Here is a 72,089-nt window from a genome sequence, read left to right on the forward strand (position 1 = left end):
CCCTTGGACTGGACTCGTCGTTAAAAGTTGCGGAACACGTTATCAGCACATCCGCTCCCCCAACTCTACCCTGAGCCTCCATCGAGCAGGCTCTCGTTGATTCTCACAAAGGTATTGATCCGAAATACACCGAACTGCCAGTCACCCCAGTGGTGACCGCTGCCGACTACTACGACCGGGTTGCACCACTTCCATCATGCCTTGGCCTCGATGGCCGCCACAAAATCCTGTTGTCGACTGCTTGAGGAGCGTTGACATGCCATGCGCAAGCTCCCTCCGTGCCCTACCATGCCAGATGTGCACTAGCTGCCCAAGCCGTCAGCCATGCTGGACACCATGCGCTGGCATGCCCGTGCAGCTATCGTGCCCCATCGCATTCGTGCCATGGTCACGCTCTGGCAATGCTCACGCACCGCCCATAGGCCACCGCCCGTGCACATGCCGCAAGCTTTGCTCGAGCCGAGCTCGCCGTCAGGCCCCTGCTGGCCTCGACAACACCTCAAGCCACCGAACACTAGCCACGCACCGCCGTCTGGTGCATGCTGAGCTACACCTCGCTCGCAAGGCCAAGCCGCGCCATCTTGAGCTCTTAGCATGCCCGATCTATAGTCGTCACTAGCGCGCTGGCTAGCTCCACCCCTGCGGCGCCAGCTCCGCTCTAAGCCGTTGACTGCCAGTCATGCACTGCCTTGCGGGTCAGTTCACACGCCACGAGCATCACCGCGTCGTCTGCTTCCGGCTCCCGAGCACCCCACCCCGCCCTGCACCGCGGGCTGCTGCTTTCAGCCCCAACCGTCGTCTCCACCACTGCCAAGTAGTGGAAACCCTAGTCGCCACACCCCAGTAACGAGTTGCCACGGTTTTGGGCCGCTAAGGGTTGTGTGGCATATAGCCTGATTCAAAATAAATAGAGTGGTTGCATTCGGTGTTAACTGGGCCAAGGCCCATATTTGCTCACTGTCTTTCAATTCAACACAGATATTTGTAGTTTAGCCCCTATAGTTTCTATGTAGTTATGCGATTAACATTCTTGGTTAATTATTTTACGCCTAAGCCCCCAAAACTATCTATTTTTCTAAAATGCACATTTTTAGGCTTAAAGAGCCTCTAGGGTGTGGTTTTTGCGCTAATTTCAGGTTTTGACGCACTTAACATGCTACCTTAATGTACACGATTTTATTATATGCTTTTACTGTCATGGATTAATTGTTCATTACTTCTAATCGTCAAGTATTGCATATTTTAGCATGTTTTAAAATATACTAGAATGCCATTTTGGTGAATAAATATGAACCATCATCGCCTTTACGCTATCGATTAGCCAATGTAATTCCCCAAAGCTTGCATTAATTGCTGATGGCCAAAATCAATAAACCAAGAGACCAACGGCTTGGCCATAATGGGGTAGATTACCCCAACAAGCATTCGACCTAGAGATCATCCTCGAATCCAAGTGAATTTAGAGGACGATAGGATTGGGGACCCAGATGGTCCTCACCACTCATAGGGGAATACCTAGGCAATGCATTTTCTTGAACTCCCATCTCCACGAGACCCTGCAAAATGAGTACATGGCAGAACACAGTGCCCTAGCCCTTTCGGACCGCTCTCGAAAAGCAATTCAAGAGGCTGGAGCACATAGTTTGCCTCCATGAGATGACGGAGTAGAACCTGGTTGTGCAACCACTTTGGAGCAGGGTATCTCCATTGTCCAGAGGAGCACAATCTACTCCTATGGTGGCGCCTTAGAGGTACCCATGGTAGAGCCATTGGCGTTCACCCCTGCACCCTAACTCGATGTTGATGCTATCCTAGCAGAAGTTCTCCTACGAGGAGATGCTTAGCCGGCTTGCCATCTAGGCTGGAGTAATTGGCTCCCTTGTTCACTCCGCCTGGTTTCCCGTTTGTTTATATGGTTCCTTAGGCTAAACTGATACGCTCATTTCGGTTGGGTTGTAAGCTCTATGTTAGCTAAACCTTATTCATTACCTTTGGCGATCGAACGATGTTTCATTATTACTGTAGCTCCTTCCTCACTGAGAATTGTGAATGAAAACCTGCGAACACTCCCCCCTCAAATCCCACCCCCTTCAGCATGCATCGGTAGCCGTTCACATTTTTGGTATATAAAGAGGAGAGCACCCATAGTACGCACAGTTGATGAGAATCACTAGTAATGATTTCTTCCCATATTTCCTCTGTCAATTTACTTTCTGTACTTTTGTGTGCTTCTGCGTAATCGAAAACTACAACTATGCCTCCCGCTCCACAGCCCTTGGACAGGACTCGCCAACAAAGGCTGCGGGACATATTTCATCATGTTCCCAATTCTTTCATTGTAATAACTATGCTGTGCAGATAGCAAGACTTTGTTTGGACTTTAGATAGTGTCCTCTAAATATGACCTACTCCTACTTCAGACCTGGCCTTACATGGAAATATTTGTTGCCACACATGATGCATGCCTCACAAGGTTAATCCAATAAAAGCATGGCTGATCACATGTCAAACTTTTACAATATTTAGATAATTTTCTCTACAAAAGCTTTGCCTGCACAGTGCTATGCATATGCATAGATTTCTTGAGAAGGCACAAGAGTTCACGTCATAAGAACAGTGAAAAAACGACTCACCTGTGGTCCCATTAGGAAACACAGCAGCATCTAGGGCAATGTGGCCTTTCAAGACCTATTTTCGATATTCAACACCACTTTGGTATCAGCATGAGGTCAAACATAAGTAGTCCAAAAATAAAAATTAATGTGGAAATTATACTAGATGTGAGTTATCACAGCATATACTTAGGTATTGGCAATGGATCAAACATAAGTGAAGTATTTAAGATCAGAATTACTTTACTTAATAAGGTAAATAAAATAGCATGCCTACTTCAAATATCAAACTGCCTTTAGTTGAAATATAAACATGAGTGTTCTAACAGCAGAATAATGGGACAGGCATTCAGAGCACCGATAGTAGTAGTAGCTGAGCTAACAAGGTGAGGTGTTTGGATATAGTGTGACAATCATTGATCAAACTACTAATTGAGTAACAAGGTTAAGCTGTAAGCTCAAGGAATTCTTTAACTCCATAAACAGAGAGTTCATAAGGTGAGAACACATGAAAACACCGTGATTGATGCCACGCTTGAAGAAATAATATTCCGAAAAATATACAAGCTGACTCCATATCTCATAATAAATTATACCCCCTCCGTCCCAAAATAAGTGCCTCAACTTTAGTACAACTTTGTACTAGAGTTAGTACAAAGTTAGAACACTTATTTTGGGACAGAGGGAGTATATATTAAGAACAAGTAAAAAAAATAGAACTTACAGCTGTGTAGCATGATTTCTGATGCTCTGAGGGTTTACCAAAATGTACAGTTCTTGTAATGTCTGTAGTGCCATCCAGATACTGCAAGTATACCCTCACTAAATTCATTCGATTCTATGGAATCCACAAACAGAAAATTGCAGTTCAAGACAGATATGTACTCAACCTGTGCCCCAGAGTCACAGAGATATATTTTATCAGCATCAAGTTCTGCACATGTATTTGCCTCAGGAGAATAGTGAATTATTGCTGCATTTGGCCCCACAGATGATATCGTAGGAAAACTTAAACCTTTAAAATGCTGCAGCAACATATAATGACTGGTCAAAGCTGATATGTATCAAGAGATTGAATGCAAAATGCCCACAAGGAATGGGTATCAAAATATAAGTTTGTATAAAACATGCTAAGAAAAGATGTTCCAAAAAAATACGTATTTCAAGAAACAATGTTCCAAAAACACACATATTTCAAGAAACACCACAACACTACATATTAGTACCAATGTCATCCCGACACATAGTTGCAGGGAATCTGGGTCGCCCTGGTCGAGAAACGAGGTCGAGGGTAGCGGGTGGACAGCCCACCGGAACGAGGTTCAAGGGGTATACCTCTTCAGGACGCTAATTGGTGTGGATCGCGATCCAAAGGTTTTCGGGTCAATGCCCCGGTACGATACATCAGGTCGTGGCATGCGATCCCAATTTTTGCATGGAGGGAAAGAAAGAATTTTACGATCTGCACTGATATATTTCCCAATATTGCAGGGAGGGAAAAGATCCCGTCTGAAATTTCACACAATAAAAATAAAAATTGATTATAAAATGGGACCACAAGTCAGCCCATGGCGTGATTATTACTTTCCTACGAAGCGTTGGTCGCACAACTATCCCCAAATCCCTCTTTGTCGGTTCATCATGAAAGCTCCAGTCTGGCATGGATCAAGCTCCAAGCCTCCCCCCATCAGACTCCACGTTCTCCTGTTTGCCTTTCCCACCATTCTTTTTGCCTCGTGCTTCCCTAATCGGCATCGAAATCTCTAGTGGCTCGCCGCTCGCGTACGGCGTATTAATGGTGGGAGCAGGACAGGAGACGCCGCATATGGCAGCGGACAGCACAAATGGCCATCAGCTTAGCAGCAGATCATGGAAGGGCGGACTCCGGCAGGCCGGAAGAGTTCAGATTATTGAGTGCGATTGCCTGGTAAGCATCAATTCCCCATGAATCGATCTAGGTCAGCGTCCATCTATCAGGGTCGCGATCCGACAATCAATCTAGCTCGACCCGACATCGTCCCCGACCCTGATCGGGGTCGATCGACCCCGGGACGGGGATCACACCCTTGACCTGCGAACCAGGCTACTATGCCTCGACATAGTAACTGCATATCTATGCTCTACTAATTTACTGCAAAAAAAAACACCCACATTGGAATTGCAAATAAAACTAAAAAGCACCTAGGGGGCTTATCTTAAGCCTCAGTTTAGGGTTGTGACAAACTTATAATGGGACACACAAGAAGTAAGTAAAACTGGCTGATAGGATCATGAAAAGTGGTTTATGTTTAAGCAGATTCCGTGAATACTGTCAAGTGACTTGCTGGGATGGTAAATTCCATAAATACTGCAGAATACCTCTTTCTCCGCACGGAAGGCTTCGAGCTTATCACTGACAGAAACCTCAGTAAGTTTTATTTCCCTGAAGTACAAAAAGAGCAGATGAACATAACCAAATCCCTGGTCTCTGACCCTCTAATAAACAACAGTAAAACATATGCATATGTTTATCGTTAGGATGCAGAGCGTAGGGCAAATAAATCATTCAATAGGTCACGTAGCATGGATGCAAGAACCTTTTTCATGTACTGGAAAATAAGATGCAAAAAGAAAATTCAGTCTGATAGTTGAAACTTGGAACTACAAGGAATGTGCCTGTAGAACTAACAATATGTTATTGTTGTAACAATAAGCCAACAATAGAAGTGCAGACTAGTAATACTGCAGTAGAAACAGATCTCATGGTCAGTTAAAACAATCAGACGCCAGAGTGAGATATTTGAAGGAACCACAATTTTTATCAGTACCACTACTGAAAAAATGACACTACGCTCCCCATAATCATCATGAACCAGTTAAGTCTCTTTGCTCCAAAGACTGCCTAATTATGTATCATAATCGTGATGACATAATTAGGTGTTCCGTTACAAAAGATTGGTCAATGATGAATCGTAAGTTCATTTATCATAAAGCCACTTAGTCTTATAAGACATGCACTTCTAATGCAAATCCCCACTCCAGAAAACCACATAAAATGTCTAGCAGCCTACTCTAGGAACATATAATAGTTTTCCTTGTGTAGTAATGCTTGGCTCTAGCTTAGACTAAAGACAGCTCACAGGATGCTCAAAAAACAAACTGCAAAAATAAAAGGGTAAACTCACAAATGCTCTTTTTTCTGTGATCCATTGGCCTCACTGAAGTAACCAGAGGCCCCATAGTTCTCTTGCATCTGTGATTAGAGGAAAACAAAATTAATTAACATCAAAGCTGTTAGGAATATGCAACTTGTATTCCCATGAGGCCATAGGCCGATATATATACATGTACAGGCGTGTAACATATGCAGAAAACCCCTTATACAACGGGATAAATACAAAAGGGTACATGACTTATATTATAACTCTAACACCCCCCCTCAAACTCATGGTGGATGAACAACACTGAGTTTGGAGAGATAAAAGCCATGTTGTGCTCTAGTCTGGGCCTTCGTCAGGAAATCCGCCAACTGTAACTCGGAAGGCACATACTGAAGAGCAATAACCTGATCCTGCACACTAGCGCGCACATAGAAAGCATCAACACCAATATGCTTGGTGAGCTCATGCTTCACAGGATCGCGCACAATGCTAATAGCACCTGTACTGTCAGATAAGAGCAGAGTCGGTGTAGTGACAGAAACACCAAAATCCTGAAGTAACCACCGTAACCAAGTCACCTCTACCGTCAAAAGAGCCATTGCTCGCAACTCAGCCTCGGCACTCGAACGGGAAACTGCAATCTGTTTCTTCGTCTTCCAGGCAATGAGAGAACCACCAAGAAAAACACAGTAAGCAGAAAGTGAACGGCGATCTGAAGGATCACTAGCCCACGTAGCATCCGAATAGGCCTGAAGCTGTAAAGAACTGGAGCGAGGAAAGAATAGACGATGAGAGATCGTGCCCCGAAGATATCGGAGAACACGAAGCAGATGACTATAGTGAACCGATATGGGAGCAGAGACGAACTGACTCAGAATATGAACCGGATAAGAGATGTCCGGACGAGTGACAGCTAGATAGACAAGGCTGCCAACAAGATGGCGATAACGCGTCGGGTCAGGGAGAGGATCACCATCAGTAGCACGGAGGTGAACATTGAGCTCCATAGGAGTCTCAACAATGCGCTCGTCAGTAAGAGCGGCACGAGCAAGAAGATCCTGGATATACTTTTCCTGGGATATAAAAAAGCCATCAGAGGTAGAAGAGACTTCAATCCCAAGAAAATAGCGAAGAGGTCCAAGATCAGACATAAGAAACTGCTCACTAAGACGGGCCTTTACAAAGGCAATATACTCGGGGTCATCCCCAGTGATGATCATGTCATCAACATAGAGAAGAAGAAGAGTCCGACCACGAGAAGAAAGGTGAATAAACAATGCTGGATCATGAACACTTGCTGAAAAACCATCGGCAGTAACCACAGAGGCAAAACGCTCGAACCAGGCGCGGGGGGCTTGCTTAAGGCCATAGAGAGAGCGACGAAGACGACATACCATGCCATCAGGAACAGAATACCCAGGTGGTGGCTGCATGTACACCTCACGCAGCTCACCATTAAGAAAGGCATTCTTAACATCAAGCTGAGATATAGACCAGTGGCGTGCAGAGGCAACGGCCAGAAGTGTACGAACAGTGGTCATATGGGCCACAGGAGCAAAAGTCTCGTCATAATCACGACCATGCTCCTGCTGAAAACCACGAGCCACAAGACGAGCTTTGTGACGCTCAAGAGAACCATCGGAGCGAGTCTTAACCTTGTAGACCCACTTACAAGTGATGGGACGGACTCCGGGAGGAAGAGAAACAAGATCCCAGGTACCAGTGCGTTCAAGAGCAGCAATCTCCTCTGCCATCGCAAACTGCCATTCAGGATGAACAACAGCCTGACGATAAGAAGTCGGCTCAAGAACAGCAGCACCAGCGGTGGGAAATCCAAAGCGATCAACAGGCTGACGAGGACGAGAACGCAAGCCATAAGTAGGCTGAGAGGAAGATGACGACTCATCCACAGAGGCATCCACAGGTCGTGAACGACGAGTGCAATGCTAAGGAAAAGATGGAACAATAGAAGGAGGAATCGCCAAGGTAGAATCGGGGGGTGGCGACGAAGAAGTCACCGGAGATGAAGGTGTAGAATCCGGTGACATGCTAGGTGAGGAGACCGGGGAAGATGGTGGCTGCAAATCGACTAGAGGTGGAGAAGCAGAGGGAGTGGAACGAATAGGCACAGGCTCGACAGGGGTAATAGGTGAGTCAGGAAAAGTGAGGAAAGAGATATCCTCCACTGAAACAGTCAAGGAGGATGTGCGTGGGTAGAAGGGACGAGACTCGTCAAAAGTCACGTCTCGAGAGATACGCATCCGACGACCGATAGGATCCCAACAACGATAGCCCTTATGCTCATCACTGTAGCCTAAGAAGACACACTCAACAGACTGAGCGGTCAGTTTGGTGCAAGTAGAACATAGCAAACACAACCAAACAAGCGAAGCATCGAATAATCGGGAGAACGATCAAAAAGACGCTTGAAAGGAACACCACCCTGTAGAGCAGCGGAAGGCTGTATGTTGATAAGATAGGTGGAGGTGGAGACGGCCTCACCCCAAAAATGAGGCGGGAGAGAGGCAGCAACCATCAATGCATGAGCCGTCTCAAGAAGATGTCGATGCTTTCGCTCAGCCACACCATTCTGAGCATGAGCACCAGGACAAGAGAATTGAGAGAGAGTTCCTTGCTCAGCAAGAACACCACGCAACATCTTAGAGATATACTCGCCAGCGGAGTCAGCACGAAAAACACGAATGGGTGAAGAGAACTGAGTATGAACCATGGCAGCAAAACGCTTATAAATAGACAACACCTCACTACGAGAAGTCATGAAGTAAAGCCATGTGTAACGAGAGAAATCATCTATGAAAATAATATAATATTTATGACCACCTTTCGAAGCGAAAGGAGCCGGACCCCAGACATCAGAATGTACTAAATCGAAAGGACGCTTAGACACTGACTCACTATGTGAATATGATAACTGAATCTGCTTGCCAAGACGACAAACCTGACACTCTTAAGAGACATCTCCTGAGACAGACCCCAGAAGACCTCGACGAACTAAAGACGACAACCGAGAGCCACACAGATGACCAAGTCGATGATGCCACTGCTGGAAGGAACCAGTAACGGAGGCGACTAAAGCGAAGGAATTGGCGATGGTGGTGGCAGCGGAAGGAACATGAAGCCAGTCCAACTCCCAAAGACCCTGAGAATCACGGCGGCGAGGGCCAGCCCCAACCAGAGTGTGCGTGCGACGGTCCTGGACAGAACAAGAGTCAACGTCAAGGATGACGCGACAACCAGAATCAGTAAGTTGACCAGCAGAAAACAAATTCATAGTGAGTCGAGGAACATGAGCAACATCAGGAACAGAATAAGGAGTGGAAAGATTGCCTCTACTAGCAACAGAAAGTGGAGTACCATCAGCAGTGAAGACATGAACAGGAGAATCCAGCAATCGAAGAGAGGACAAAGTGGAAGAATGAGAAGACATATGAAAAGAAGCTCCAGAGTCCAGAACCCATGGGGATGTACCTGTCTGTGTAGAGGGCGGTTGCTCAATGCGGGAAGCATCAGTCACAGAACCAGCAGTACCCGTCGAGGAAGAACCTGAAGCCGCGAGCAGACGCTTAAGTCTCATAATATCCTGCTCAGTCAAAGCAATGGCGGAAGCTGTCGAGGTAGATGATGAAGTCCCTGAAGATGATGATCGCGCCTTGCGCAGGTGTTTCCTCTTCGTGTAGCACTGGGACTCAATATGACCATCATTGTTGCAGTAGTCGCAATGTGGACGGGGGCGACCTGAGCCTCCAGAAGGAGTGGGCAAAAGCGGCGGAGCACTCGAGCGAGAAGGGGTCGGTGCAGCAGGTGGCGTGGAAGAAGCCCGAGTAGCGAGCACAGAAGGAACCTCCAGCAAACCAGCACCACGTAAGCGAGTCTCCTCAGCACGAATCTCAGAAAGCGCCTCCATGAGAGAAATACGGCCACGAGCAAACAACTGAGCACGTCGAGGCTCAAACTCCTTACGAAGCCGAGACGGGAACTCGTAGACGCGATGAAACTCCAAATTGGCCTGGACAGCCTGGCAACAGGGGCAAGTACGACAACCAGCACTGCGGAGAGAATCAAGCCGGCGCCAAATAGCAGAACTCTGTGCATAGAAGTCATCAACAGTAGAGTCACCCTGCTGAAGAGCATGCTCCTGACGGACCACAGAAAGGTATAAGGCATCACCAGAAGGCTGATAGCGCTGACGAAGACGAGTCCACATCTCAAAGACAATAGGAAGACCCAGAAACTCAGAAGCAAACTGAGGCAGAACACTAGCAGTGAGAACAGCTGCAGCACGAGCATCATCATCAAGCCACTGGGTGTAAACAGTCAGAGCACCATGATACGTCTGAAGAGCCTCCTCATAAGCCAAAACCCTCTCATCATAAGCACGAGCAGCAGCCTCAGCAGCAAGCTTAGCCGCATCCTTGGCGGCCTGATTAGCATCCGTAGGAAGAACCGATGGAGTCGGCGGAGTAGGAGCCACCGGATGAACCGGACGTGGCGGACAGCAGACCTCGCCAGAAAGAACACCCCAGAGACGGATGCCACGCATGTGAATGCACATGAAACCAGTAAACTCGGTGTAGTTAGTACCATCGAAGATCACCGGACAACGAGGGACAGCAACATAGCCCGATGCAGCAGACATTTTTTTTAATAGAGATCAGCGGGAGCAGGAGATCAGGGGCCCTGCGTCGCTTGGGGCCGGCTGGGAACGAGACTGCAGCTGGGAGCAGCGTCGAGCGAGGCCGGCTGGGGAGCGAGGCCAGCTGGGGAGGGATCCGCTCGGGAGGGCCGGATCGGAAGATCCGATCGGGAGGGGCCAGCTGGAGATCGAGCCTCTCGGGAGGGCCGGCTGGGTAGCAAGGCCAGCTGGGGAGAGTCCGATCGGGAGGGCCGGCTGGGGAGATCCGATCGGGAGGGCCGGCTGGAGATCGATCCGATCGCCAGGGGCTTCGATCGGGAGACTCAGGAGATCGAGGACGGGGGCTTCGATCAAGAGCGAGATGAGACAGGTGGCTGGGAATCGATAGCACGAGTTGCAACGTGCAGACAAAATTAACCTAGCTCTAATACCATGTTAGGAATATGCAACTTGTATTCCCATGAGGCCATAGGCCGATACATATACATGTACAGGCGTGTAACATATGCAGAAAACCCCTTATACAACGGGATAAATACAAAAGGGTACATGACTTATATTATAACTCTAACAAAAGCAAATAGCAAATACCAACTAAACATGTTGAACAGGATCATTGGTAAGCATGCCATATCATCAAAGTACATGAGCTCCATATCAGATGCAAATTAAGGGTGTGTTTGGTTGGAGAACCAAGTGGAGTGTAATGTCATGGTTCCATTCCAGCGGAATGGGACTGGTTCTGTCCAGATGGAGCAGAATAGTTCCATTCTAGCGTTCGGGTTTTTTTTTCGAGAAAACGCCAAGGGGCTAGCGTTTCATTTCATTGAAAAGAAGGGTTTAAAGTTAGAGAACGAGGAGGTAGTTTACAATCAGGCAACAGTCATTAGTGTACATCCCAAGTTGTTGGGAGGACTACTCTAAGTCCAATGGCGCCTGCCCTGGCCCAGAGCCGGGCCTCGTCCTTAATGCTGCCTACAAGGGATTGAACGGACGGGCGCGCATGGTCGAAGATGCAATCATTTCTGTGCTCATTGTTTTTAAGGCGGTAAGGCGACCTAAGGCAAGCACCACCCGCTCTAGCGCCTAGGCGACGCTTAAGCGCCTAAGGCGGACGCCTAAGCGCCTAAGGCAGGCATATTTGTAAGGCGCTGCCCAGGCGCCTTATCGCCTAAGCGTCGCCTAAGCGTCCAAGGCAGGACGCCTTAAAAACAATGTCTGTGCTTCCAGATCATCCAGGATGTGAGGAGTGTCGCTGAGGCCAGGCCCTTGCGCATTGGTGTTGGTGTGTCATGCCTAGCAGTGTGCCACCAATAGAGCAGGGATCGGTCATTGTATTCTAGCGTTTGGTTGGAGAGATAGAATGGAATAAGTATGATCAGCTCACCTCTTGCATAAGAATGGTGAGATTAAATTACCTCACTCGAATACACATATATTCTCAAAAACCATAGCTCTTTGGGTATAAGCAACATACTTTTTTGAATTTTCATTACCATTTTGTTAGTATTTGCAGCACAAACAATTCATAATATACATCTCTTAAAAGTTAAATAATATGTTTCTATTTTTTTAAGCAGGAAAACATGTAGCAGTCATGGGCCTGTGGTCCAAGTTAAAAGTAAGTTATAAGAGCATCTCCAGCAGCTCCCCTATTCCCAAAAAAATCACGTATTAGGGGAAGTTGACATCGAAAACGCGCTCCACCAGTTTCCCTAACACAATAATTTTTAGGATCTCACCCAAAAACACCCCATCTTCCCCTATATAAAAGAGAAGATGCATCTTCCCCTATATAGAAGAGAAGATGCATCTTCCCCTATATTTTTTCCAATGCATGCCACGTCAGAGCGCCGCCGCCAATTACCGTTGGACCACCGTCAATGCTCGCAGGACCGCCGCCGGACCACCATCGTAAGCCACTAGCTCCGCAGCCTACCGCACCAGGCCCCCACCCCAGCATGTCGCCGATCACCGAAGCTCCACCAGTGTCTTCCGTGCCGGTGTCTTCCGTGCACACGTGCACACGAGAGAGAAAGAGAGAGATAAGCCACTGAAAGGTGTGGCACATATGTCATACTAAGTATAGGGAAAGTTGTATTGGGGATCTGCTACAGAAGCACCCCTGTGAAACCCAATAAATTTATGGGGAGAACCCCAATCACACTTATATGGAAGGTTTTTTTGGAAGTTGCTGGAGATGCTCTAAGCAAGAAAGCACCTAAATTGTATACATATGCTTTCATTACCTTCCTGTGAATCAAAATTCATTGTTTCCTGTACTACTTTTTCCCTGATTTCGCTAAATCAGGTGCACATGGGCATCAATCAGGCTGAGGTCTTGGTGGGATTTGAGCTTTACGAGGGATTGCTTCTGGTAGATTGCCAGTAAGGACATGTACAATGGTTGATAAGATAGTCTTAACTTAAGACTTGCATGTAATGGTTGATAAGATAGTCGTTGTCTCCGATGACATCCTTTTAAGGACGTGTACAACGCCTTGTGCGCCTAATCCAGGAGTTTGAGGTCAGGGAGGCTTTAAAAAGGATGAAATGAGGCAAGGCGATGGGCCCTGATTGTATCCCCATTGAGGTGCAGAGAGGCCTCGGAGAGAGCGACGTATGGCTAACTAAGCTTTTCAACCTCATTTTTCAGGCAAACAGGATGCCAGGAGAATGGAGGCGGAGTATATTAGTACTCCCCCCGTTTCTTTTAGTTTGCATGTAAGATTTGGTCAAAGTCAAACTTTGTAGAGTTTCACTACCTTTATGAAAAAAAATCAACATCTACAATACAAAAGTTATATATTATGAAAACTAATTTCATCATGCATCTAATAATATTGATTTCATAGTGTGAATGTTGATATATTTTCCTACAAAGCTAGTCAAACTTTATAGAGTTTGACTTTGACCAAATCTTATATGCAAACTAAAAAGAAACGAAGGGAGTACCAATCTTCAAGAACAAGGGGGATGTTCAGAATTGTACTAATTATCATGGAATTAAGCTGGTGAGCCATACAATGAAGCTATGGGAGAGAGTCATCGCACCGCTTAAGAAGAATGACAAGCATGACCAAAGATCAATTTGGTTTCATGCCTGGGAGGTCGACCATGGAAGCCATTTTCTTGGTATGACAACTTATGGAGATATAGGGAGCAAAAGAAGGACCTGCATATGGTGTTCATTGACTTGGAGAAGGCCTGCGGTAAGATATTGTGGAATGTCATGTGGTGGGCCTTGGAGAAACACAAAGTCCCGACAAAGTACATTACCATCATCAAGGACATGTACGATAGTGTGGTGTTTGAACAAGTGATGGCGACACTGATGACTTCCCGATTAAAATAGGACTGCACCAAGGTTCAGCTTTGAGCCCTGATCTTTTTCCTTTGGTGATGGATGAGGTCACAAGGGATATAAAAGGAGATATCCCATGTTGTATGCTCTTTGCAGATGATGTGGTGCTAGTCGATGATAGTCGAGCGGGGGTTAACAGAAAGTTAGAGCTATGGAGACAAATCTTGGAATCAAAAGGTTTAAGGCTTATAGTAGAACTAAAACCGAGTACATGAGGTGCGGGGTACTACTAGGCACGAGGAGGAGGAGGTTAGCCTTGATGGGCATATGGTGGTACCTCACAATGACACCTTTCAATATTTGGGGTCAATGCTGCGGAAGGATGGTGATATCAATGAAGATGTGAGCCATCGAATCAAAGTTGGATGGATGAAGTGGCGTCAAGCTTCTAGCATTCTCTGTGACAAGAAAGTGCCACAAAAGCTAAAAGGCAGGTTCTACAGCACAGCGATTCGACTCGCAATGTTGAATGGCGCTGAGTGTTGGCCGACTCGCAATGATGAATGGCACTGAGTGTTGGCCGACTAAAAGGCAACATGTTCAGCAGTTAGTGTAGTAGAGATGCGCATGTTGAGATGGATGTGTGGCCACACAAGGAAGGATCAGGTCCGGAATGATGGATATGCGGGATAGAGTTGGGGTAGCACCGATTGAAGAGAATCTTATCCAACATCGTCTGATGGTTTGGGCATATTCAACGCAGGACTCCGAAAGCTCTAGTACATAGCGGACAGCTAAAGCGTGCTGATAATGTTAAGAGAGGTCAGGACAGACCAAACTTGACATGGGAGAAGTCCGCAAAGAGAGATCTGAAGGACTGGAATATCACCAAAGAACTAGCCATGGACAAGGGTTTCAACTCTAGCCTACCCCCAACTTGTTTGGGACTAAAGGCTTCGTTGTTGTTGTTGTTGATGTTAATAGTTTGTGCATGTATGATATTTCTTCAAAATGCAATTTTTGTGATAATTTATATGTTTGTGACAATATTTCTTGTAAGATTAGACTTCATACACAAGGATTTAAATTGGTAGTACAGCCTTTTGGGAGTTCAAAAGCCAAGCTATGGCACTTTGTACCACTATCCTAACGATGACCTCTATAGCACGCTATTTGGTATTGCTCACTATCAGCTATAGCTAAAGTATTGTCTTGTACGTGTGCATGGAACAAAAATAGTCTGTAATCATTTGTACACGCAAACTTAATCCAAAACGACCATGTATGTAACTAAATAACATGAAACAATAGAAACCCTAACAATGAAGCATCCAATCTTTCTTGGGAGGTTGTTTTATGTTGGAGCTTCGGCCGGTTGGCGACTTCCTCAAAGCGACTCCCACCGGCACTCACGATGTGACAACCAAGAAAGAAAATAGTCATCTATCCATACATTAATTAGTTATTAAATGATGATTCTCCTTTGTCCTTACTTGGTCAGTGTTTTTTGTCAAACGCTTATTTTTTTACTTTTACTTTAAAACACTATTGTAAATACTCCCTCCGTTCCAAAATACTTGTCTTTCTAGAGATTTCAACAAATGACTACATACGAGGCAAAATGAGTGAATCTACACTCTAAAATATGTCTACATACATCTGTATGTTGTAACCATTTGAAATGTCTAGAAAGACAAATATTTGGGAACGGGGGGAGTAGTTTCCACGATAGCTGGCATAGCTATAACGATGCCACAAAACGATTTAAAACCTTGTTCAAGCAAAATATAGGGGTAATCTTACCACATAGATGAGAGGGTCATCACAAACCCACTTGGTCATGTTCATCCATCAACCAACACTCCAACTGACTCATCCCAACCATCTCTATCCCTCAAACCAAACAAACGCCCAAACTGGATTATCCTGTCCAAAAATAGGGATGACCCTAACCCATCCTTAACTATCCCAAGCAAACACATCCTTGGTCTCCGCTTCACTCTCAACCCCCAACTTAGCCTACTGCTCCTTGGGGAAGCCACGGGAGCCATCAAGGCATATGTCTCCCCTAGTGCTGGCAAAGCTCTACCACCTTTTGATGTGTAAATCACCTCCCATCCTCAAGAGCAGCTTCACGAACAGCACCTCTCTTACAACGTGGACAAACCCGAGAGCACGCCAGAGCAGAGAACTAGGCTAGTAGGCTCGGACGAGAACCACGAAAACCAGCAAGTGCATGGTCCTCAAGGGCAAGGATGAGATCGACCAGGTCGGGTTATGTGCAGCCACATTGTCAAGGCCGCTCAGCCAAAGGAGGTGATGTGACGGCCTGTGGTATCAGAAAGGGCATGGAGGGTAGCAGCCGCGGCCGTTTAGCCCGGTTAGAAGAGATTTGGGCTGTGAAAATGGTAGAAACTGCAGGATGGGGGCGTGAAGCGGGGCAACCGCATCACTAGGATCTCTTGCTGGAGTTCCCATGCATGGCGGCAAGGGAAGGCGGCTTAAAACCCTAGATGTCAGATCCTAGGAAGCGGTAGGGTTATGCCATGTTTTAAGTCACAGGGCATTTACAAGTAAAAAGTCTAATTAACTGACCTGATTATCCAGCCAGGCCAGGTATTGCACAACAGCTGCGCCATCTCGAATGTGTGCCTTCCTCAAACCAGTCAGCTCCATGGGATTCTATATCATCATTACCAAATTTAAAATGTTTAGGCAAAAAAAATACTAAATGATTAAACTTGCGAGGTCATATAGCTTATCTTGCATACCCGTACGTACTAACTGAAATGCACACTATGTGCTTATGCAAAAATACAAAGTGAAATAAGAAAAAATAATATTGCTTGAACAAGATACACTTTTAGCGTGCAAACTATTATATCTGTATTCTGCATAATAGTTACAGGATATACTTCTAACATGAAACATTTGTTTAATGTGATAATATATGTTCACAATCAAAAGGGATATGATCAGTACACACAATTATGGCAAAACCTGTTTTTAACACTTCATTATCTTGATAGCTGATACCAATTTAACTCATTTGAGTGACTCAATGTTAACACTTCTCTTTTTTTCAATGCATCCTCTTGGTGCTCCTAGAAATTACTGAGCTCATTTATCGAGCACAATTTAGGCACATGCAAGTATCAAGGTCTCATGCTTGATCATGAAGCATAAATTTTCTTAACAGTACTAGATTTAGGGGAGTTTAAAAAAAGATGGTATGTATGTCATAGTCCATTGGAAAAGCTAAAGGTGATTGCAGTCTACTGGAAAGGCTAAAGGTGATTGCATGCACACAAATTTCTATTAAACACACATGCATACAAAAGAAAAGAAAAAACCTTGACAGCCTTTGGTAGAGCAATGGGTGATTGCAGCATCAAAGCTTGATCTGGTCTAAGCTTTGAGTAGAGTGCAAGGCAACACGAATTTGAATCAATCCAGATTTTGGAATGTTCCGCCACGTTGATATCCTTTTCCATGTGCAAGCTACCATTAACTGCAGAACCTTTTAGCTGTCCAGATGCAAGCAAGCTCACATCCAGCTGAACCATATCATACTCTCTGATATCAATACCACTTTCAGACATGTAATTCTTAACCTGCACCAGATCACCATTAACGCCACAATGGAAAAATTGCAAATTTTAAATATTCAGTTTACTCACTGACCTCAGTTGTTACTTTTCTCTTATCCACATAAAAGAAGGCACCATGCAGGGTTACAATAGCATAAGAATGAACCACTGGGCTGTAATGCACATCATTTCCCCGAACATTGTACAACCAAGCAACCTAAAATGGGGATTTATATGAAGAGGAAATTAAAATGATCATAAATCCTATAACATTTGAGAAAATAGAACAGATTCAATTTAATAGACCGTACGGAATGAGTGAAACCGAGATGCAAATCAATTAACTGTACCTCATCAAGGGCAGTAATTATAATGCCACTAGCCTTTTCATGTTGTAACTTTTCTCTTAACTGCTTCATCTTTTGTGCTACACTACACCCAGCAAATTCTACAGGGTGCACAATTACAGGTGTAGCATCATTCGGAGGACGATCTTTCCAAACTTCATCAACGAGGTCAGAGGAAAGCTGAAACAACATCTGATTCTTCTTTAAAAATGCTTGCTCATATCTCTGAGCAGAATCCACAGAGATGCACCATGAATCAATTCCAATAACCGCTTCATCCGAGAGATTCTGAGAACAACAGTGGATTTAGTTTTTACAAATTAAATTAGAGAGAAGAGTATTCAATTAACAGATGATGAAATGGCAATGAAGTTAAGGCGTTCACAATTTTGACATATTCCACAACTCTTGAAGAAATAACAAGCAGTTTCAATTACAGATTGATTGGTGTGTTTCCTTAAATGCTGAAGCTCAACGCTTATATCTATGAAGACAGAACTCTGAGGAGATAACCTTGCTATGGTGTACAAGAAAACCACATTTGCAGATTCACATCACTGAAATTGTGGCAGAACTCAAAACGGACAGCATAGTAGGTTCCTCGTCATTTGTACAAGTTCTGTGTGGTAGATTAGAAAATTGAACCAAAAATGTGCAAGGGAAGGTGGTCAATACTTACATCAGCTATCCAGACTTCGACTGGTGGGTCTTCTCCCATGCGCATGAGTCTCCACCGATCGCTAAGTTGATTTGTGGCCTGCAAGAAGTATCGTCCATCCGTCCATAATAATGCCTCCTTTGTAGTGATAAGGGCCAACCCTGTATTATAGGAATTGAGGATACGAACCAAATAAGACTCATGACAACTAAGTAAAAGGAAATAATGAATATCAGGCTCGGCATGTTGCAACACCCACACTTTCATATATCCATACCAACATAATAATTCAAATCAATAAAGTCCTTTATGATGAAACGAGAAAATCCAAAATTTTAATCCATAGCAACACACGGATATATAGCTAGCCCTACCCATACTCTTTATGACAGAATTGATGGGGGCGAGCGTCGATGTGCCATGCCATCTGGTGTTCATCTCATACAGGTGGAAGCTCCACAGCCCCAACCTGCTATCCGAGGAAACAATAATGGGATTGGTGGTAAATGACGGTGACAGGAGGAGATGATGTCAGAGAGATCGACATGATGGAAAGGGCATCCTCTATGGGATTTAAGGGAGAAGACGGCAAGTGTAGATAGTATGCAAGGGGAAGGGGCCGGTGCACAACTGGAGAACGTGATGACGGATTCATCACGGCTGCAAAAAGGAGAAGTGGCTCGGTGCGCTTAGATAGAGGAAAAAGTATATGTTGTTCCATGGCAACGAACAGGAACTCAACTAATCGCATAATAAAAGCTAACCAAGCCTCAACAAAGCACGAAGCTGATACTGGATTCGATCAATTGTTCACCATGATGACTGTCAGCGCTCCTTCTGTACCTGACGGCAAGTACAACGACGCCACTGAAGCTACTGTTGATGTTCCAGCTCTTGTCGACAATTCGTCCACATAGGAAAATGGCCGGCCCAAGTCCACCAGGCCCAAGAAGACACCACAGTGGCTTGACGGCCCAAGCTGGGTTCGCTAGAGTACTTATAGCCATTGTATGCGTTGCGTGTGAGATGGCAGGGATTTGAACGGCTTTGGCCAAGACTCGTTCTCCTGTAAACGGATAGAGGTGTGGGTGGTTGGGAGGAATTCCTCTATCTGAATTCAAATCCCTAGCTCGAGTTCCCCTTTTCATGGCGTGGTAGAGTAGATCGAGAAGGGAGCTCACATATGGTATCAGAGACAGCGATCTGGAGGTCCCGCGGCACCGCCACAACACTCGCCTCCTCGACCACCGGCGTCGTCAAGCCATGGACAGCCTCAATTCGGATGGGCGCGCCTTCTTCGATCTCCTCCACTCCGAACTCGATCTCCGCCTGCAAGAGCAAGGTGAGCAGCTGATGCAGTCCATGGGCAAGCTCCTGGAGGCGAACAACTCCACGCTCGATTCGCTGATGTCGGCTCGCGTCGAGAGGATCCGCGACAAGCCGGCGCTGGATCAGGAGCAGTTTAGGGTGGACATCCGCAAGGCCGAGTGCCCCGAACCATCGCCCAAGGCCGACGGGAGTTCAACTTCACGCACCGCTGGGTTGGGTCGCCGTAAGACCGCTGCCGATGCCCTTGGCTCTGAATAGGAACTCCGGGGGAAGGCTCATAACGTCTATGTGTCTCCTCCGGTTAGAGGTGCGTGTGACTCTAATCCCTATTTCCGTCCCAGTTCACGTGAAATTCATGATGTGGATGTGTCTGAACCATCTTCGTTTTCTCTGCATCTGGAAATGCCAAATTTGACGGCAATAATCCGCGTCTCTGGCAAAATTGTTGCGAGGATCAATTCAAGTTGTGGAGCACATCCGTTCATCGTTGGATCGCATTGGCTACTACTGCTCAATTCGAGGGTCCTGCTGCTCGTTGGCTCAAATCCCTCCAGCGCCGAATGCCGTCTGCTAGTTGGTCTGAATTTTGCTCGGCACTCCATAGCAGGTTTGGCCGTAATCAACATTAGACCTTACTCAGAAAGTTATTTCGCATTGCTCAAGTTACTTCAGTGGAAGATTATATGGAACGCTTTGCCGAGTTGTATGATCAGTTAACTGCATATGAAGATGCACCCAATTCTTTGCATTATACCACAAGATTTTTGGATGGTCTGAAGCCTAGAGTTCCTATTGCTGTAGCACTGCAGAAGCCAAAAGATCTCGATGCAGCGTATGAACTTGCACTGTTGCATGGAGAGCTTGGGGAAGGATTTACACCCATGAACACAGCTTCTCAACGGAAGTCTGTAGCAACTACTTGTTCTCCTTATTCTAAGGGGCACAGTGGTGAAGACCAACGAGTTACTGACACTCCTAAACCGGTTCACACTGATGATAAATGGGCTGCTCTCAGGAATTACAGTAAGTCTAAGGGGTTGTGTTTTGTTTGTGGAGAGAAATGGTCCAAGGACCATGTGTGTAAGTCCACCGTGCAGTTACATTTTGTCCAGGAGATGATTGAGCAACTCCAATCTGTTGCAGGGGATGAATCTGAATCGTCTGACACTGATTATCAGTCTGTTACGTCTGTGCATAGTATGAAGTTGTCAGCTGCAGCTGTGGGCAAGGAACCTGAAGCTCCAGTGTTTCAGTTGGAAATTTGTGTGCAAGGGCATGATCTGATCTTCTTAGTGGACTCGGGGAGTACTCACTCCTGTCTGGACAGTAAGTTTCATATGTTGCAAGGCATTACTGTTACTAGACCTGTTTCAGTTACTGTTGCTGGTGGTTCAGTTCTCAAGTGCATACAGTTTCTTCCTGCTTGTGAATGGACTTGTAATGGTCACACATTTACTTCCGACCTTAGGCTGCTTCCATTTACATACTTATGATGGTATCTTAGGACTGGATTGGTTGGGCCCAGCACAGCCCTATGTATATAGATTGGGTCCAGAGATGGATGTCCTTTCAGTGGCATGGCAACACTGTAACTTTGCAGGGGCTTTTGTCAGAAGAATGTGCTCTCACTTGTGTTTTTGTATCCACAATTCAGTTGGAAGAACATCAGCCAACACTTCCTGAGATTCAAGTTGTTTTTAGATGAATTTGAGTCTGTCTTTGCCCCTCCTACTGAATTACCACCTAGAAGGTCCTGTGATCACACTATACCTTTGATTCCTGGAGCAAGACCTGTTACAAAAAGACCATACAGAATAGTGCCTCATCTGAAGGATGAACTGGAAAAGCAAATTGCAGAACTGCTGAAATCTGGTATGATAAGACCCAACACAAGCCCCTTTTCTTCTCCAGTTTTGTTAGTTAAGAAAAAAGGTGGTGAATGGAGATTGGTGATTGATTATAGATTGCTTAATGCCATTACTGTTGAAGGAAAATATCCATTGCCTGTGATTGATGAATTATTGGATGAATTAGCTGGAGCTGCTTGGTTTTCTAAACTGGACCTTAGAGTTGGTTATCATCAGATCAGATTGGCTCCTGGGGAAGAGTATAAGACAGCATTTCAGACACATAATGGGCATTATGAGTTTGTGGTTATGGCTTTTGGAGTGACAGGTGGTCCTAGTACATTTCAGGGAGCTATGAATACTACACTTTCTCCTGTCAATAGGAAAAGTGCCTTGGTTTTCTTTGATGGTATCTTAGTTTTCAGCAAGACATTGGAAGAGCATGTTAAACATGTCAGGGAAGTTTTGCAGATGTTGAAAGCAGATCAATGGCAAGTCAAGTTATCTAAATGTGCATTTGCTCAAAACAAGATAGCATATCTGGGGCATGTTATCAGTTCTGAAGGTGTATCTACTAATCCTGGTAAAGTAGAAGCAGTGAAACAATGGCCCACTCCTACAAATGTCAAGGATGTCAGAGGGTTTCTAGGGTTAAGTGGTTACTACAGAAAGTTTATTAAACATCATGGTCTTATTAGTAAGCCTCTTATTGAATTGCTAAGGAAGGGGGTGCCCTTTATTTGGTCTGCTGTTACTGAAGAAGCTTTCCAAACACTGAAACTTGCATTGATTCAGGCTCCTGTCCTTGCTTTACCTCAGTTTGATAAACAGTTTGTGGTGGAAATGGATGCTTGTGACAGTGGTATTGGGGCTGTTCTTATGCAAGATGGTCACCCATTAGCTTATGTCTTTACTGAGTCCTCAGAACGGAGCTTTATCTGTGTAAGATATGGCCATATTACTAGCTGTGGAACAATGGAGACCTTATCTCCAAAATCAGGAGTTTCTAATCAGAACTGATCGGAAGAGCCTGGTACATTTACAAGACCAAAGACTGCACATTGTATGGCAACAAAAAGCTCTCACTAAAATGATGGGGCTGGACTATCAGATCACTTATAAGGGTACTGATAATTCTGCTGCAGATGCCTTATCCAGGAGTGTCGGTGTTCTCGGAACGGGGTACCCAGACTTGCCTGCCTGCGGCCCGGAGCGTGGCTCCATCAACTGCCCGATACGGCCCAGCTTCGACAGCGACAACTCAAGACCCTCGCGAGGAGGCCAAGCCTCGTGAGGCGGACGACACCAAGACCTCCCTGGGGCAGCCTCGCTAGGCTGGCTCCTGAGGAGCGAAGATATCTATGCAAGGGGCACCTCGCGAGGTTCGCGTGACGTGAGCCATGACGACCAAGGCCAGGCGGGCGCCAGCGGGCGTAGTGTACCAGTTTCCTCTTTGGTGCTAAGGAGGCAAGCGCAGGCGAGGAGTCCCGAGGCATCAGGCAAAGGTTTTCATATCGGTGCAACAAGACCAAGACCAGCAGGACGGCAGGACGAAGGTCATCGCGGAGCCCACAGCAGCGTCACCACCAGAGCCTTTTGCAGACGAAGACTACTTTTGTCAGGATAGCTTGTACTAGTTGTTCCTCTTCAAACTTGGCCGTTGTGGGATCCCTTCCCGCCTAAACATTTGGGAAGAGGACCAAGGCCACTATAAATAGGACCTAGCCACCACCGTAGTAGGAGACGGATCACTCAGGCCACCCTTACACTCACCAGCTCATCGAGCTCAAGAACACCTCACCTCCTGAGGCTGTCCATTCACTGTACTAGTTCATCCTCAGCCCCTCGAGGCAATCCACCCACAAACTGGAGTAGGGTATTACACCGCAAGGTGGCTCGAACCAGTATAAACCCCCGTTTCTCTTGTTCTTTGGGTTCGTCGAGCTAGGCCGTGAAATCGTTGAGCGAGCGAGTCGGGGAGAGAGTGTTCTTCGTGCGCACCCCAGAGTTCGAACCTCTAAGGGTTTGCCGGAACCCGTAATCCGACAAGGAGACCTGCCAACTCCCAGGTTTTCCACATCTCTAGTTCACAACCTACCCGGTTGGAGGAAGTTGTGGCTAGTCATGCACATGATGACAAAGCAATTGAGCTTTTACAATAACTCTCAATACAACCAGCTGATAAACCTCATTATCAACTTATCAATGGTGTGATTAGGTACAAAGCATGTACTCCCTCCATTTTTATATACAAGGCCACAAACTCAAATTACAGATACCAAGGTAAAATTGAATACATGTTTTGCAAGCTAGCTTTTCTTTTCGTTTACTGGGGTCATTAATACATCGCATGCATGCAAGAAAATTGAGTGAAGGAACTAACTGGGTGTAATTATGACTGCACACATGCAAGTATTAAAAAGTTGCTAGTACAAGAAAACATCATTAATTTTTGACTCGATTACTGTTGGTGGCCTTGTATAGATGCAAAATGTATATTTCATAGTGGCCTTGTATAAGTAAATGGAGAGAGTATCTAGATTGGCCAGCATCCTGAATTGCACTTGAAATTTTTCTCTGCTTTTCATGCTAGTCCAGTGGGAGGACATTCAGGTTTCCCTGTTACTTATAAGAGAATTAAATCACTGTTTAAATGGCAAGGGATGAAATCTTTTACTAAAGCTCAAGTGCAGTCTTGTTTGATTTGTCAGCAGGCTAAACCAGAGAGTGAACCATCCTGGTTTGCTTTCTCCCTTACTAGTTCCTAAGAAGGCATGGGACACTGTTACTATGGATTTCATTCCTGGTCTGCCATCTTCTTACCAGTTTGACTGCATCCTGGTGGTAATTGATAAGTTCACTAAGTATGGCCATTTTATAGCTCTCAAGCACCCCTACACTACTCAGTCTGTTGCTGAACCGTTCCTGGAAAATGTGTACAAACTCCATGGCATGCCTGCTGTTATAGTTTCTGACAGAGATCCTGTGTTCACTAGTATCTTTTAGAGAACCTTGGTTGCTTGTACCGGAGCTACTCTTAATATGGGTTCTGCTTATCAACCTGCTACTGATGGTCAGACTGAGAGGATGAACCGGCAGGTGAAGGGGTACTTGCGTTACTTTATCAGTGCTCACCCCACTAGATGGAAAAAGTGGCTCTCCTTATGTGAATTCTGGCACAATACCAACTGGCACTCGGCCGTGGGCAAATCACCATTCGAAGTTCTTTATGGTTACTCACCAAAATGTTTTGGGATTCCAACCTCGGATACGATGGCGCCAATGGACATACAGCTTTGGTTGGATGAACGTCAGGTGGTTCATGATTCTGTCCGACAGCATCTTCTGCAGACCCAACAGCGAATGAAACACCATGCTGACAAGCACCGCACTGAACGTCTTTTTGCTCCAGGCGATCTTGTGTTCCTCAAATTACAACCGTATGTGCAGTAGAGCTAATCACAAACTAGCCTTCAAGTTCTATGGTCCATACAAAATTCTGGAGCGTATTGGAGAGGTGGCATATCGCTTGGAGTTGCCGGAGACCAGTAAAATACATCTGGTGTTCCACGTTTCTCAGCTGAAACGTTTTGCCATGATCCTCAAATTACAACCGTATGTGCAGTAGAGCTAATCACAAACTAGCCTTCAAGTTCTATGGTCCATACAAAATTCTGGAGCGTATTGGAGAGGTGGCATATCGCTTGGAGTTGCCGGAGACCAGTAAAATACATCTGGTGTTCCACGTTTCTCAGCTGAAACGTTTTGCCATGATCCTCAAATTACAACCGTATGTGCAGTAGAGCTAATCACAAACTAGCCTTCAAGTTCTATGGTCCATACAAAATTCTGGAGCGTATTGGAGAGGTGGCATATCGATTGGAGTTGCCGGAGACCAGTAAAATATATCTGGTGTTCCACGTTTCTCAGCTGAAACGTTTTGTCAAACCGCTCCATGAGGTCAAGACAGTCTTGCATCTTCTTTCACTAACTTGTAGTTCCTGTCAAATTTCTTCAGAAAAGAGTTCGCCGCTCTGGTCATCGTACTGTGGCACAAGGGCTAATCCTCTGGAGTGACTCTTCTACGGATGACGCCACCTGGGAAGATTTGGAGTCCTTGAAGCAGCAATTTCCGTGTGCTCCGGCTTGGGGACAAGCCTCATCTCAAGGAAGGGGGGATGTCAACGCTCCTTCTGTACCTGACGGCAAGTACAACGACGCCACTGAAGCTACTGTTGATGTTCCAGCTATTGTCGACAACTCGTCCACAGAGGAAAATGGCCGGCCCAAGTCCACCAGGCCGAATAAGACACCGCAGTGGCTTGACGGCCCAAGCTGGGTTCGCTAGAGTACTTATAGCCGTTGTATGCGTTGCATGTGAGATGGCGGGGATTTGAGCGGCTTCGGCAATGGATAGAGGTGTGGGTGGTTGGGAGGAATTCCTCCATCTCAATTCAAATCCCTAGCTCGAGTTCCCCTTTTCATGGCGTGGTAAAGTAGATCAATAAGGGAGCTCACAATGACAATGCTATCTTAGCTACTTTGAAAACCTCCCTGCTGCCGCTTGCAATTGCTGTAGCACACAAGTGGCAAAACAAGTTGCTACAAGCCTACAACAGCACAAACCTAGTATTATCAACTAATAGGCGGTGTTGTCGACCTGAACTCGTTGCAATTGGCAAAGGAGCGATCGACTAAGAGCTAAGAAGACGGATGGATTAACACTTACCAGCGCTCCCAGTGAACCCGGAGATGAATTGCCGCCGCTTGTCCCGCTCCGACACGTACTCGCTCTGCACGAACACGAACCAGATGAGCAAACCAATTCTCAACCATCGAGCAGAGGAACGAACCAGTAAAGCAGAAGAGATCACAAAACCCTAAACTCGGCGCAGTCGAGCCCGACAGGATCTGATCTACCCTGATCGGTTCCGATCGGCGCGGGCGGCAGGAGCAACAACCTGGTGGGCATCCTCGGAGGGGATGAGGAGCGCGTGGATCGGCGGCGAGTGCGACGCCATGAGCGCGCGGAGCTCATCCAGGTGCTGGTTCCTCGCCGCCGACGAGGACGTCATTATCCTCAACTTCTCCGTCACGTGGTCGGGTGTGTGTTTGGTCGCTTAGGATGCGATGCGTTCGCGGAGGAAATTGACTAGTATTTGTTCATGAAGTTTTATTAATAACTATTTTCCTGAGGTTTGATTATAACTACTACTCCCTTCGTTTTAAAATAGGTCTTTTGGTTCATAGAATAGGATTATCGTAAGAATAAGAATTTCGTAGAAAATAAGATGACATGTATCTCGAATCTTATGAGTATGAATAGGAAACGAGATGTCATTTGGTTGACATCAAAGGAATTTTTTCATTGAGTCTAGGTTCATTTTTATTTTCCTATGAAATGTGAAGGATAGAAATCAATCATATGTAGGAATAGGAATTCATTCCTATAAACCAAAGGGCTATAAAGAAAAAAATCCTATAAGAATCCTATCCTCTAAAATTCCTATAAAATTCCTGCAAATCAAAGGAGGCCATATAGTGCTTTCTTTATTCCCGTGCTTTAACTTTGATCATAAATTTAATCAATAAGACCGACTGCGGTGGGAGCAAAAGTTATATCAGTGAATTCGTATTCAAAAGAAGTTTTCAATTATATAGTTTTTCTCCCGTTGCAGTCGGTCTCGTTAGTTAAATTTATAGTTAAAGTTAGATCTCGGGAAGCGCATGCGCACTACTACAAAAAGTTGATTTATTCTTGATAAAACATTAATAAGGAACTAGCCTGATATACTTAGTGTATTTTGCATACTTGTCTTAGTTGGGTAAATGCAGAGTAAAAACATACATCTTTATGTAGTTTTGTTGTCTGCATTAGGCTCTATGCATAAAGGAGCAATTAATTAGCACGTTATTTGGTTGCCTGCTTCATTGTTGTTAGACAAACAATACGTTATTTGATTGCAATAAATATGTGAACACCACTTAAACATTGTCTTGTCCTAGCTAAAAAACAAACGGCAGCTTATTCTGCCTACTAACAAATGATAGTAGAAATTATTAAAAGCCAACATGGTTGAATAGGGAAAAGTTCAACGATACTAATTAGGTGAAAGTTTTTCTTTTTCCTCTTTCTCTTTTTTTGTTGTAGTTGTCTTCTTCTTCTCTTCTGTTATTGTCTTTTTTTATTCTTATTATTCTGCTTCAAATCTTTGTCTGACCTTGCTATCCCACATTGCATGAATCCAGTCTAACCTTTTGTTCTTTCATGCTTCGTTGTCGAACGTCTCCACACCATGGCCAGAGCTGAAGACTTCATCGGGAGTCGCATCTTCCTCCTTCAGCACAAGTTCATGAATTCCCCACTGCAGAATCCAATTGAGAATGATGCAACATGCAAGAACAAGCTTTACCTGGGTAGGATAAGGGTGGAATGGCTTCTTGAAAGCACAAGTGCTCCCTGAGTGATTTTGGTAATTAATGTCAACATATCTCTTGTTAGACTAATACATTTATCTAGTATATCCCAGATGAGTTCAACAGTGGAGTGACGTGGACAAGAGGATGTGAAAGCCCTCCAAGATGCTAAGAACAAAGGATTGGCAAAATCTCTAAAGCTCAAGACTCTACACTTTCATTTTAGTGATCCAAGATCACATTGAGTCCATAGGAAAGCCAATACTATTAAAAAAGATGAGGTGTTGCTTAATGGTTTGCTTGCTCAAAGTGCTTAGTGATACGCTCCAAAGCCCTCAACCACTTTCTCATATCCATATATGACCCGAACCTAAAGTCAAAATCAGCCCCACCAATTTGATTTATCCGGCGCCACCGAGTTCATTTGACATAGCCCCTGCCAGAAACCCTGATCAGTTTGGTCTCACCGAGATAGGCTTGCAAACTCTCTGTTACCTGTTGCAATAATTTCGGTCTCATCGAGATTTCCAATCGGTCCTACCGAGTTTGCTTGACCAACTCTCTGTTTTGCTTATTACTAAAATCGGTCCCACCGAGTTTGTGTAATTGGTCAAACCGAGTTGAGATTTTACCCTAACCCTAGCACATCGGTCCCACCGATTTGATCATATCGGTCCCACCGAAAACTCTAACGTTCCCATTTTGAGCCATATCGGTCTGACCGAGTTTCTTGATCCGGTCCCACCGAGTTTGGTGAATTGTGTGTAACGGTTAGATTTTGTGTCGAGGCTATATATACCCCTTCACCCATCCTCCATTCATGGAGAGATCCATCAGAACGTGCCTACACTTCCAGCATACATTTTCTGAGAGAGAACCACCTACTCATGTGTTGTGTGACGCCCCAAGACCGGCGCTCCAGATGCCTTCTATGTTTTGTGTGGCAGCTCTGTTGTTTATTTGTTTGTTGCACTCTTTTTTTTGCATCATGTGCATTGCATCATGTCATCTTGTAACCTTTTTAAAAAATCAACTAAAAAATTGCATGGATTTTTGGTCCATTTAAATCGAGAAAATTTGCATGGTGAGTTCTCTTTATAACATATCCTCCCAGTATTTTTAGGGAGCTACTATAAATATTCCATTAGTTCGGAATTAACCGCAAACACACTTGTAATTTAAACTCTCATGTCTTTTCTGCTTCGAGTTTTCTCCTCAAACTTCGCCTATAAATTCTTTTATCTTTTTTCGGAGTCCTACTAAAAATCTCAACATTTTTGGGACCTTTCTAACGCCCACTTCTTATTCAAACTCATTTGAATTTAATTCAAACGAGTTCGAAACCAAACTTCGCACACATGCTCATTTATACTTTTCTTGGATCACGCTCATTTTTGCGAGTCCAGTAAAATTAACTCCATGCCCAATCTCCACTCCAATCTCTCTCAACATTTCTTCTACGTTTTCCTTTTTTAAATAGAGAGGGAATAAGAGAGAGAGGAGTTCAGCCAAGTAGGCCTCGCCCCTCCCCACCAAATTGGCCAAGGCCCACCTAACCCCTTCCCTGCGGCCTGACCTAGCCGGCCCTTTAGGCCCAGCCGCCCCACCTAACCCTAACCCTCTCCCGAACCCCCACTGTCTCCCTCATCTCCATCTCGCACCGCTAGAGACTCTCTGCCCGATCCTCTCTCTCCCTTCGCCCTCTCCCTCTCGTTCCCTTGCCACCGCCACTCACGCACACACTGTGATAGCCTGGCTTATTAGGGATGATAGACTACTCATATCAATAAGGAATTCCTTCTTTTCCGGAGCCCATTCAGACAGAACTCCAAAGTTAAGCGTGCTCAGCTTGGAGTAGTGTCAGGATGGGTGACCGACCGAGAAGTTGCTCCCGGGTGCGCACGAGTGAGGACAAAGTGCGCAGAAAAAGACCAGTATTGATCTGTGGGGCCAGTCTAGATCCCGCCGGGAGTAACGACCACCGGCGGGTGTGTCCGGGGCGTTACAAGTTGGTATCAGAGCCGACCCTCGCGGTTACACGGATGTTTGCGGACAGGTGCGCGATCATGTTGTTCATGACATTTGTGACCCGTCGTGGCACACGACATGGTACATGTACCGGACTGGATGCACAGACGTATGTGCCAAGAGGGAATGTTCCTGTGGCCCGACGAGGACGTCGGTTCCTCTGAGTGGGGGTGTATGTGATAGCCTGGCTTATTAAGGATGATAGACTACTCATATCAATAAGGAATTCCTTCTTTTCCGGGAGCCCATTCGGACAGAACTCCAAAGTTAAGCATGCTCAGCTTGGAGTAGTGTCAGGATGGGTGACCGACCGGGAAGTTGCTCCCGGGTGCGCACGAGTGAGGACAAAGTGCGCAGAAAAGACTAGTATTGATCTGTGGGGCCAGTCTAGATCCCGCCAGGAGTAACGACCACCGGCGGGTGTGTCCGAGGCGTTACACACACGCACGCTTCCCAGCGCTCGATCCTCATCTCCCTTCCATCCCTCGCGCCTCTACCATCGCTAAGACTCCAGCGCCACCGAGCCTCCCTGCCTCCTGGACAAGTCCGGCCGGCCGCAGTTGCCATCGCCCGTGAGCTCGTTTGACTCGCGCGGCCATGGCGCTGCCGACCTCCATGGCTCGCCTGCACCTCGTCCCGTCCCCTCGGCTTCCGCCTCACGCGCCCCTGCTGGCTCCTCCCCTCGTGCACCCGAGCTCACAGACCCCGCCGCTGGAAACCGCGAGGCCACAACCTCCTCCTCGTCAAGTGATGCTGCTCGATGCGCGAGCTCCGCCGCCCTGCTTCCACCGAGCCGTGTGGCTCCACCACCATCTCCAGCAGCTCCTGCTCGAGTCGTCCGCCTCGCCAAGCCGCCGCCGCGCCAAGTCCCCTGCTCCGGCACCCTGCGCCTCCCCGTGCCAGAGCTGCTCCATCTCCGCCTCGTCAATCACCGGTTGCACCAGTGAAAGTGCAACTATCCCTAGGTGGTTTTGGTAATTCATAACAACATATAGCTCATTGAGCTAATGCTATTCCAAGATGATTATTTCAGGAAAGCTCAATGATTGGCATGGCATGGATGTGAAAGTGGAACCCTCAAAATGCTAAGGACAAAGGATTGGCTCAAGCTCAAAAGCTCAAGACTCTTCATTTCACATTTTAGTGATCCAGGATCACATTGAGTCCATAGGAAAAGCCAATACTATTAAGGAGGGATGAGGTGTTGCTTAATGAGCCTCTTGCTTCATGTGCTTAATGATATGCTCCAAAATCCTCAACTACTTTTCCATATCCACATATGACCTAAACTCTAAGCCAAACTCGGTCCTACCGATTCTTCCTATCCGGCGCCACCGAGTTTCAATTGTCATTAGCCACTGCCAAACCCTAGCATTTTGGTTCTACCGATAAGGATCTCGATCCCACCGAGATGGGGTTGCAAACTCTCTGTTTCCCTTTCGTAACTTTTCGGTCCCACCGAAAGAGCGAATCGGTCCCACCGAGATTGCAATGTAAACTCAGTGTTTCCCCTTTGTAACTTTTCGGTCTCACCGAGTTCCACTCGGTCCCACCGAAAGAGCAAATCGGTCCCACCGAGTTTGCCTGACCAACTCTCTGGTTAGCTAATTACCAGACTCGGTCTCACCGATTTTGTGTAATCGGTCTCACCGAGATTACGTTATGCACAAACCCTAACCGAATCGGTCCTACCGAGTTGCATGTCAGTCCCACCGAAATTCCTAACGGTCACTAGGTTTACATTTTCGGTCCGACCGAGTTTTATGATTCGGTCCCACCGAGATTGGAAAACTGTGTAACGGTTGGATTTTGTGTGGAGGCTATATATACCCCTCCACCTCTTTCTCATTCAGTGTGAGAGCCATCAGAACACACACATCATTCCAACTCATTTGTTCTGAGAGAGAACCACCTACTCATGTGTTGAGATCAAGACATTCCATTCCTACCATATGAATCTTGATCTCTAGCCTTCCCAAGTTGCTTTCCACTCAAATCTTCTTTCCACCAAATCCAAATCCTATGAGAGAGAGTTGAGTGTTGGGGAGACTATCATTTGAAGCACAAGAGCAAGGAGTTCATTACCTACACACCATTTGTTACTTCTTGGAGAGTGGTGTCTCCTAGATTGGCTAGGTGTCACTTGGGAGCCTCCGACAAGATTGTGGAGTTGAACCAAGGAGTTTGTAAGGGCAAGGAGATCGCCTACTTCCTGAAGATCTACCGCTAGTGAGGCAAGTCCTTCGTGGGCGATGGCCATGGTGGGATAGACAAGGTTGCTTCTTCGTGGACCCTTTGTGGGTGGTTGCTTCTTCGTGGACCCTTTGTGGGTGGTTGCTTCTTCGTGGACCCTTCGTGGGTGGAGCCCTTCGTGGACTCGCGCAACCGTTGCCCTTGGGTGGAGCCCTGTGTGGACTCGCGCAACCGTTACCCTTCGTGGGTTGAAGTCTCCATCAACGTGGATGTAAGATAGCACCACCTATCCGAACCATGGGAAAAAAAACCGTGTCTCCAATAGCGTTTGAATTCTCCAAACCCTTCCCTTTATATTCTTGCAAGTTGCATGCTTTACTTTCCGCTGCCAATATACTCTTTGCATGCTTGCTTGAATTGTGTGATGATTGCTTGGCTTGTCCTAAAATAGCTAAAATCTGCCAAGAACTAAAATTGGGAAAAGGTCAAGTTTTTATTTGGTCAAGTAGTCTAATCACCCCCCTCTAGACATACTTTCGATCCTACAAGTGGTATCAGAGCTTTGGTCTCCATTTGCTTGATCTCCATAGCTTTTGGTGGTCATAGCCTTGGTTTCACAACCTAGGAGAGTATGGCGTCTAGCGAGGGAAATTATCACCGTAGAGTTCCTTACTTTGATGGTACTAATTTTGCTAGTTGGAAGCATAAAATGAAAATGCATATTCTTGGACATAACCCCGCCGTTTGGGCTATTGTGTGTGTTGGTTTGCAAGGTGACTTCTTTGACGGGAGAGAACCAAACCGTGAAGCTACCGCGGATGAGTTGAAGATGTTGCAATGCAATGCTCAAGCTTGTGATATTCTCTTCAACGGATTGTGCCCCGAAGAATTCAACAAAATCAGCCGCCTTGAGAATGCAAAGGAAATTTGGGACACTTTGATTGATATGCACGAAGGTACCGACTCCGTCAAGGAATCCAAGTTGGATGTGCTTCAAAGCCAACTTGACAAGTTCACGATGAAGGATGGTGAAGGTGTCGCTGAAATGTACTCTAGGCTTGCTCTCATCACAAATGAGATTGTCGGCTTAGGAAGTGAAGAGATGACCGATAAATTCATCATCAAGAAGATCTTAAGAGCCTTGGATGGAAAATATGATACCGTGTGCACATTGATCCAAATGATGCCCAATTACAAAGATCTCAAGCCAACGGAGGTGATTGGAAGAATTGTTGCTCATGAGATGTCACTTAAGGATAAAGAGGAACTTCACAACAAATCAAGTGGTGCCTACAAAGCCTCATGTGAAGCCCCTACATCATCAAGTGAGAAACAAGACTTCAATGAAGAATTGAGCTTAATGGTGAAGAACTTCAACAAGTTCTACAAGAATAGAAGCAAAGATAGAAGCTCCAAATCAAGGTCCTACAATGACAAAAGATCTTCTAGTAGAGAGCGAAACTGTTACAATTGTGGAAGACCCGGACACTATTCCAACGAGTGTACGGCTCCCTACAAGAGAAGAGAAGAGTCTCCAAGAAGAAGAAGCAAAGGATCACCACCAAGAGAGAGAAGGAGTAGAGATGATCGTTATGAACGAAGATACTCACGGAGAAGCAAGGATTCAGAAAGGAAGGAAAAATCATCAAGGAGCTACACAAGACGAAGACATCAAGCTCATGTTGGTGAATGGGTATCCGGCTCCGACTCCGACAGCCACTCCGAGAGAAGTTATCACTCCAACTCCGAAGATACTCAAGATGAAGGTGTTGCCGGTCTAGCACTTGTGTCAACCAACTCCTACGACATATTTGACTCACCAAATGAAGGAATTGGAAGATGCTTCATGGACAAAGGTCCTAAGGTAACACACCCCGAGTATGTTGATTTCAATAGTGATGAAGATGACTTGTTAGGTGATGATTTGATTGGTGACAACTCTAGTGATGAATACTATGATGAAAGACCAATTAATCATGCTAATCAAGATAAAACGAATGACAATGATAAGGAGAAGATTGAGGCTCTAACTAAAGAACTAAAAACTCTTAAGTTAGCTCATGACACTATCTTCGAAGATCATCGAGAACTTTTAAGGGCTCATGAGAAGCTACGCTTTGAAAAGCTCAATCTTGAGCAAGAGCATGAGTTCTTAAAGGCAATCAATGATGATCTCCGCAAGAAAAGTTCTTCTTACATTGCCAAGCGTTTACTCCTATCCACTTACATGCCTCAAGTCAAATCTAACAAGAAAGATTCTTCCTCTAGTAGTAACAATGATCATGCTAAATCCAATATTGTTGCTTCTAGTAGTTCTCTTGATTCCACTAATGATTCTCTTAGCCAAGTTACACTTGAGCAAGAAAATAGCTTATTGAAGGAAATTATAGAGAAAGGAGTGTACAAAAGCCTTGCCGGGAGTAAGCAATTCGAGGAAATTATGCGCAAGCAAGGAATGCACCGGAAGAATCAAGGTGTTGGTTTTGAACGAAAGTTCAATGCCAATGGAGTTGAATGGGAAGAAGATCAATACCCCAAGACGAAGTTTGTCCCTCAACAAGAGAAGTATACTTCTTTCAAGGGGACACAAGCTCAAGATGATCTTCCACCACAAGACTACGAGCAAAAAGGCAAGGACAAGCTTCAAGAGGAAATTGATGCATTTGAAGAAGCTCCAAAGACCTTAGTCAAGTGGATTCCCAAGACTACTTCAAGTTCCACTTCATCAAGTACGACTACAACTCCAAGGATTCCCATCAAGATGATGTGGATCCAAAAGAAGAAGAACTAGAGAGTTCTTGAGGGTGACTCCGCCAACATACTTCACTCTTATCATTTTGGCAAAAACAAGTGCAATCAACTTCCACATCTTGCACTAGTTCAAGGAGTCACAAACCCTCTTGTTGGTAAGACAAGGGACAAGGTAACCTAAAAGTTTTCATGGACATCATCTTTTGTGTGCATCACTCTATGTCTATGGATATCCTTGTTTGTTCCTTGTGGGACTAACCCATGTAGGTATTGAAAGTGCAATTCACTCAAATGGATAGCTCCAATAGATCTACATCAACATTGAGCATCCACATCTTCAATATCTACATGAAGTCATCATCGACAAAACCCAAGGTTAGTTCATCCCTCTTAGGGGGGATATCACATCTAGGGGGAGCTTTACTCTAAGACTTGAGCTAAAGCAACTCTAAAGATGTGAACAAAACAATGCTTTATGTAAAAGTGGTAACCCCACTTGAGCCTAAACGATGAGTATGACCTACGATCAAGTGTTCTCACTTGACTCATAAGTCAATATACTCATATATGGATGACCTAGTCATCGCAAATTGCTTGATAGATGCTAGAATTGGTTGTGCATGCTTTGCCACATATTTCATTTGCCATCTTATTGTGTGAGCATGCTGATTGCATATTTTACTCATTCGAGGACATCCACTTGTTGCTTTGATTGTTCGGTTTTATTTCTTTTTGCCAAGTGGATGGACAAGAATGCCTAAGAACCTCCTCTAGCTATCTATGCTGTTCTCGTCTCAAACTCTATTTATGCTGCATCACAAAATTTGATCAAGTCAGATTCGAACCACTCTGTGTGAGGAGCGCTCGGAGTCCCCGATTCGTCATAGACTTAAACTTCCAAAACCTCTTTATGAATCTCGGTCTGACCGATACTCCATTTTCGGTCATACCGAGTTCATTAAGTTGATCTAGGTTTTCGATCTCGGTGCAACCGATTTGAACTTTTCGGTCACACTGAGTTGCAATAACTGTACACAGTTTTGCATCTCGGTGCCACCGAGTTGTTCCACTCGGTCACACCGACAGGGTCGGGCTATATATAGTGACGGGCAAAATTTTGGAAATTTCTCCGAAACCTCCTCGCCCGCGCGATAGCCTGCTCTGCCTTCGTGGTCTCCGGATCGTCTTCTCGCCGCCAGTAGCCTCCTGTCGCTGGTCTCCACCGCCGTCAACGGATTTCTGCCCCGCCGTTGCCGCCGTAGCAAGTCCCCGCCAAACTAGGGTATGGACTTGATCCTTGTGCTATTCCTTAATCCGATTCCTAGCACATTGTGATCATCATGATTCTTGCCACGATTGAAACACTCCTATCCAGTCAATGAACTCGTAGATTAGGCTTAATTCGAAAATTTTAGGGTTAGGTTTCCGCCGAAACCATCTCGGACCCACCGAGTTGAAAAACTCGGTCCCACCGATCTGGCTTTTGCCATTGCACAAGTGAAACTCGGTCTGACCGAGAATAACTTATCGGTGCGACCGATTTTGGAATTCTGTGAAACCCTAGCAGTCTCGGTGCCACCGAACTGTGACTCGGTCTGACCGAGTTCACCAGTTCTGGTGCCAAAACTGCTTCGGTGTCAACGAGTTTGAAAATCGGTAGATCCGAGATGCTTTCTGTGGAAAACTAAAACTAAGTTTTTGAATTATTCTTTTGCAAAAATCTCTATTTTTTTTGTGATGCTCATCCACTCTATCTTATCCATAATCTATTCACAGGGTCAGCAGTCAGTTTGCAACATGTCTGATCAAAGTGACAGTCAGAATGTGTCTGAGCAGCAAGTTGTGATGAGTGAGGGCACTAGCCCCTCAAGTTCTTTTGATGATGGCAGCAGGAGCACACCCAGCAATCTGCCTAAGGCTGCCACACGTCAAAGGAAGAAGAGAACGTCTGATTCTGAGGATGAAGACTATGTGGCAGAGGAGGAGGCCACTTCCAAGAGAGTTGAGCCAGCTCAAGGCTCAAAGCCAGGCCTGAAAATCAAGAGGCCAGCAGGCAGGCAGCCCATGTCAAAGGCTAGAGCCTCCACTGAGAAGCCTGCTCCCATTGAGCCCGTTGCTGTTGAGGGCAAAAAGAGGAAAGAGAGGGTGAAGAAGACTGTAGCCAAAGTGCTTGGGAGAGCCTCCATCATGGTAGAAGAGGAGGAGGAAGAAGAGGCAGCTGCACCAGCGCCCAAGGCAGCCAAACTTATGGGAGATGCCATAAGGTCAGGAACAACTGCATCCAAGCCCAAGGAAGCACCCAAGGCTGCATCTAAGCCTAAGACAGCACCAAAGAGAAACACAAGGAGTATACCTGCCGCAGAAAAGAACAAGGCCCCAGTGCCTGAAGCTACTGAAGAAGAGGAAGAGAGTGTCCTCCGGAAGCTCAAGCCCAAGATCCCAGACCACAACGATGCTCATCCTGTGGCTGAGGACATGAAGCTCAGGAGAGACTCAGGGCTGAGAAAGTGGAGAGAAGCAGATCCGTATGCTTCTAAGAGAAGGACTGCCGTGGATTATAGATTTCACACCAAGGAGCAACAAGATTTTTATGAGACTGTTTTGCTTGACAAGAAGCCAATCGTTTGTGACATGAGATGGGTCGACTGGACCTACATCAAGGAGAATGAAGAATACTACCCAGGAGTTCAGGACAGCTTCAGAGCGTGTGGAGTAGAGGACTTTGTTGGGCAGAAGCTCATAAAGTGGAACGAGGAACTCATCATGCAGTTCTACTCCACAACTCACTTTTATCCAGATGGGAGGATTACATGGATGTCAGAGGGTACAAGGTACCAATCTACAGTGGCTGAGTGGGCACAGATCATCAATGCCCCAGAAGAGCAAGATGAGGACTTGGATATCTATGCCAAGAAGAAGATGGACCATAACTCCATGTCCAACATGTACAAGGAAATTCCCAATGAAGCTCTTGACACATTCAAGTTTGGCTCAGTGCATTATCTGCTCTCAGGATTGCCTACTATCAATTGGATACTAAGGCACACTCTGTTGCCTAAGTCTGGAGATCACAAGATGATCAGAGGTCACGCGATCAACTTGCTTCATGTCTTTGACGTGCCTCAGAAATTCAAGGTCATGAGTCTCATTGTGGAAACCATTAAGAGGACAGCTGCAGATCAGAAGAGGAGCTGTGGATATGCCCCTCAGATTCAGGAGCTCATCAACTCCAAGATGGGCACGGGCATATATTTGTTGGATAAGGAACACCTGCCCATCCGCCCAGATTTTGAGAACAATGAAGTTGTGATGACAGAGAGAATGAGCCATCGTCTGCACAAGCATATGCAAAGAAGGAGAAGGCGAAGAAGGAAAAAGCTGCCAGGATGCCTACTCAAGCAGAGGCATCTGAATACTTCTTGAAGACCAAACAAGAGCAGCTTGGTTACTTGATTGCGTCCACCCTGCGGATTGAGCAGAGTCTAGCCACCCTGACTCAGAACCAGGCGAGTTTAGAGAGGATCATGGAACAGAGGTTCTATGACTTGGACATCAAGGTAACAGAAGTTCAGTCTGCAGTGGAGCAGCTCCAGAAGGACATGAATGAGAGGAGAGGCAGGACCACGACTCATGCGTTTGCGAGGGTGCCACGAGGTCCGAGGTCGTTTGCACTGCCAGTTGCTGACACCAGAGCTACTACTTCAGCACCAGCTACAGCCTCAGCTCCAGCGTCTACCTCAGCTCCAACTCCAGCGACTACTTCAACATCTACAGAAGCCTTCGTCCTTGGAGTGATCCGGACTCCACCACCACTTGAAGATCAAACCCGAGCGTCGATCTAGTGCTATGCATTTTCTAGGAACTTTTTGGTAACTTGTTGCCAAAGGGGGAGAAGATGTATAGATCATAGGCTTCGAGAGAGAGAGTGTGCTTTTCTCTCTTGTTTTATTTGGTGGTTTCTTCAAACTTTGTTTGCTTTTGTGTGTGAGATACTACGTCCTTATGTTTGTGAGACATCGATGATCATGTGTTTGATCATAAGCTACACTTAGTGTTTGCTTAATTCTTGCTTAAATATTATCATTCTATCTATCGTTTGTGATCATTCACTATTCTTGGTGATGAGTGCATGTATTTCAATCTTATCATTTTGAGCGCTCCACCAAGATGTATGTGACATGGAAGAGTAACCCATGATTCTAACTCTTTGTGCATTTGCAGTCCAAAGCAAATTTTAAATATGCACAAATTTAGGGGGAGCTCTTACTTATCACATACTTCTCAAAGCGACAATATATTTCATGCTTATTATCATTTGTCGAAGCTTTGATCTATATGTTGTCATCAATTACCAAAAAGGGGGATGTTGAAAGTGCAACTATCCCTAGGTGGTTTTGGTAATTCATAACAACATATAGCTCATTGAGCTAATGCTATTCCAAGATGATTATTTCAGGAAATCTCAATGATTGGCATGGCATGGATGTGAAAGTGGAACCCTCAAAATGCTAAGGACAAAGGATTGGCTCAAGCTCAAAAGCTCAAGACTCTTCATTTCACATTTTAGTGATCCAAGATCACATTGAGTCCATAGGAAAAGCCAATACTATTAAGGAGGGATGAGGTGTTGCTTAATGAGCCTCTTGCTTCATGTGCTTAATGATATGCTCCAAAATCCTCAACTACTTTCCCATATCCACATATGACCTAAACTCTAAGCCAAACTCGGTCCTACCGATTCTTCCTATCCGGCGCCACCGAGTTTCAATTGTCATTTAGCCACTGCCAAACCCTAGCAATTCGGTTCTACCGATAAGGGATCTCGGTCCCACCGAGATGGGGTTGCAAACTCTCTGTTTCCCTTTCGTAACTTTTCGGTCCCACCGAAAGAGCGAATCGGTCCCACCGAGATTGCAATGTAAACTCAGTGTTTCCCCTTTGTAACTTTTCGGTCTCACCGAGTTCCACTCGGTCTCACCGAAAGAGCAAATCGGTCCCACCGAGTTTGCCTGACCAACTCTCTGGTTAGCTAATTACCAAATTCGGTCTCACCGAGTTTGTGTAATCGGTCTCACCGAGATTACGTTATGCCCAAACCCTAACCGAATCGGTCCTACCGAGTTGCATGTCAGTCCCACCGAAAATCACTAAGGTACTTTTCGGTCGACCGAGTTTTTATTCGGTCCCACCGAGATTGGAAAACTGTGTAACGGTTGGATTTTGTGTGGAGGCTATATATACCCCTCCACCTCCTCTTCATTCATGGAGAGAGCCATCAGAACAAACCTACACATTCCAACTCATTTGTTCTGAGAGAGAACCACCTACTCATGTGTTGAGATCAAGACATCCCATTCCTACCATATGAATCTTGATCTCTAGCCTTCCCAAGTTGCTTTCCACTCAAATCTTCTTTCCACCAAATCCAAATCCTATGAGAGAGAGTTGAGTGTTGGGGAGACTATCATTTGAAGCACAAGAGCAAGGAGTTCATTACCTACACACCATTTGTTACTTCTTGGAGAGTGGTGTCTCCTAGATTGGCTAGGTGTCACTTGGGAGCCTCCGACAAGATTGTGGAGTTGAACCAAAGAGTTTGTAAGGGCAAGGAGATCGCCTACTTCGTGAAGATCTACCGCTAGTGAGGCAAGTCCTTCATGGGCGATGGCCATGGTGGGATAGACAAGGTTGCTTCTTCGTGGACCCTTTGTGGGTGGTTGCTTCTTCGTGGACCCTTCGTGGACTCGCGCACCCGTTGCCCTTGGGTGGAGCCCTGTGTGGACTCGTGCAACCGTTACCCTTCGTGGGTTGAAGTCTCCATCAACGTGGATGTAGGATAGCACCACCTATCCGAACCACGGGAAAAACATCCGTGTCTCCAATAGCGTTTGAATTCTCCAAACCCTTCCCTTTATATTCTTGCAAGTTGCATGCTTTACTTTCCGCTGCCAATATACTCTTTGCATGCTTGCTTGAATTGTGTGATGATTGCTTGACTTGTCCTAAAATAGCTAAAATCTGCCAAGAACTAAAATTGGGAAAAGGTCAAGTTTTTATTTGGTTAAGTAGTCTAATCACCCCCCCTCTAGACATACTTTCGATCCTACAACCAGACGCCAGGTCCCTGTTTGTCCTCTGCCCGCAGCTCCAAGTACTCATCACCGACAAGATCCCACCGAGACTCGATGTCCACCAAGGCCAAAAACAAGACTGTAACCGGGACCTTTGTTCTGCTTCGTTTTCGATCGCCAAGTACACCGCGCCGATGCCTAGTACGACTACACAACCGGAATGAGACAAGTACCCCGTCAACGTGTACATCTACACCGCCAAGACCAGACCGACAAGTACCCCGACAACTTGTGTACCACTACCATTGTCGAAGACCCGTGTAACGGAACTGTCAAGTTCGACTACCTTCATGTGTACCACTACTTCCACGACAATATGAGTACAACTAGCGCCGACATGTACGACTACTATGTGAACGTGTACCCGACGACCCCGGAGACCTATGTTGCGCCAAGTACCCCCTCGTTGACCCGAACATCTACGGAAACTCATGCAATGATAAACATGTACCACTACCGTCGCCGAGATCGCGAGAACCTCTACCGTCGACCCTGGAGCATGCGAGAACGACTACCGTTGACCCCAAGTTACTCGGATGCGTCAATTCCTTTCCACTACCGTCCTGATAACGCCTACTTCCCCTACACCACATCGAACTCGACCCGTTTCGAAAATGCACGCTTCGAAGGTATAACCGCCGAGACGACCGCCGTGAACGAATGCATGCATGTTGTAGGAGATGCACCACTTGCTTGCACCATGTCCGAATTGATCCTTGCACGCTCCTCGTTAGCCTTGTCGCGAACCCGTGGGACACCCGGAATCCGGGATCACCCCACCATCCTTGCATGACTCACTCCGCACACTTGCTCTTTTGCACCCGTACCCCAATGAGCTACCGGAACCGATATGTTGCTGCGGCATCATTTTTGGATTCGTTGTCGTGGCACCCTTTCTTTCCGCCGTGGTGACAAAATGCTCCACATCTTATAACTTGCCAACATCTTCATAAAATTGCATAAAACTTGGACATGTCATCCGCATCATGATAATAACATTTAAAATGTTTAAACTGTTGTTTGCTTAAATTGCTAAATGCATATGGGGATTTATGAGAATTGTTGTTTGATGTTTCCGGCCCCATTTAAATTGCTTAGCTAGTGTAGTTTAATTGTGCTTCACCTCTTGCCATGCTTAACAACATTTAATATTGTTGGGTACATAACCGAGAGAGAACTAAATAAGTCATGTGGTGTTTCGTCAATATGCAACTCGTTGCGTATTGAGCTCCTCTTAATTTGTAGTATTGTTTGTTGCACTTTGCCATGCCATGTTTCATCAAACCGGACATGCATCATACTTGATTGTGCATCATGCCATGTTTATGCTTGGTTGTTTACCATGTTGTTTGCTCCTTTCCGGTGTTGCTTCTTCTTGTTAGTCCCGATAACGTAGCGATCTGTGAGGATTCATTCGACTACGTCCGTTTGTCTTCTTCATGGACTCGTTCTTCTTCCTTGCGGGATCTCAGGCAAGATGACCATACCCTCGAAATCACTTCTATCTTTGCTTGCTAGTTGTCCGTTCTATCACTATGTCGCGCTACCAACCACTTGTTATATCATGCCTCCCATATTGCCATGTCAAGCCTCTAACCCACCTTCCCAGCAAACCGCTGTTTGGCTATGTTACCGCTTTTGCTCAGCCCCTCTTATAGCGTTGCTAGTTGCAGGTGAAGTTGAAGTTTGTTCCATGTTGGAACATGGATATGTTGGGATATCACAACATCTCTTATTTTAATTAATGCATCTATATACTTGGTAAAGGGTGGAAGGCTTGGCCTTATGCCTGGTGTTTTGTTCCACTCTTGCCGCCTTAGTTTCCGTCATACCGGTGTTATGTTCCTTGATTTTGCGTTCCTCACGCGGTTGGGTGTTATGGGAACCCCTTGAAAGTTCGCTTTGAATAAAACTCCTCCATCAAGGCCCAACCTTGGTTTTAACATTTGCTACCTAAGCCTTTTTCCATTGGGTTCTGCAGACTCAAGGGTCATCTTTATTTTAAATCCCTGGGCCAGCGCTCCTCTGAGTGTTGGTCCAACCTGTCAACTGCCGGTGGCCACCAGGGGCAACTCTGGGCTGGCCTACCGGAAGTTTGGACAATCCGGTGTGCCCTAAGAACGAGATATGTGCAGCTCCTATCGGGATTTGTCGGCACATTCGGGCGGCTTTGCCGGTCTTGTTTTACCATTGTCGAAATGTCTTGTAACCGGGATTCCGAGACTGATCGGGTCTTCCCCGGAGAAGAAATATCCTTCGTTGACCGTGAGAGCTTGTGATGGGCTAAGTTAGGACACCCCTGTAGGGTATAAATGTTGGGGAACGCAGTAATTTCAAAAAATTTCCTACGCACACGCAAGATCATGGTGATGCATAGCAACGAGAGGGGAGAGTATGATCTACGTACCCTTGTAGATCGCAACGGAAGTGTTGACACAACGTAGAGGAAGTAGTCGTACGTCTTCTTCCCGATCCGACCGATCCAAGCACCGTTACTCCGGCACCTCCGAGTTCTTAGCACACGTACAGCTCGATGACGCTCCCCGGGCTCCGATCCAGCAAAGCTTCGGAGATGAGTTCCGTCAGCACAATGGCGTGGTGACGATGATGATGTTCTACCGACACAGGGCTTTGCCTAAGCACTACAACGATATGACCGAGGTGGAATATGGTGGCAGCAGGCACCGCACACGGCTAAGGAACGATCACGAGGATCAACTTGTGTGTTCTAGGGTGCCCCCTGCCTCCGTATATAAAGGATCCAAGGGGGGGGGGGTGCGCCGGCCTAGAGGAGGGCGCAGGAGGAGTCCTACTCCTACCGGGAGTAGGACTCCCCTCCCCGTTCCTTGTCCAACTAGGAGAGGTGGAGGGAGAATAGGAAAGGGGGGGGGTGCCGCCCCTCCCTCCTTGTCCAATTCGGACTAGGGGGAGAGGGGGCGCGTGGCCTGCCCTGGCAGCCCCTTCCTCTTCTCCACATTAGGCCCATAAGGCCCATTAACCCCCCGGGGGGTTTCGGTAACCCCTCCGGTACTCCGGTTTTATCCGAAACTTCTCCGGAACCCTTACGGTGTCCGAATATAGTCATCCAATATATCAATCTTTATGTCTCGACCATTCCGAGACTCCTCGTCATGTCCGTGATCACATCCGGGACTCCGAACAACTTCGGTACATCAAAATGCATAAACTCATAATACTGTCATCGTAACTTTAAGCGTGCGGACCCTACGGTTCGAGAACAATGTAGACATGACCGAGACACGTCTCCGGTCAATAACCAATAGCGGGACCTGGATGCCCATATTGGCTCCTACATATTCTACGAAGATCTTTATCGGTCAGACCGCATAACAACATACGTTGTTCCCTTTGTCATCGGTATGTTACTTGCCCGAGATTCGATCGTCGGTATCCAATACCTAGTTCAATATCGTTACCGGCAAGTCTCTTTACTCGTTCCGTAATACATCATCTCACAACTAACATATTAGTTGTAATGCTTGCAAGGCTTATGTGATGTGTATTACCGAGAGGGCCCAGAGATACCTCTCCGACAATCGGAGTGACAAATCCTAATCTCGAAATACGCCAACCCAACATCTACCTTTGGAGACACCTGTATCTCTTATAATCACCCAGTTACGTTGTGACGGTTTGGTAGCACCCAAAGTGTTCCTCCGGTAAACGGGAGTTGCATAATCTCATAGTCATAGGAACATGTATAAGTCATGAAGAAAGCAATAGCAACATGCTAAACGATCGGGTGCTAAGCTAATGGAATGGGTCATGTCAATCAGATCATTCAACCAATGATGTGATCCCATTAATCAAATAACAATTACTTTGTCTATGGTTAGGAAACATAACCATCTTTGATTAATGAGCTAGTCAAGTAGAGGCATACTAGTGACACTCTGTTTGTCTACGTATTCACACATGTATTATGTTTCCGGTTAATACAATTCTAGCATGAATAATAAACATTTATCATGATATAAGGAAATAAATAATAACTTTATTATTGCCTCTAGGGCATATTTCCTTCAGTCTCCCACTTGCACTAGAGTCAATAATCTAGATTACACAGTAATGATTCTAACACCCATGGAGCCTTGGTGTTGATCATGTTTTGCGCGTGGAAGAGGCTTAGTCAACGGGTCTGCTACATTCAGATCCGTATGTATCTTGCAAATTTCTATGTCTCCCACCTGGACTAGATCCCGGATGGAATTGAAGCGTCTTTTGATGTGCTTGGTTCTTTTGTGAAATCTGGATTCCTTTGCCAAGGCAATTGCACTAGTATTGTCACAAAAGATTTTCATTGGACCCGATGCACTAGGTATGACACCTAGATCGGATATGAACTCATTCATCCAGACTCCTTCATTTGCTGCTTCCGAAGCAGCTATGTATTCTGCTTCACATGTAGATCCTGCTACGACGCTTTGTTTAGAACTGCACCAACTGACAGCTCCACCGTTTAATGTAAACACGTATCCGGTTTGCGATTTAGAATCGTCCGGATCAGTGTCAAAGCTTGCATCAACGTAACCTTTTACGATGAGCTCTTTGTCACCTCCATATATGAGAAACATATCCTTAGTCCTTTTCAGGTATTTCAGGATGTTCTTGACCGCTGTCCAGTGATCCATTCCTGGATTACTTTGGTACCTCCCTGCTAAACTTATGGCAAGGCACACATCAGGTCTGGTACACAGCATTGCATACATGATAGAGCCTATGGCTGAAGCATAGGGAACATCTTTCATATTCTCTCTATCTTCTGAAGTGGTCGGGCATTGAGTCTTACTCAACTTCACACCTTGTAACACAGGCAAGAACCCTTTCTTTGCTTGATCCATTTTGAACTTCTTCAAAACTTTGTCAAGGTACGTGTTTTGTGAAAGTCCAATTAAGCATCCTGATCTATCTCTATAGATCTTAATGCCTAATATGTAAGCAGCTTCACCGAGGTCTTTCATTGAAAACTCTTATTCAAGTATCCCTTTATGCCATCCAGAAATTCTATATCATTTCCAATTAGTAATATGTCATCCACATATAACATCAGAAATGCTACAGAGCTCCCACTCCCTTTAATATAAATACAGGCTTCTCCAAAAGTCTGTATAAAACCAAATGCTTTGATCACACTATCAAAACGTTTATTCCAACTCCGAGAGGCTTGCACCAGTCCATAAATGGATCGTTGGAGCTTGCACACTTTGTTAGCTCCCTTTGGATCGACAAAACCTTCTGGTTGCATCATATGCAACTCTTCTTCCAGAAATCCATTCAGGAATGCAGTTTTTACATCCATCTGCCAAATTTCATAATCATAAAATGCGGCAATTGCTAACATGATTCGGACAGACTTAAGCATCGCTACGGGTGAGAAGGTCTCATCGTAGTCAATCCCTTGAACTTGCCGAAAACCTTTTGCGACAAGTCGAGCTTTGTAGACAGTAATATTACCGTCAGCGTCAGTCTTCTTCTTGAAGATCCATTTATTCTCAATTGCTTGCCGATCATCGGGCAAGTCAACCAAAGTCCATACTTTGTTCTCATACATGGATCCCATCTCAGATTTCATGGCTTCAAGCCACTTTGCGGAATCTGGGCTCACCATCGCTTCTTCATAGTTCGTAGGTTCATCATGATCTAGTAGCATGACTTCCAGAACAGGATTACCGTACCACTCTGGTGCGGATCTCACTCTGGTTGATCTACGAGGTTCAGTAGTATCTTGATCTAAAGTTTCATGATCATCATCATTAGCTTCCTCACTAACTGGTGTAGGTGTCACTGAAACAGTTTTCTGTGATGTACTACTTTCCAATAAGGTAGCAGGTACAGTTACCTCGTCAAGTTCTACTTTCCTCCCACTCACTTCTTTCGAGAGAAACTCCTTCTCCAGAAAGTTTCCGAATTTAGCAACAAAAGTCTTGCCTTCGGATCTGTGATAGAAGGTGTATCCAATAGTCTCCTTTGGATATCCTATGAAGACACATTTCTCCGATTTGGGTTCGAGCTTATCAGGTTGAAGTTTTTTCACATAAGCATTGCAGCCCCAAACTTTCAGAAACGACAACTTTGGTTTCTTGCCAAACCACAGTTCACAAGGCATCGTCTCAACGGATTTTGATGGTGCCCTATTTAACATGAATGCGGCCGTCTCTAGAGCGTATCCCCAAAACGATAGCGGTAAATCAGTAAGAGACATCATAGATCGCACCATATCTAGTAAAGTACGATTACGACGTTTGGACACACCATTACACTGTGGTGTTCCGGGTGGCGTGAGCTGCGAAAGTATTCCGCATTGTTTCAAATGTACACCAAACTCGTAACTCAAATATTCTCCTCCACGATCAGATCGTAGAAACTTTATTTTCTTGTTACGATGATTTTCCACTTCACTCTGAAATTCTTTGAACTTTTCAAATGTTTCACACTTATGTTTCATTAAGTAGATATACCCGTATCTGCTTAAATCATCTATGAAGGTGAGAAAATAACGATATCCGCCACGAGCTTCAATATTCATCGGACCACATACATCTGTATGTATGATTTCCAACAAATCTGTTGCTCTCTCCATAGTACCGGAGAACGGTGTTTTAGTCATCTTGCCCATGAGGCACGGTTCGCAAGTACCAAGCAATTCATAATCAAGTGGTTCCAAAAGCCCATCAGTATGGAGTTTCTTCATGCGCTTTACACCGATATGACCTAAACGGCAGTGCCACAAATAAGTTGCACTATCATTATCAACTCTGCATCTTTTGGCTTCAACATTATGAATATGTGTATCACTACTCTCGAGATTCAATAAGAATAGACCACTCTTCAAGGGTGCATGACCATAAAAGATATTACTCATATAAATAGAACAACCATTATTCTCTGATTTAAATGAATAACCGTCTCGCATTAAACAAGATCCAGATATAATGTTCATGCTCAACGCTGGCACCAAATAACAATTATCTAGGTCTAATACTAATCCCGAAGGTAGATGTAGAGGTAGCATGCCGACCGCGATCACATCGACTTTGGAACCGTTTCCCACGCGCATCGTCACCTTGTCCTTAGCTAATCTTCGCTTAATCCGTAGTCCCTGTTTCGAGTTGCAAATATTAGCAACAGAACCAGTATCAAATACCCAGGTGCTACTGCGAGCATTAGTAAGGTACACATCAATAACATGTATATCACATATACCTTTGTTCACCTTGCCATCCTTCTTATCCGCCAAATACTTGGGGCAGTTCCGCTTCCAGTGACCAGTCTGCTTGCAGTAGAAGCACTCAGTTTCAGGCTTAGGTCCAGACTTGGGTTTCTTCTCTTGAGCAGCAACTTGCTTGCCGTTCTTCTTGAAGTTCCCCTTCTTCTCCCCTTTGCCCTTTTTCTTGAAACTAGTGGTCTTGTTGACCATCAACACTTGATGCTCCTTCTTGATTTCTACCTCCGCTGCTTTCAGCATCGCGAAGAGCTCGGGAATAGTCTTATTCATCCCTTGCATATTATAGTTCATCACGAAGCTCTTGTAGCTTGGTGGCAGTGATTGGAGAATTCTGTCAATGACGCAGTCATCTGGAAGATTAACTCCCAACTGAATCAAGTGATTATTATACCCAGACATTTTGAGCATATGCTCACTGACAGAACTGTTCTCCTCCATCTTGCAGCTATAGAACTTATTGGAGACTTCGTATCTCTCAATCCGGGCATTTTCTTGAAATATTAACTTCAACTCCTGGAACATCTCATATGCTCCATGATGTTCAAAACGTCGTTGAAGTCCCGATTCTAAGCCGTAAAGCATGGCACACTGAACTATTGAGTAGTCATCAGCTTTGCTCTGCCAGACGTTCATAACATCCGGCGTTGCTCCTGCAGCAGGCCTGGCACCCAGCGGTGCTTCCAGGACGTAATTTTTCTGTGCAGCAATGAGGATAATCCTCAAGTTACGGACCCAGTCCGTGTAATTCCTACCATCATCTTTCAACTTTGCTTTCTCAAGGAATGCATTAAAATTCAATGGAACAACAACACGAGCCATCTATCTACAATCAACATAAACAAGCAAGATACTATCAGGGACTAAGTTCATGATAAATTTAAGTTCAATTAATCATATTACTTAAGAACTCCCACTTAGATAGACATCCCTCTAATCCTCTAAGTGATCATGTGATCCAAATCAACTAAACCATGTCCGATCATCACGTGAGATGGAGTAGTTTCATCGGTGAACATCTTTATGTTGATCATATCTACTATATGATTCACGCTCGACCTTTCGGTCTCCGTGTTCTGAGGCCGTATCTGTATATGCTTGGCTCGTCAAGTATAACCTGAGTATTCCGCGTGTGCAACTGTTTTGCACCCGTTGTATTTGAACGTAGAGCCTATCACACCCGATCATCACGTGGTGTCTCAGCACGAAGAACTTTCGCAACGGTGCATACTCAGGGAGAACACTTCTTGATAATTTAGTGAGAGATCATCTTATAATGCTACCGTTAATCAAAGCAAGATAAGATGCATAAAAGATAAACATCTCATGCAATCAATATAAGTGATATGATATGGCCATCATCATCTTGTGCCTGTGATCTCCATCTCCGAAGCACCGTCATGATCACCATCGTCACCGGCGCGACACCTTGATCTCCATCGTAGCATCGTTGTCGTCTCGCCAATCTTATGCTTCCACGACTATCACTACCGTTTAGCAATAAAGTAAAGCATCACATCGCGATTGCATTGCATACAATAAAGCGACAAGCATATGGCTCCTGCCAGTTGCCGATAACTCGGTTACAAAACATGATCATCTCATACAATAAAATTTAGCATCATGTCTTGGCCATATGACATCACAACATGCCCTGCAAAAACAAGTTAGACGTCCTCTACTTTGTTGTTGCAAGTTTTACGTGGCTGCTACGGGCTTAAGTAAGGACCAATCTCACCTACGCATCAAAACCACAACGATAGTTTGTCAATTTGACTCCGTTTTAACCTTCGCAAGGACCGGGCGTAGCCACACTCGGTTCAACTAAGTTGGAGAAACTGTCACCCACAAGCCACCTCTGTGCAAAGCACGTCGGGAGAACCGGTCTCGCGTAAGCGTATGCGTAATGTCGGTCTGGGCCGCTTCATCCAACAATACCGCCGAACCAAAGTATGACATGCTGGTAGGCAGTATGACTTATATCGCCCACAACTCACTTGTGTTCTACTCGTGCATATAACATCAAACCATAAAACCTAGGCTCGGATGCCACTGTTGGGGAACGCAGTAATTTCAAAAAATTCCTACGCACACGCAAGATCATGGTGATGCATAGCAACGAGAGGGGAGAGTATGATCTACGTACCCTTGTAGATCGCAACGGAAGTGTTGACACAACCGTAGAGGAAGTAGTCGTACGTCTTCTTCCCGATCCGACCGATCCAAGCACCGTTACTCCGGCACCTCCGAGTTCTTAGCACACGTACAGCTCGATGACGCTCCCCGGGCTCCGATCCAGCAAAGCTTCGGGGATGAGTTCCGTCAGCACAACGGCGTGGTGACGATGATGATGTTCTACCGACGCAGGGCTTCGCCTAAGCACTACAACGATATGACCGAGGTGGAATATGGTGGCAGGGGGCACCGCACACGGCTAAGGAACGATCACGAGGATCAACTTGTGTGTTCTAGGGTGCCCCCTGCCTCCGTATATAAAGGATCCAAGGGGGGTGGTGCGCCGGCCTAGAGGAGGGCGCAGGAGGAGTCCTACTCCTACCGGGAGTAGGACTCCCCTCCCCGTTCCTTGTCCAACTAGGAGAGGTGGAGGGAGAATAGGAAAGGGGGGGCCGCCCCTCCCTCCTTGTCCAATTCGGACTAGGGGGAGAGGGGGCGCGCGGCCTGCCCTGGCAGCCCCTTCCTCTTCTCCACATTAGGCCCATAAGGCCCATTAACCCCCCGGGGGGTTCCGGTAACCCCTCCGGTACTCCGGTTTTATCCGAAACTTCTCCGGAACCCTTCCGGTGTCCGAATATAGTCATCCAATATATCAATCTTTATGTCTCGACCATTTCGAGACTCCTCGTCATGTCCGTGATCACATCCGGGACTCCGAACTAACTTCGGTACATCAAAATGCATAAACTCATAATAACTGTCATCGTAACTTTAAGCGTGCGGACCCTACGGTTCGAGAACAATGTAGACATGACCGAGACACATCTCCGGTCAATAACCAATAGCGGGACCTGGATGCCCATATTGGCTCCTACATATTCTACGAAGATCTTTATCGGTCAGACCGCATAACAACATACGTTGTTCCCTTTGTCATCGGTATGTTACTTGCCCGAGATTCGATCGTCGGTATCCAATACCTAGTTCAATCTCGTTACCGGCAAGTCTCTTTACTCGTTCTGTAATACATCATCTCACAACTAACATATTAGTTTAATGCTTGCAAGGCTTATGTGATGTGCATTACCGAGAGGGCCCAAGAGATACCTCTCCGACAATCGGAGTGACAAATCCTAATCTCGAAATACGCCAACCCAACATGTACCTTTGGAGACACCTGTAATGCTCCTTTATAATCACCCAGTTGACGTTGTGACGTTTGGTAGCACCCAAAGTGTTTCCTCCGGCAAACGGGAGTTGCATAATCTCATAGTCATAGGAACATGTATAAGTCATGAAGAAAGCAATAGCAACATACTAAACGATTCGGGTGCTAAGCTAATGGAATGGGTCATGTCAATCAGATCATTCAACCAATGATGTGATCCCATTAATCAAATAACAATTACTTTGTCTATGGTTAGGAAACATAACCATCTTTGATTAATGAGCTAGTCAAGTAGAGGCATACTAGTGACACTCTGTTGGTCTATGTATTCACACATGTATTATGTTTCCGGTTAATACAATTCTAGCATGAATAATAAACATTTATCATGATATAAGGAAATAAATAATAACTTTATTATTGCCTCTAGGGCATATTTTCTTCAATAAACTTTCGAAAGCTGTGCCCGCTGTTATGTGGCAGATGGGAATTTGTTAATGTCCGGTTGTAGAGAACTTGACACTTAACTTAATTAAAATGCATCAACTGTGTGTGTAGCCGTGATGGTCTCTTTCCGGCGGAGTTCGGGAAGTGAACATGTGTAACACCCACAATGCGGCTATATCTCCCATGTGTCGGAGCACGACTTAGAGGCATAACCGCATTGTAGGCATGTCGCAAGAGGGGTATCTTTACACATCCCATGTACTGAATAAGAAAGAGATAAAGAGTTGGCTTACAATCGCCAATTCACACAATACATGAATTGTAACGCTCTCGATGCGGCTATATCTCCCACGTGTCGAAGCACGACTTAGAGGCATAACCACATTGAAAGCAATGTCGCAAGTGAGGTAATCTTCGCAAACAACCCATGTAATACATAAAGGGAAAGAGATACATAGTTGGCTTACAATCTCCACTTCACACAATACATGAATAAAGCATTACATCAACCAGATACAGTCAAGGTCCGACTACGGAACCAAAATAAAAGAAGACTACCCCAAATGCTACACAGATCCCCGATCGACCCCAACTGGGCTCCGCTACTAATCAACTGGAAAACGAAACAACATAAAGAACACGATCTTCATAGAGCTCCTCCTTGAGCTTGGTTGCGCCATCTTCACGGTTCAACGGCACCTGCAAGCTGGTTTTGGAAGTATCTGTGAGTCACGGGGACTCAACAATCTCACACCCTCGCGATCAAGACTATTTAAGCTTATAGGAAGGGTACAAGGTATGAGGTGGAGCTGCAACAAGCGACTAGTATATTTGGTGGCTAACATACGCAAATGGGAGCGAGAAGAGAAGGCAAAAGCATGGTCAAACAACTATGATCAAGAAGTGATCCTAGAACAACCTACGTCAAGCATTACTCCAACACCGTGTTCACTTCCCGGACTTCGCCGAGAAGAGACCATCACGGTTACACACGCGGTTGATGTATTTTAGTTAAGATCAACTTCAGGTTTTCTACAACCGGACATTAACAAATTCCCATCTGCCCATAACCGCGGGCACGACTTTCGAAAGTTCAATCCCTCCAGGGGTGTCCCAACTTAGCCCATCACAAGCTCTCACGGTCAACGAAGGATATTCCTTCTCCCAAGACAATCCGATCAGACTCGGCATCCCGGTTACAAGACATCCTCGACAATGGTAAAACAAGTCCAGCAATACCGCCCGAATGTGCTGACAAATCCCGATAGGAGCTGCACATATCTCGTTCTCAGGGCACACTCAGATGAGCGCTCCGTACAACTAAAACCAAATCTCGAGTTTCCCCGAGGGGCCGCTGCACAGGGCTCTAGTTTGGACCAACACTCAAAGGAGCACTGGCCTGGGGGGGGGGTTAAAATAATGATGACCCTCGGGAGCGCGACTCCCAAGGGAAAAGAGGCTAGGTGGCGAATGGTAAAACCAATGTTGGGCATTGCTGGAGGAGTTTTATTCAAGGTGAACTGTCAAGGGGTTCCCATTATAACCCAACCGTGTAAGGAACGCAAAATCCGGGAACATAACACCGATATGACGGAAACTAGGGCGGCAAGAGTGGAACAAAACATCAGGCATAAGGCCGAGCCTTCCACCCTTTACCAAGTATATAGATGCATTAATTAAATAAGAGATATTGTGATATCCCAACAGAATATCCATGTTCCAACAAGGAACAAACTCCAATCTTCACCTGCAACTAAACAACGCTATAAGAGGGGCTGAGCAAAGCGGTAACATAGCCAAACAACGGTTTGCTAGGACAAGGTGGGTTAGAGGCTTGGCTTAGCAATATGGGAGGCATGATAAGCAAGTGGTAGGTATCGCAGCATAGGCATAGCAAAATAGCGAGCATCTAGCAAGCAAAGATAGAAGTGATTTCGAGGGTATGATCATCTTGCCTGAAATCTCGCAAGGAAGAAGAACGAGTCCATGAAGAAGACAAACGGACGTACAAGAATGGATCCTCACAAACGCGACGTTATCGGAACCAACCCGAAGAAGCAACACCGGAAAGAAGCACACAACATAGTAAACAACCAACACATGAACAAGGTATGATATGCGGGATGCGGTATGCGGTGCATATGCATGATTTGGAATATAAAGATTGAACCTGGCCTCAACTTGGAAATCCAAGAGTTCCACTGGAAAGGTGAGTTGATTTCGGTCGAAATCGATATAAAGATCACAGGAAACGGATGCACGGTTTGGAAATGGCAAGCAAAACAAGTATGGCACCGGTCTGCGATAAACAAGAAGTAGCCATCTAAATGCATCAAGATAAATATGCTACAACACTCAAACATGACAACAAAATATATGGCAGGGATCCACTCATGATGCTTGACAAAAGCTGAACACTGAGCTATGGCTAATTCACTCAATAGCAGGTTCAAACAAGCATGGCAAAAGAGCAAAAGATTACATGTTTCAGACTTAGTGAAATTAACAGAAGTCAGGAATTTATCATCAGGAAGCAATGTTTAGAGCACGATAACTACATGCTACAGGAACATATCATGGCAAAGCAAGGCATGGCATGAAACTACCCAAAGCATATAACAAAAGTCCCTTAGTGACCATGAGCCAAAAGGGATCAGAAAATACAATTGCAAGCATGTGAACATAGCAAAAACATAAACAGATTCAGACATGGTGAAAAACTGGAGCATGGCAAAACAGTTAACAAGTAGACATGTTTACGAGCTCGATGCACTCACTACAAAGAATGGCATGAAAATCTAAGCATACCCCAGCAAATAGACATGGCATAGAAGCTAGACATGGCAAGAACAACATCATAGCATGCATGGATCAACAGCAACAAGCTTGGCAAAATTGCTAAACATGTTAACAATCTGCCAGGAACATTTTATAGCAAAAGTAGAGCTCGATCGAGTCAAGCTAGGTTGCTCCATAATTGCAAACAAAGACATGGATGGATTGAGCACCACAATATCTACAAAACATCCTTACTGATCATGCTCAAAAGTGGCACAGATCACTAGGAAACAACACGAACATATGGCATAAAAATAATGACAGGGCAAGGACTTGGTGAAATTCTAAGTCCCTGAAATCAGCATCATTGAGTAATCTACTTTGCATGCTTGTGCTAGTCACCACAAAGATCACAAAAATACATGGCATACACCCCTGTAAAGATGGCATGGCATTCTACAAAACACATGTAGAGCTCAGGATCATAGCATGCACACATTAATCATGGGAAAAATGACAAAAGGCCATTTGCTGAAACAGATCTGACATAATCATCACATAGCCCTCTTCCAACAGCATTTCGGGCATCAAGATGAGCTCAAATGAAAAATGATGCAATAAGATGAAATGATGTACTCGTCGAGACGAACATTTTGATATGCTACACGCACGAATCGGAGCTACGATGAGGAAGTTATGGCATGACGAAGATTGCATAAAAATTAGGGTTCGGAGGGAAAAAGTCAACCCGAGGGGATCCAGATCCAGATCGACCCGAACGGTTACTGTAGGACGCACGCGGTCCCAGGTTCGCTGGCCGGAGCTGTTCACCGGAGAGAAGTCGACTAGGCGGCTGGAGCTTGCGGGCGTCGCCGGACTTGGCGTGTCCGGCCGGAGGAGGACGGGGCGGCACCGGCGAGGCTTGGCCAGAGTCGGAGAAGGACGGGGGCGGCTCGGTTGCCGGAGAGGAGCAGCACCAGCGATGGCGCGGTGGCCGATGTCGGTTTCCGAGCGGCGGCGCGGGAGTCGGGGAAGGCGGCACGGAGGAAGGCGCGGGGCGGCGCGTAGGGGCGCCTGGCGTGCGGGCGGGGGCGACCGAGCCAGGCGGCGGCAGATCTGGGCCCGCGCGGACCTGCAACGGGCTTCGCGAGCCGCGGCGGCAGGGAGGAGCAGGAGGCCAGGTGGCGCTCTGCGAGTGGCTGAGGCGGCGGAGAGGGCGACGTGGCGCAACGCCATTGGCCGGGCGACGTGGCGGCGGTGCAGTAGACATGTCCGGCCAGCGCGGGAGGAATTGTCCGGCGGCGCGAGGAGGACGAAGTTAGGGTTTCATCTACGCGAGATTTTTGGAGGGAGCCACATATTTATAGGTAGAGGGAGCTAGGAGAGTCCAAAAGAGGTGCGGTTTTCGGCCACGCGATCGTGATCGAACGACCGAGATGATGGAGGAAGTTTAGGTGGGTTTTGGGCCACTTTGGAGGGGTGTTGGGCTGCAACACACACGAGGCCTTTTCGGTCCCTCGGTTAACCGTTGGAGTATCAAACAAAGTCAAAATGGTAGGAAATTTGACAGGCGGTCTACCGATAGTAAACCAAGGCCGCATGGCAAGTCTCGGTCCAATCCGAAAACGTTTAACACCCGCACACGAAAAGAGGTAGAAAGGGACACCGGATGACATAGGAGCGCCGGATTGCAAAATGGACAACGGGGAAAATGCTCGGATGCATGAGACGAACATGAATGCAAATGCGATGCACATGATGACATGATATGAGAAGCATGACACGCAAGCAATGACAAGACAACAACATCGAATAACCGGAGGACACCTGGCACATCGGTCTCGGGGCATTACAGCACTCCACCACTACGAAAGGATCTCGTCCCGAGATCTAGAATGGCACCGGAGGGAAAACGGAAGAGAGAAGAGAAGAGGTAAAACTAAGTTGCTCCTTTGACAAACGAGTGAAACCAAAGAACCTTGAAAGGTTAAGCCATTTTGAGAAAAGAATACAACTGATATGAACGAAGTTGAAAACACTCCGTTAGAAAAGAGGAACAAGGAACATTACGAGAACCTTGTAGGTTGAAAGACATAAGAATAAAGGTTGCAATGAACAAGAAGCACATGCAAACATTCCGGTTGAAATAAGAAGCACACGGAACGATAGAGATCAAATACGACAACACTCCGGTCTGAAATGGAAGGGATTTAACATGATCTTGACAAGATGAGAGGATACTTGAAAAGAGGACGCGACACTCCGGTTAAATGGATAAACCAAGAAAAGAACACGATCCTAACAAAACAAGAAGATGGGTTGAAGAGAGCAACATCACAATGCCTCCGGACGGAAGAAATAGAAGATAGATAATTGAAATAAAAGAATGGAGAAGAAAATGCCAACTTCTGCCACAATTGAGCTTGAAAAGGCATCCTTAGGAGAAGGGTCAAACGGAGTAGTTGGAAAACCAACAACGAAAAGAACATGGTAGTAGTGGGCTTATGGAGAACATCTCAAAAACTAAGAGGTGAAATTCTGCCACTGACGGAAACGATAGATTGGAATGATAAGAACAAGGAAACGAAAAACTTATTTCACCGGGAGGATAAATGAAGAACTTGGGTCATTTATGAGCACCATAATTAGCAACGATCCTTAGGGAAGGCTTTAGGTGAAATATAACCCAAGATAACTCCAAGAAGAGTTTGATGGATTTAAAATACCCCATTCTTAACAACCTATGAATCATGAAACATGAACTCAAATTATCAAGAATGACATAAAACCACCTCCAATGATATGGTAGAAAGAAGTGCACTCCGGATTGCAAGACGAAGAATACTTGAGCTCCTTAAAAAGAATCTCGATAAAAACTTGGAGAAGGAATTAAATCTTTGATGAACCACCATGATGAACCTCCATGAAGAACTCCGGTAACAAAAGGATGATCGAACGGAAGGAAAGAGTAGTTGAAAACACAAGGTGAAGCCTTGCGATGATTTAGATGAATCTTCGCGATGATATAATTGAAGAAGGTTAGAACTCCAGGAAAAAGAGAAGATGAAACAATTGAAATCAGGAATTTGATGAGCCTCCGGAATAGGGAATTAAATCACTTGGATGAAACAAAAATAAGAATTACATTATGCTTATCCTTCATCAATTTAAATTGATGACGAGTAAACGGATTTGGCATACTACTTATTCTCGTAGAAAAGATTAAAAGAGATATAAAATAAACTTGAGAATGTCTTCCACGAACCACCGTTAGGATTTTGGAAGAACGAATGAATTGATATGATAACCAAGGAAGAGAGATCTTGAACGAACCACCGTAAGAATTGAAAATGAACGAAGGAAAGATCAGGAAACACTGGGTAAAATTTTCGAATGAACGAAGACGCTTGGGAGAATTTAGATACAAGTGAAACGAATAGATCACGAGCTGATAAGAGAATACTTGAATGACGCACCAGTAAGATTTAGAGAACAATAGCTAAAAACTGAGAATGAATAGTTATGAGACGATGGGCTCCGGATAATCAAACTGAATAGAATCTTGAATTGCTCCAGATAGGTGAAAAGAATTCTCACAATCAAAAACAATTATGAGAGGAAGGCAACAGGCTAGAATCACGAATCTTTGAGAGAACGGATAAGATTTGGAGGTAAAACTCTTCTTCGGTCTTCAAGATTCGAGAATGATGACGAGAAACACCACCATGATAATTGATGAGATACTCCGGAATGAAAAATAGGAAGGTTGAACCAGTGATGAATTTTTTTGAAAGATCTTGGAGAAAAGGCATTTGACTGATGGCAATTCATTCTTACGTCAAACTTGGAAAAGAATTTGAGAAGCTCCGGTAAAATAAGAAGAGTCAGGTAAGATCCTGGGAAAAGACATGTGGGTTAAGGCCCACTCAAAAGATACACCGTAGAACGATTGCTTGAAAAGAGAGATTGCACCGGTTGAATTAAAAGGCTTGAATGAGATAACATCCTCGAAAGAGTTTGAACGAAAGCAGAGTGGAAACATGAATCTTCGAGATATCTTCAGCACTCCCGAACAAATGAATAGCGAGAAGTGGATAGTTGAGAGATGCACCGGCATGAGAAAGCATTAGAAACGAGGAAAGGATAAAGAAACACCAAAAGCTTGAATTGAATCCACCGGAGGAGAAAGGGAACGAAGAATGATGAACTTGAAGCCCCGTTAGAATCTTCATGAGAATCACCGGATACGAACATTGAAAGAAAAGAATGGAGAGACTTCACATCAATAAGATGGATACTCGATTAAGAAATCTTAGTCCTTGAAAAAAAAGGGGGGGGGGGGGGGAAAAAACAAAGGCAACTTGGAGACGGATGAAACAAACACCGTTTAAAAGACTTAAGTTGATCTTGCGGATGTTGAAAATGAACGGATCCACTTGAAGAGAAATACACCAGTTGAGAAGGATTGACATGACAATCTCGATGATCAAGAAGGATTAGTATCCACATCGGAGTATGAGAACACCATTTGGGGAAGGTATGGAATCAACATTTGACCTCGAAGCAACTCGAATACCATAGCTCAAAAAAACAAAGGATTGGCTTGCAGAATAAGCCGGAACAAACATATGATAGAGATTTCGTCCGAAGTTTTCGTGGTGGGGCCTACACGGGCTCGATCGTACAACCCCATCATGTATAAGGCAGTGCACATCACATACGAAGCGTCCCCGAGTCGGCATAGCCAAGGACTCTTTAAGACACAACGAGACCACTGTAAAACCAACCGTGGATAGGCGGACCACTAGACGTCGAACCCCAATTTCATATCATACATCTGTCGGAAAGATATCCTAAGAGCTACTTGAATTCCCACTTATAAACTCCCGAAACTTTCCGGTTATGCAATCAGGTGTTGGGGATACAGGGGAAGCATAATATCTCACCCAAAACTAACAAATCCTACATCCAGCTGTATCCATCCTTCAACACATAACCAAGAAACCTTCGGAAATCATTTACCTCAACCTTCGAAAAGCACCTGTTATACGAGTTATGGCAATACTCCCGAACTCCCGCCCCAGTACTGGGTGGCGTCGAGGTTATCTCACCAACAACTGCATAAAAGAGATTTTCGATGTCGGCGAAACTCAGGTATTCCAGAACTGCAACGATAAAATTGTGACAAGAACACCTCGGAGCTCAACTCCCCGGGACACTGCCACAACCCCTAAATGTCAGGAGGCACCAAGAACAATGTTCTCGTCACAAAACCATCAGAACGATTCCAAGATACCCGCGTGATCCTAAATTTTTTTAGTGAAATTTGAGGAGAGAAGAGTCAAAACTCTACGTCAGGATGCCTCACCAGAGCGACGAAGGAACTGAGGAGTAAAAAGAATCCTACTCTCTGATATATGTAATCCTAAATGACTCAAAACATTTTTCTAGACTCAACAACGCCAGCGATTCGATCAAGCAGGGGGGCTCCTAAGTCGGGGAAGGCTCTGATACCAACTTGTAACGCTCTCGATGCAGCTATATCTCCCATGTGTCGAAGCACGACTTAGAGGCATAACCGCATTGAAAGCAATGTCGCAAGTGAGGTAATGTTTGAAAACAACCCATGTAATACATAAAGGGAAAGAGATACATAGTTGGCTTACAATCGCCACTTCACACAATACATGAATAAAGCATTACATCAACCAGATACAATTAAGGTCCGACTACGAAACCAAAATAAAAGAAGACTACCCCAAATGCTACACAGATCCCCGATCGACCCCAACTGGGCTCCGCTACTGATCAACTGGAAAATGGAACAACATAGAGAACACGATCTTCATAGAGCTCCTCCTTGAGCTTGGTTGCGTCATCTGCACAGTTCAACGGCACCTACAAGCTGGTTTTGGAAGTATCTGTGAGTCACGGGGACTCAGCAATCTCACACCCTCGCGATCAAGACTATTTAAGATTATAGGAAGGGTACAAGGTATGAGGTGGAGCTGCAGCAAGCGACTAGCATATTTGGTGGCTAACATATGCAAATGGGAGCAAGAAGAGAAGGCAAAAGCACGGTCGAACAACTATGATCAAGAAGTGATCCGAGAACAACCTACGTCAAACATTACTCCAACACCGTGTTCACTTCTCGGACTTCGCCGAGAAGAGACCATCACGGTTACACACGCGGTTGATGTATTTTAATTAAGATCAACTTCAGGTTTTCTACAACCGGACATTAACAATTTCCCATCTTCCCATAACCGCGGGCACGGCTTTCAAAAGTTCAATCCCCGCAGGGGTGTCCCAACTTAGCCCATCACAAGCTCTGACGGTCAACGAAGGATATTCCTTCTCCCAAGACAATCCGATCAGACTCGGCATCCCGGTTACAAGACATCCTCGACAATGGTAAAACAAGTTCAGCAACACCACCTGAATGTGCCGACAAATCCCGATAGGAGCTGCACATATCTCATTCTCAGGGCACACTCAGATGAGCGCTCTGTACAACTAAAACCAAACCTCGAGTTACCCCGAGGGAGCGCTGCACAGGGCTCTAGTTTGGACCAACACTTAGAGGAGCACTAGCCCGGGGGGAGGGGTTAAAATAATGATGACCCTCGGGAGCGTGACTCCCAAGGGAAAAGAGGCTAGGTGGCGAATGGTGAAACTAATGTTGGGCATTGCTGGAGGAGTTTTATTCAAGGCGAACTGTCAAGGGGTTCCCATTATAACCCAACCGTGTAAGGAACGCAAAATCCTGGAACATAACACCGATATGACGGAAACTAGGGCGGCAAGAGTGGAACAAAACACCAGGCATAAGGCCGAGCCTTCCACCCTTTACCAAGTATATAGATGCATTAATTAAATAAGAGATATTGTGATATCCCAACAGAATATCCATGTTCCAACAAGGAACAAACTCCAATCTTCACCTGCAACTAAACAACGCTATAAGAGGGGCTAAGCAAAGCGGTAACATAGCCAAACAACGGTTTGCTAGGACAAGGTGGGTTAGAGGCTTGGCTTAGCAATATGGGAGGCATGATAAGCAAGTGGTAGGTATCGCAGCATAGGCATAGCAAAAGAGCGAGCATCTAGCAAGCAAAGATAGAAGTGATTTCGAGGGTATGATCATCTTGCCTGAAATACCGCAAGGAAGAAGAACGAGTCCATGAAGAAGACAAATGGACGTAGAAGAACGGATCCTCACAAACGTGATGTTATCAGAACTAACCCGAAGAAGCAACACCGGAAAGAAGCACACAACATAGTAAACAACCAACACATGAACATGGTATGATATGCGAGATGTGGTATGCGGTGCATATGCATGATTTGGAAAGGAAAGATTGAACCTGGCCTCAACTTGGAAATCCAAGAGTGCCACTGGAAAGTTGAGTTGATTTCGGTCAAAATCGATATAAAGATCACCGGAAACGGATGCACTGTTTGGAAATGGCAAGCAAAACAAGTATGGCACCGGTCTGCGATAAACAGCAAGTAGCCATCTAAATGCATCAAGATAAATATGCTACAACACTCAAACATGACAACAAAATATATGGCAGGGATCCACTCATGATGCTTGACAAAAGCTGAACACTGAGCTACGGCTAATTCACTCAATAGCAGGTTCAAACAAGCATGGCAAAAGAGCAAATGATTACAGGTTTCAGACTTAGTGAAATTAACAGAAGTCGGGAATTTATCATCAGGAAGCAATGTTTAGAGCATGATAACTACATGCTACAGGAACATATCATGGCAAAGCAAGGCATGGTATGAAACTACTCAAAGCATATAACAAAAGTCCCTTAGTGACTATGAGCTAAAAGGGATCAGAAAATACAATTGCAAGCATGTGAACATAGCAAAAACATAAACAGATTCAGACTTAGTGAAAAACTGGAGCATGGCAAAACAGTTAACAAGTAGACATGTTTACGAGCTCGATGCACTCACTACAAAGAATGGCATGAAAATCTAAGCATACCCCAGCAAATAGACATGGCATAGAAGCTAGACATGGCAAGAACAACATCATAGCATGCATGGATCAACAGCAACAAGCTTGGCAAAATTGCTAAACATGTTAACAATCTGCCAGGAACATTTTATAGCAAAAGTAGAGCTCGATCGAGTCAAGCTAGGTTGCTCCATAATTGCAAACAAAGACATGGATGGATTGAGCACCACAATATCTACAAAACATCCTTACTGATCATGCTCAAAAGTGGCACAGATCACTAGGAAACAACACGAACATATGGCATAAAAATAATGACAGGGCAAGGACTTGGTGAAATTCTAAGTCCCTGAAATCAGCATCATTGAGTAAGCTACTTTGCATGCTTGTGCTAGTCACCACAAAGATCACAAAAATACATGGCATACACCCCTGTAAAGATGGCATGGCATTCTACAAAACACATGTAGAGCTCAGGATCATAGCATGCACACATTAATCATGGGAAAAATGACAAAAGGCCATTTGCTGAAACAGATCTGACATAATCATCACATAGCCCTCTTCCAACAACATTTCGGGCATCAAGATGAGCTCAAATGAAAAATGATGCAATAAGATGAAATGATGTACTCGTCGAGACGAACATTTTGATATGCTACACGCACGAATTGGAGCTACGATGAGGAAGTTATGGCATGACGAAGATTGCATAAAAATTAGGGTTCGGAGGGAAAAAGTCAACCGAGGGGATCCAGATCCAGATCGACCCGAACGGTTACTGTAGCACGCACGTGGTCCGAGGTTCGCTGGCCGGAGCTGTTCACCGGAGAGAAGTCGATGAGGCGGACAGAGCTTGCGGGCGTCGCCGGACTTGGCGTGTCCGGCCGGAGGAGGACGGGGGCGGCACCGGCGAGGCTTGGCCGGAATCGGAGGAGGACGGGGGCGGCTCGGTTGCCAGAGAGGTGCGGCGCCGGCGATGGCGCGGTGGCCGACGTCGGTTTTCGGGCGGCGGCGTGGGAGTCGGGGAAGGCGGCGCGGGGCGCTTGGCGCGCGGGCGGGGGCGACCGAGCCAGGCGGCGACGGATCTGGGCCCGCCCGGGCCCGCAACGGGCTCCGCGGGCCACGGCGGCGGGGAGGAGCAGGAGGCCAGGTGGCGCTCCACGAGTGGCTGAGGCGGCGGAGAGGGCGACGTGGTGCAACGCCATTGGCCGGGCGATGTGGCGGTGGCGCGGCAGACATGTCCGGCCAGCGCAGGAGGAATTGTCCGGCGGCGTGAGGAGGACGAAGTTAGGGTTTCATCTGCGCGAGATTTTTGGAGGGAGCCACATATTTATAGGTAGATGGAGCTAGGAGTGTCCAAAAGAGGTGCGGTTTTCGGCCACGTGATCGTGATCGAACGACCGAGATGATGGAGGAAGTTTAGGTGGGTTTTGGGCCACTTTGGAGGGGTGTTGGGCTGCAACACACACGAGGCCTTTTCGGTCCCTCGGTTAACCGTTGGAGTATCAAACGAAGTCCAAATGGTACGAAACTTGACAGGCGGTCTACCGGTAGTAAACCAAGGTCGCATGGCAAGTCTCAGTCCAATCCGAAAACGTTTAACACCCGCACACGAAAAGAGGTAGAAAGGGACACCAGATGACATAGGAGCGCCGGATTGCAAAACGGACAACGGGGAAAATGCTCGGATGCATGAGACGAACATGAATGCAAATGCGATGCACATGATGACATGATATGAGAAGTATGACACACAAGCAATGACAAGACAACAACAACGAATAACTGGAGGACACCTGGCACATCGGTCTCGGGGCATTACATGAATATAACACTACATCATCCAGAATACAATCAAGGTCCGACTACGGAACCAAAATAAAAGAAGACCACCCCTAATGCTAGATCCCCAATCGCCCCGACTGGGCTCCACTACTGATCAACTAGAAACGAAACAACACAACAAACATGATCTTCATCGAGCTCCCACTTGAGCTCAGCTGCGGCATCTGCACTGGTATCATCGGCACCTGCAAGCTGGTTTTGGAAGTATATGTGAGTCAAGGGGACTCAGCAATCTCACACCCTCGCGATCAAGACTATTTAAGCTTATGGGTAGGAAAAGGGGTAGTGAGGTGGAGCTGCATCAAGCACTAGCAAATATGGTGGCTAACTTACGCAAATGAGAGCGAGAAGAGAAGCAAAGCAACGGTCATGAACTAGTAGTGATCAAGAAGTGATCCCGAAACTACTTACGTTCAAGCATAACACAAGAATCATGTTCACTTCCCGGACTCCGCCAGAAAGAGACCATCACGGCTACACGCGCAGTTGATGCATTTTTAATTAAGTTAAGTGTCAAGTTCTCTACAACCGTACATTAACAAATTCCCATCTGCCCATAACCACGGGCACGGCTTTCGAAAGTTCAAAACCCTGCAGGGGTGTCCCAACTTAGCCCATCATAAGCTCTCACGGTCAACGAAGGATATTCCTTCTCCCAGGACGACCCGATCAGACTCGGAATCCCGGTTACAAGACATTTTGACAATGGTAAAACAAGACCAGCAAAGCCGCCCGATGTGCCGACATCCTGATAGGAGCTGCACATATCTCGTTCTTAGGGCAACACCGGATTGTCCAAGATTCCAGTAGACCAGCCCAGAGTTGCCCCTGGTGGCCACCGACTGCTGACAGGTTTGGACCAACACTTAGACAAGCATTGGCCGGGGGGGGGGGGAAAATAAAGATGACCCTTGAGTCTGCAGAACCCAAGGGAAGGTGATAGGTTGTTAGTGCAAATGGTAAAACCAAGGTTGGGCCTTGCTGGAGGAGTTTTATTCAAAGCGAACTGTCAAGGGGTTCCCATTATAACCCAACCGCGTAAGGAACGCCAAATCAAGGAACATAACACCGGTATGACGAAAACTAGGGAGGCAAGAGTGGAAAAAAAACACTAGGCATAAGGTCGAGCCTTCCACCCTTTACCAAGTATATAGATGCGTTAATTAAATAAGATATATGGTGATATCCCAACAAATAACCATGTTCCAACATGGAACAAACTCCATCTTCACCTGCAACTAACAACGCTGTAAGAGGGGCTGAGCAAAGCGGTAACATAGCCAAACAACGATTTGCTAGGACAAGGTGGGTTAGAGGTTTGACATGGCAATATGGGAGGCATGATATAGCAAGTGGTAGGTATCGCGGCATAGCAATAGAGCGATAAACTAGCAAGCAAAGATAGAAGTGATTTCGAGGGTATGGTCATCTTGCCTGCAAAGTTCTCCGATTTGACGAAAGCTTGATCCTCGTAAGCGTACTCAACGGGTTCCTCGAACACGAACTCGACTCCCGGCTCTACCCAAGGAAAGAACACAAGCAAAGGAAACCACAATCAACCACGGTGCAATGCGCAAGCAACATGATGCAAAACATGGCATGACATGCGGGTTGTGATATGCAATGCATATGCGAGCTCCGGAAGGAAAAGATTGAACCAGGCCTCAACTTGGCAAACCAAGTGTGCCTCTGGAAATATGAGTTGATTTCGGTCGAAATCGATATAAAGATCGCCGGAAACGGATGCACGGTTTGCAAATGGCAAGCAAAACAATAATGGCACAAATCTGCGATTAAGAGCACGATGCCATCTAAAATGCAACGAGAAACTAAGCTACTGCACTCTAACATAGCAACAAAGCACATGGCAGTGATCTACTCAAGATGGTTGACAAAAGATGAACACTGAGCTACGGCTAAATCACACAAGAGCAGGTTCAAACAAGCATGGCAAAAGTGCAAAAGATAACAGCATCACAGACTTAGTGGAAATCACAACATGCCAGGAATTAACATGAGGAAGCAATGTTTAGAGCAAGATAACAACATGCTACAGGATCAGATCATAGCAATACAAGGCATGGCATGAATCTACTCAAAGCATATAACAAAAGTTCCTTACTGACCATAAGCCAAAAAGGAAAATAAGATATGATGGCACCCAAGTAAACATAGCAAGTTTCGTTAACAGATTCAGACTTAGCAGAAAACTAGACATGGCATAAACAGAATTATGAAGGCATGTTTGCGAGATCGATGCACTCACCACAAGGCATTGCATGACAAACTAAGCATACACCCAGCAAGAAGACATGATCAAGAAGCTAAACATGGCAAGAACAATCTCATAGCATGCATGGATCAACTACACCAACCTTGAAAAAATTGATTAACACGTAAACAATCTGCCAGGAACATTTTATAGCAAAAGTAGAGCAAGATTGAGTCATGCTAGTGTACTCCATAAATGCAAACAAGGGCATGTGTGGATAGAGCATAACAATATCTCAAAATAATCCTTACTGAACATACTCAAAAGAAGAATGGATCACTCTGTAGCAATATGAACACATGGCATAAAAATAACAGCATACAAAGACTTAGTGAAATTCTAAGTCCCTGAAAACAGCAATATCACGAGAGCTACTTTGCATGCTTGTGCTAGTCACCACATTGATCACAAAAATACATGGCATACATCCCTGTAAAGATGGCATGGCATATAACAAAACACATGTAGAGCTCATGCTCATATGCAGCACACAATAATCATGGCAAAAATGACAAATGCTCAAGATCTGTTAAGAATCAGGAACTAACATTTTATGGCACTCTTGCATCAGACATTTGGGCATTAAGATGGACTCAAACAAGCATGATGCAATGGAACAAAATGAAGAGGACAACCTGATGAGCATTTTGATACATGGCATGCACAAAACGGAGCTACGATGACAGAGTTATGGCATGATGAAGTAGGCATAAAATTAATCACTGAGAAGGGACTTAGTGGAATTTTAACCTCTCAGGAAAGTCAACGGGGCGGAGGGATTCAGGACGAAGTGGATCGGGACGGAGCGGTGCGTTTGGATGCAGGGATGGGTGGATCTCATCCACCTTCTCCAGATCCGACGGGAGAAGAACTCCGGCGAGGACAACATAGGGCGGCGCGAGGACGAGGCGACGGGGTCGGAGATCACGGTGGCGGCGACGCATGCTCGCGGGCGAGGCACGGGCGGCGGACGCGCAGGAGGCGGCGTCGGCGAGCTCGCTGCTGGGCAGCGGTAGCGGCCGGACGGAGGCGACAGGCGAGGCGCGCGGCGGGGCAGGCGGGCGCGGGCGCGCGGCATGGCTGCCGGAGCGGTTGCCGGCGATGCTCCGGCGAGCGGGAGCGGGTGGCAGCGCGAACGGGCCCTGATGGGCTCGTGCGGGCTCCGCGCGGGCCTGGGCGGGCTGTGGCGGGCCGATGTGGTGGAGACGGCGGCAGGGTGACGTGGCGAGCTCCGGTTGGCTGGAGGCGGCGGCGCGGACATGTCCGGCGCGGAGATTTTTGTCCGGCGGCGCGAGAGGAGCGGGGCTAGGGTTTCATCCGCGAAAATTTCGAGGGAAGACATAAATATATAGGTAGAGGGAGCTAGGAGAGTCCAAATGAGGTGCGGTTTTCGGCCACGCGATCGTGATCGAATGAACGAGATGATGGAGGAAGTTTAGGTGGGTTTTGGGCCACTTTGGAGGGGTGTTGGGCTGCAACACACACGAGGCCTTTATGGTTCCCCGGTTAACCATTGGAGTATCAAACAGACTCCAAATGGCACGAAACTTGACAGGCGGTCAACCGGTGGTATACCAAGGCTGCTTGGCAAATCTTGGTACATTCCGAGAAAGTTTAACACCCATACATGAAAAGAGGCAAAAGGGGGGCGCCGGAGGACATAGGAGTGCCGGAATGCAAAACGGACAACGGGGAAAATGCTCGGATGCATGAGATGAACATGTATGCAAATGCGATGGACATGATGACATGATATGAAATGCATGACATGCAAACAAATGACAAGGCAACAATAGCGAATAACTGGAAGGCACCTGGCGCAACGGTCTCGGGTCGTTACAACATGGTCTTGTGTTATGCTTGAACGTAAGTACCCTCAGGATCACTTCTTGATCACTTCTAGCTTCTCAACCATTGCGTTGCCTCTCTTCTCGCTCTTACTTGCATATGTTAGCCACCATATATGCTTAGTGCTTGCTGCAGCTCCACCTCCTTACCTTACCCTACCCATAAGCTTAAATAGTCTTGATCTCGCGGGTGTGAGATTGCTGAGTCCTTGTGACTCACGGATACTTGCAAACATATGCAGGTGCTGATGATACCAGTGCAGGTGATGCAACCGAGCTCAAGTGGGAGCTCGATGAAGATCTTGATCGTTGTTTTGTGTCTTTTCCGGATGATCAGTAGTGGAGCCCAGTTGGGACGATCGGGGCTCTAGCATTTGGGGTTGTCTTCTTTTATTTTGGTTCCGTAGGCGGACCTTGATTGTACTCTGCATGATGTATGTTTAATTTGTTATTTGTGTGAAGTGGCAATTGTAAGACAACTCTTTATCCCTTTCTTATTCAGTACATGGGATTGTGTGAAGATTACCCCTCTTGCGACAGATCTACCATGCGGCTATGCCTCTAAGTCATGCCCCGACACGTGGGAGATATAGCCACATTGTGGGTGTTACAAGTTGGTAATCAGAGCCATCCCCGACTTAGGAGCCCCCTGGTTGATCGAATCACTGACGTTGTTGAGTCTAGAACAAAATGTTTTGAGTCTTAGGATTATATATATCGGAGAGTATGATTCTTTTTACTCCTCAGTCCCTTCGTCGCTCTGGTGAGGCCTCCTGACATAGATGTTTTGACTTTCCACTCCTCAAATTTCACGATTTTTTAGGATCACGCAGGTATCTTGGAATCGTTCCGATAGTCTTGTGACGAGAACATTGTTCTTGGTGCCTCCTGACATTTAGGGGTTGTGGCAGTGTCCCGGGGAGTTGAGCTCTGAGGTGTTGTCGTCACAATTTTATCATTGCAGTTCTGGAATACCTGAGTTCGCCGACATCGAAAATCTCTTTTATGCAGTTGTTGGTGAGATAACCTTGACGCCACCCAGTACTGGGATGGGAGTTCGGGAGTATTGCCATAACTCGTATAACAGATGCTTTTTGAAGGTTGAGGTACATGATTTCCGGAGTTTTCTTGGTTATGTGTTGACGGATGGATACAACTGGATGTAGGAATTGTTAGTTTGGGTGAGATATTATGCTTCCCCTGTATTCCCAACACCTGATTGCATAACCAGAAAGTTTCGGGAGTTTATAAGTAGGAATTCAAGTAGCTCCTAGAATATCTTTCCAACAGACACATGATACGATATGGGATCTATCATATGTTTGTTTCCGGTTTATTTTGCAAGCTAATCCTTTGTTTTGTTTTGAGTTGTGGTATTCGAGTTGCTTCAAAGTCAAATGTTGATTCCATGCTTCTTTCTAAGCGATGTTCTCATATTTCTGTGGGAGTACTAATCCTTCTTGATCATTGAGATGGTTGTGCCAATTCTTTTCCAACCGATGTCTTTCTCTTCAAGTGGATTCGATCATTTCAACATTCGAAAGATCACCTATAAGTTTTCCCAATGGTATCCTTTCCATCTTCCCAAGTTGCCTTTGTTTTTCCCCCCCCCCCCCCCTTTTTTTTTAAGGACTCATATTTCTCAATCAAGTATCCATCTTATGCTTGTGAAGTCTCTTCATTCTTTTCCTTCAAAGTTGTTACCTGGTGATTCTCATGAAGATGTTAAAGGAGCTTCAACATCATCATTCTTCATTCTTTTTATTCTCCGGTGGATTCAATTCAAGCTTTGTTGATCATATCCCTTTTTCCTCATTTCATAATGTTTTCTTATGACGGTGCACCTCTTAATCATTCACTTCTCGCTATTCATTTTTTCTGGAGTGTTGAAGATATCTCAGAAGGCTCATCTTTTCATTCAAGATCCGTTCAACCTATCTCAAGGTTGTTATCTCATTCAAGCCATTTAATTCAACCGGCGGAATCTCTCTTATAAATAGTTCAATGGTGTTTCCTTTTGAGTGGGCCCTAACCCACATGTCTTTTCCCAGGATCTTACTTGACTCATCTTATTTTCCCGGAGTTACTCTCAATTTATTCTCTAAGTTTGACGTAAGAATGAATTATCATCAGTCATATGTATTTCTCCAAGATCTGTCAAATTCTTTTCATCGTTGGCTCAACCTCTTCGCTTGTGATTCTCCCGGAGTGTCTAAACAATTCTTGGTGGTGTTTCTCCTCGTCATTCTTGGATTTTGAAGACCGAAGAAGAATTTCTCTTAAATCTTGCTCCTTTCTCTTCAAGATTCACGGTGCTAGCCTTATGCCATCCTCTCATAATTGTTTTCGGTTGTGAGAATTCTTTTCACCCATCTGGAGCAATTCAGGAGTCTTTTTAGTTTGATTCTCCGAAGGCCATCATCTCAGAATTATTCATTCCAACTTTCAGCTCTCATTCTCCAAATCTTACACGTGCATCGTTCAAATATCCTCTAATCAGTTCATGATCTCTTTGTTCTCATGTATCTAAATCCCAGTAAGTATCTTCATTCATTTTCCAATTCTTCCCGGTGAATTGTGCCTTTGCTACTTTCATTTTCATTTCTTACGGTGGTTCATTCAAGATTCCTCTTCCTATGTTCTCATATCAATTCATTTGTTCTTTCCAATCCTACCGGTGGTTCATTGAAAACTTTCTCAAGTTTAAGCTATATCTCTCTTAATCCTTTCTACGAGAATAAGTAGTATGCCAAATTCGTTACTTGTCATCAATTTAAATTGGTTAAGGATACGCATAACATAATTCTTATTCTTGCTTCATCCAAGTTATGGATTCATTCTTTCGGAGTTTGTTCACAATGAGTAAATTCTCGGTTCAAGTGCTTCATACTTTCCCAGAGTTCCAAGATCTCTCAATTATATCATTTCAAAGCTTCATCTAAATCATCGCAAGGCTTCACCTTGTGTTCTCAATGTCTTTTCCCTTTTATTACCGGAGTTCTTCATGGTGGTTCGTTAAGGATTCCTTTCATTCTTCAATTGTTCTTCAAGATTTCTCTCGAAGCTAAGATCCGCCAAGCTATACTCTAAAATAAACATGGTGTTCAACAAATGTCTTGTTTTGAGGAGTTCAAGCATTCTTCATCTTACATTCCGAAGTGCACTTCTTTCTACCTTATCATTTAAGTTGGTGTTATGTCACTCTTGACAATTTCCCTTCGTGTTTCATGATTCACAAGTTGTCCGGAATGACATATTTTAATCCCATCATTTTCAATTCGTTCATGAGATCCTTTGCAACCCATTAATCTCTTCATTGGAGTTATCTT

The 72,089-nt window shown here is 45.5% G+C and overlaps 1 protein-coding gene across 1 annotated transcript; it reads right to left on the bottom strand.

Moving 5' to 3' along the window:
- Positions 1-2,490: 2,490 nt before the first annotated feature.
- LOC125551432 (aminopeptidase P1-like) lies at positions 2,491-26,661 on the bottom strand. The gene is made up of 12 exons (XM_048714681.1): positions 26,443-26,661; positions 26,211-26,274; positions 18,327-18,466; positions 17,651-17,935; positions 17,395-17,517; positions 17,064-17,324; positions 16,306-16,392; positions 5,777-5,844; positions 4,971-5,034; positions 3,503-3,637; positions 3,337-3,417; positions 2,491-2,688 (listed from the first exon to the last, which is right to left on the bottom strand). The coding sequence occupies exons 1-12, from the start codon at positions 26,554-26,556 to the stop codon at positions 2,506-2,508; spliced, it is 1,605 nt and encodes a 534-aa protein (XP_048570638.1). The 5' UTR covers positions 26,557-26,661; the 3' UTR covers positions 2,491-2,505.
- Positions 26,662-72,089: the final 45,428 nt, after the last annotated feature.

The sequence above is a fragment of the Triticum urartu genome, chromosome 4 (genome assembly GCF_003073215.2).
Source record: "Triticum urartu cultivar G1812 chromosome 4, Tu2.1, whole genome shotgun sequence".
NCBI lineage: Eukaryota > Viridiplantae > Streptophyta > Magnoliopsida > Poales > Poaceae > Triticum > Triticum urartu.

Excerpts from the sequence above, each read along its gene's own strand:
- LOC125551432 (XM_048714681.1), bottom strand. The coding sequence starts at position 26,556 with ATGACGTCCTCGTCGGCGGCGAGGAACCAGCACCTGGATGAGCTCCGC. Across the intron at positions 26,275-26,442 it reads CCTCCGAGGATGCCCACCAG|AGCGAGTACGTGTCGGAGCG; the intron begins GTTGTTGCTCCT and ends GTGTTCGTGCAG. Across the intron at positions 5,845-16,305 it reads TGGCCTGGCTGGATAATCAG|ATGCAAGAGAACTATGGGGC; the intron begins GTCAGTTAATTA and ends CTCTAATCACAG.